This window comes from Cavia porcellus, unplaced genomic scaffold, assembly GCF_034190915.1.
Source record: "Cavia porcellus strain 051 isolate PalLab524CR breed Dunkin Hartley unplaced genomic scaffold, mCavPor4.1 scaffold_32, whole genome shotgun sequence".
Taxonomy (NCBI): Eukaryota; Metazoa; Chordata; class Mammalia; order Rodentia; family Caviidae; genus Cavia; species Cavia porcellus.
The window spans coordinates 24,695,748-24,767,114 of record NW_026947515.1 but is presented as its reverse complement, the minus strand read 5'-3'; the positions used below and the strand labels follow the sequence as shown (position 1 = coordinate 24,767,114).

The 71,367-nt window shown below is 47.5% G+C and overlaps 3 long non-coding RNA genes and 2 other non-coding genes across 5 annotated transcripts; 3 read left to right on the top strand and 2 right to left on the bottom strand.

Moving 5' to 3' along the window:
• Positions 1-12,863: 12,863 nt before the first annotated feature.
• Positions 12,864-15,920, bottom strand: LOC134474298 (uncharacterized). The gene is made up of 3 exons (XR_010045043.1): positions 15,339-15,920; positions 14,007-14,119; positions 12,864-13,227 (listed from the first exon to the last, which is right to left on the bottom strand). It is a non-coding gene; the product is annotated as an uncharacterized LOC134474298 (long non-coding RNA).
• Positions 15,921-16,751: 831 nt separating this feature from the next.
• Positions 16,752-31,480, top strand: LOC134474299 (uncharacterized). The gene is made up of 2 exons (XR_010045044.1): positions 16,752-16,852; positions 24,979-31,480. It is a non-coding gene; the product is annotated as an uncharacterized LOC134474299 (long non-coding RNA).
• Positions 31,481-32,653: 1,173 nt separating this feature from the next.
• Positions 32,654-71,010, bottom strand: LOC106026475 (uncharacterized). The gene is made up of 3 exons (XR_001200102.3): positions 70,813-71,010; positions 55,319-55,381; positions 32,654-32,965 (listed from the first exon to the last, which is right to left on the bottom strand). It is a non-coding gene; the product is annotated as an uncharacterized LOC106026475 (long non-coding RNA).
• On the top strand, positions 51,203-51,338 carry LOC111755457 (small nucleolar RNA SNORA2/SNORA34 family). Its single transcript, XR_002790016.1, has one exon. It is a non-coding gene; the product is annotated as a small nucleolar RNA SNORA2/SNORA34 family (small nucleolar RNA).
• On the top strand, positions 66,391-66,516 carry LOC111755465 (small nucleolar RNA SNORA40). Its single transcript, XR_002790024.1, has one exon. It is a non-coding gene; the product is annotated as a small nucleolar RNA SNORA40 (small nucleolar RNA).
• Positions 71,011-71,367: the final 357 nt, after the last annotated feature.

Below are 71,367 nucleotides of genomic sequence, written 5' to 3'. Positions count from 1 at the left end.
ATGAAATGTGATCAGGGCTGCAGATGCCCTGACCCCTCCCTCTGCAGCTCTCTGTGACTTGGGAGGCTTCTTGAAGGACGCTCCAAGCTGCATTAGTTTAGCATCCTGTGACCTTGAGCGCCTGCTATTGGACACACATCCCCTTGGCTGCCTTCCATCTGGGTGGGGACAAGCAGAGGTGGGGATGTGGGTCTTCACCACCTTCCTGAAGATCAGGTTCTTGGCTAAACCAGTAGCCTGAGTCCTGGTCCTTATCACAAACTGCATGTGCTTCTTGTGCACTGAGCTGCTGAGAGCTCTTCTGCATCCAAGCACGTGGCTCTAAGATGGCCCTTATATCATTCCTGAGCATCCACACAGAGTGGACAAAGCAGTGAAGAGAAGGATGGACCGTATCTGTTTGCTTGAGTCATAACCTATGACAAGCCTGTTAGTGAGCGGATGAATGAAAGAATGAATGAATGAACAAATGCACAGTCCCTTAGCAGAGTCCCCTTCACATTCATCTCCTTTATTCTCCTCTTTCTCATTCCTCCTAAGAGTTTTTCCTATTCACCTGCCCCACTGTTGACTTTTACCTGCTTGTTACCTCCTTCTGCGGAGCCATCCCTGCTGCTCAGGAGAACACACACCAGGAGTCCTTCTCCTTTTTCTCTTTCCCTCCTGTCCTTCTAACTCTTGGATCTGATCAGAAGAGTAATTGAGATGAGAATGGTATGGGACAGGTGGGTTCCCCTCTTTGCACCCCATACTATCCTTTCCAAGCTAGACAGAAGACGGCCCCAGCATCAGGGTATGCCCCAGTTCTCTGCTCAGGGTCCAGGCTGAGGAGCTCCTCACCCCCTGGGAGTTCTCTGTGCACCCCACTGTCCCAAGTGAGTCTGAACTACCTGCAGAGATACTAGAAATAGAAGACGAAAGGCCCTTTCCCCAGATGATCAGGCTCAGCCACAGGCACCATGCTGGATAATCTCAGCTAAGTCCAGGGAAGCCAGAGGATGGAGCATGGGGAAGAAGGGACCTTTTTTCACTTCCTCCCAAAAGCTTCGTGCTGACCTGGCTTCTCCAGAACAACCTCCCTGGAGGTACCACTCTTCAGATGCCTCCTCTCCCTCCCTGCACCCTCCACACAGGGAAACCAATTTTAGATTAACCCTAGAAAGGAGCAGGCAAGAAATCTACCTTTGACTGTAAGTTATGCAAGAATTTGCTATTGATGCTGGTGCTTTGGACCCCTGGAAGGCAGGAGGCTTCCATTATCCAAGTCCAAACCAGTCCTGGCTGCCTGGAGTGCTGTAGACCTCTGGGCTGGGTGAGAAGAGTGCTTTGATCCATTGGTGATGTCTGCTACAGATTTCAGAAAATTAGTGGAAAGCTAACTTTCTCAGTATTTGAGAGTCTGGATTTAATTCAAAAGGACTTAAGCAGTGGCATTTCAGAACTGTAGAGAATGGGCTTCTTTGAGCCCAGCTCTAATTAAGTCAATGGCCTAAGCCAAGCCTGGCTTAGCCAGTTTTGCCCGCCTCTCCCATGCCCACCCCCTACAATTGGCTGAGCTGAAATGTCAGAGAGAAGGATGTACAGCCATAGTCAGCCAGTTCCCATAGCCTGAGGAAGTCACCCTGGAAAGATGGATAACGCTGGACCAGGCAGAGCTGAGCTCTCACTGGACTGGAGAGCGGGTGGGAATGAGTGGCGCTGAAGGAGGAAATTCTTTGTTCCCTGCTCCTTTCAAGGTCAGGGCTGGGTGAATCATGTTTCTGATTGAGTTCCTCTGGCTGGAATAGTGGTCCTCAGGTGAGCTGGCACAGAACATCTCTTAAAAAAACTTTAAAGTACAGATGCCTGGGCCCCACTGCTGAGACACTGCCTGACTGTCTGGGGTATGGCCTGGCAGTGGAGACACTATCAGACTTTCACAGATGACTCTAATGCCCAGCCAAGGGTAAAGCCATACAGCTGAGTAAAAGGAGCCCTGATGAATGATTTGGGCCAGTGCATCTTGAACTGTCACCAACATTCAAACTACACTATGTGGGGATCTTGTGGAAATGCAAATTCTGAATAGACCTAGGGTGGGACCCAAGAATGTTCCTCTCTTAACAGGCTGCCAATGACACTGATGAGATTGATCTCAGGACCACATTTTGAGTAGAAAGGATTTAGGCCAAAGTGTAGAGTCTAGACCGACTGTATTAGCACCCCCAGGGAACACGCTAAGAAATGCAAGGCCTTGTGTTCCGCACCAGACCTTCTGAGTCAGAGCTGGGGCAGGACCCAGGGCCGTGTTTAAGTGCAGGACCAGTGATCCCTGATAGAGGCGGGTCCCTTGTCCCCAGGACACACCTGTCCCCCGCGGGCAGAATACCTTCAGAAGAGCCCTCTGGATACAACTCCCTTCCTGGTCCAGCCAGGTGATTGTTTAGGGCTTAAGAACAAATGTGGAGGAACTGATGTGTCCATATGTCAATTTCTGGCAGGGCATAAATACCCACAGTAAATGCACCAATATCTAGCTTTCAGACCCCAAGGGAGAAAGAAAAAACACCTGAAACACACCAGCAATGGAGAGATGAAATTCAACTCCGTACTAAAAATACATTTGTCATTATCTAGAAGGAGATTGGAAGGAGGCCATTACCGCGTATTTTCTGGCTGGTGTGGCTCTCAATAGCAAGAGCAGTGAGCCAGAAGGGCTGTTGTCCTACATTTCCTTTTGTTGCAGTTACGAGGCAACAACTCCAGTGCACAGAAGCCCCCACTCCGCTTCCTCCCACCGGAAATGATTTCCCATTATCCAGAGACTGCTGGGGAGGGTGGCAGGGCTCAGGAGGTGCCAGTTTCCTGAGGGGGGTTGGTCGATTCTGTTTCTCAAGAGAAGAACTTGAAACTGGCAGTGTCATCGCAGACAGATGTCCCTGGAACTGAGGGCTCGAGGCAGGGGTAGAGCACACACTTGTTACTGTCCCGGGAATGCCAGCCATCAGGGGCTTAGCTTGGCAGGGAGGCACAGGAGCTGTCGAGTGACAGTGGCTGCCCCCTCCTGTCCCTTCCTGGGAAGCAAGGAGGCTTTGCAGAAGAAAGTGGGCAAGCTGCCCTGCAGCCATGCAGCCAGGCGGAGCTGACTCTGAACCAACCCTGGAAAGCTGGAGGAAAGAGGGCCTGGCGAGGAGTCCAGGTCCATGTACAGAGCCAGAAGGCTAGGGAGCCCAACAGCCAGCAGGGGATGCTTCTATCCCCAGTGATCCAGATAGCAGTTGCCATGGGGGTCTGTCCATCTGGGGAGAAGGGACACTGTGTGTACATTTCCCTAAGGAATCTTATGAGGGATGAGACACACCCAGTGATTGACACTTTTCATCCCTCCTTCTGTCTGAGTCCTACCATGCAGAAGGTCAGAAGGAATGGCTTGTCTACAAACCAAAGATTAAAATACAGGCTTGGGGCAGGAATTGTGGTCAAACATGGGTTCAGATCCAGCTCCTCTATATAGCTGTGTGGTTTGGGGTGAGTCACATAGCCACCATCTGCCTCATTTTTTTATCTGCAAAATGAGGAGAATGACAGCAACTTCCACACACTGTTTGTAGACTGCGGAGAGGGATCCTGGCACAGAGAGGGCACTGATAAATGCACGCTGAACTGGGCATGCGCAAGCCCCTCCCAGCTCCCTAGTCGCCACCAAGCTCCCCCTAGAGGAGCCTCTACTTTCCTTTCAGAGTCCTTATGGAGGGAGAAGGAAAATGGAGAAGGGAAGGGCAAGGGAAGTGAGAAAGACCTGGGAAAGGTGGCTGGCAGAGTCCCAGAACAAGTGAGGCTCAGGATGTTAGAGGCCACCTCCCGCCTGATAAAAGCGCAAATGATTGAAAGCGGCTTGCGGGTCCTGGGCACAAACTTTTGGCAGTGGAGAAGCCCCATCCTGGCTGAGCTGGAGCAGAGCTGCTGGGCAGAGAGGTCATCTGTGTGCAAAAGCCGTAAGTCACGGAACGGGGCTCAGGCCCTACCTTTGCCAATCACTGTGCAGACCACTTCCTCCCTTCTGCATTCCTCCACCAATGCCCTTAAGCACAGTCTGTGTGCCAGGTCTGGGAACACCATGACAAAAGAGACAGAGTTCCTGCCCCTGTAACCTCCCCCCACCCCCACGGCAGTAGCCATCTCATTGAGCTGCCACATAGGTGCAAGCCCAGCCATCAGTAGGAACAGGAAGCACTCCGAGAACTGGGTGGTGAGGACTCCTGGCTCCCACAGCTGCTGTGACCCCGACACTGCATCCCAGGCTCCAGGATTCCAGCTGTATCTCTCTGCCCATGCTTTCCATGGCGCCTCGAGGTCTGGCAGGCTCTGGGTCCCCACGAGGTTTCGCCTTCATATTGCCTTTTTTGTCCATAAACTGGATTACACGAAATAGCCCAAGTGAGCCTCTGGGACAAGCAACCTAAGCACCTCAGATGGCCTGTAGGTCAATTCCTTAAAACATCCTTATGAAGACAAAATGAAAACCAGTCAACAAAAGCCAGAGAATTGAAAAGAGCAAGTAAACCCATTACAAGCACTGGCCGATGTCATTCAAAGAAAATGACCTTCAGGAAACTGAGCTCCCTCCACTCAGGCCCCCAGAGAATCAGCTATGCCTGGTGATAGTGGTGGGGCCACACGGGGCCATGAGTAGGTGAAGCTGCTGAGCTCTTCCCACCAGCACTCTGGACGGCGTGGGTGCCTGCAACGCTGCCTGCTGTCCTCGCAGCCCATGGTTCCCACCAGAGTCCTACCTGCTTATTTCCCAGCAGCGACCGCATTGCAGCTGCAGATTCCACCCAACTCACAGCCACTGAAGAAGCTCTGAGGAGATTCTGGGGCTGTGAAGCATGGACAGGGGGGAAGCTTTGTCTGGGGCAGAGGTGGTGTTGTTAAAACTCCTCCACCAACCACCTAACCTGTATGGTGGCTACTCCTCAGCCAGTGACAGCCTCGGGGAGCTCCCTCCTGGGACACCTGGCCCTGATGGAGACACCAGATGGAGAAGAAGGTGCCAGGCCTAAATGAGCCTCTGTCCACCAGCAACTGTCCCTGTCTGTGAGATGACAGCTTTGTCCTGCGAATTATGGTGTTTTTCTAAGCAATGTGTTAGTCAGCTTTGCATTTTTTTAAATAAGAAAACACCTGAGGTCATTAATGTAAAAAGAAAAAGGGATATTTGGCTCACAACTTTGGAAGTTCCAGTCCATGACCAAGTGAGCCCCTTGGCTTGGCCCTGGGTGAGGCAGCACATCATGGCAGGAGCACAGACAGCTCACATCAGGAGCCAGGGAACAAAGGGAGAAAGAGGAAGGGGCCAGCTTCCATAATCCCCTTGGGGAGCACAGCCCCATTACCTAGAAACCTCCCACTCAGCCGGACCTCTGAGAGGCTCCCGCACTTCAGTGCCACCCTGGGGACTAAGCCCTCAGTGCTTGAGCCTTCGGAGCAAATTTTAGATCTAAACTGTGGCAGACTCTGTCCTTCACCATTTTTCCTGAGAGTCCACAAGCTCCAGCCAGCAAGTGTCCTAATCAACCACTAGTGACTCATTGGATCCTGACAGTTCATGTCTGTGTGCCTGAGCGCCATCTCTGAGGACAGAAAGCTGCAAAGGGCTAGGAATGCCCGAAGAGTCACTGGAGCTCTTGACCAAAAGCACAGGGCACTGCCCTGTGGCACAGTGACAGGACTTCGCTGGCCTTGCCACCTACTCCCTGCTCTCAGGAGAAGATGTCACAACCCTTTTGACGTCCTTACCTCCTCAGGCCAGGCACTCTTGTTTTTTACCCCTCTGGCTGCTGTCCATGCTGCCTGCTCAGAAATCAGCTTTATTTGAGGTGCAATTTAACCGTCGCAAAATTCACCGCTTCCAGTGTACAATTCAATAAATTTTAGTAAATATGGCATCCAAACTGTCACAATGTTGGTAATCCCCTGGCTCTGCTTTTCTGCTAAATTCTGGTCAATCTGATGCCCTCTCTAGGCTTGAGAGGATGTGTTTGGCCAGGCTATTCAGCTGACAGCAGGGACCTCAAACTCAGAATGTCATAAATTCCACTCCTCGGGGCTGGGGATTTAGCTCAGTGGCATAAGCACCTGCCTTGCAAGCAGGCGGTCATGAGTTCAATCCCCGGTACCGATAAAAATAAAAAAGACAAAAAAATAAATAAATAAATAAATAAATTCCACTCCTCTAATAGCTGCCCCTCTGTGTTCCCTTCCCCGGTGGATGGCCTCATGCCTCGCCCCCACACACACACCCACAGCGCCCAAACCAGATACAACCAAGCTGTGACCATTACTCTAAGCTAGATCCCAGCTGCACCACCACTGACCCTTCTTCCTGCATCCTGCCACTCACCCCCCAGCTCTAGGTGACACCTAGGACTCACATCTGGTCATTCCTTCTCCTACTAAAAATGACTCCAAAGCCCCATTGATTTGGACTAACATCCAATCCCCTCCTTGATGGTTTATAAGCCTCTACTCCCAGATGCTTTGTTAAGGTCCCTTAATCACTTTAAAATGTAATGATTGTGGTTGTCACAGAGTCTCCTGCCCAGACCTTTGATCTGAAAAGAAAGCACTCCAGGAGTCAAAGGACCTACCTTTTTCTCCGGTCACTTCGAGTGTCCCAGCTGGTTGTGAAGCCTAACTCGGAGCTGACTGAACTGACTGGTAGCTTGGGAATGGGACAATCCAGTTGGGTCTCTGGGACCAGGACCTCACTGTATTCCACTGATTTCATCTGCACCTTGGAACAAAGAGGCAGCTTTCCTTCTTATTCTTGGAGAGAGAAAGAGAGGCAGAGAGAGATAGAGAGAGAGAGGCAGAGAGAGAGAGAGAGAGAGGCAGAGAGAGAAAGAGAGAGAACGCATCAACAGCAGCTGTCTGCATCTCCAATGGCTTTTTTTTTTTTTTTTTTTTATAAAAAAGGCAATTCCATCTATTTACAAAATAGGATTATAGTTTTGCGGAATACTGCTGGGGCCTGGGGCAAACTTTAAAACACATTCATTTTGTCTCTAACTTATCAGAGCCACCTACTCCCCCTCCCCCATGCTGGTTGTCTTTGTTGCTCAGACACATCCATCCTCAGCCCCTGTAAGGCCTGCCGCTGTTTCCTGTCCACGCAGGTCCCTGGTCAGAAGGCCCACAACCTTGGTCAACAGAGTACCCTCTGGAAAGGCAGAGGTGGCAGCAGTGTCCACCAGCCAGTGTGACCCCTCCCGAGACCTTCATGGAGCAGCAGATCTGCAAGTGAGGAAGAATTGATCTCTCTCCAAGAGCCTGTTTGTTAACAGAGAGAAAGAAACAAGCAAAAAAAAAAAAAAAAGCCAGGGTAAGCGAATCAAGTTACTGTGAATGGTGTTTGAACACCTAGAATAATAAACGTGGGCAAATTGCAGTCTCACTGTAGAAGACTAATCCTGATGCAAAGCCTTTCCTCCCTGCACCAGGGGACACAGTAGCAGGAGGGAGGAATCAATTCCTGATACACTTTGTTCATGGTGTGAAAGAATCTCAGCCCGCATCTCTCCTTTCCTGCTTCGGATTAACTCGTCCCTTTCCCCTCTGCTCCTCCTTTGTGAGTTGCTGGTTTTGAGATGAGGTGAGGTCCAGGTTTGGGGAAAAGAGACAGAGGAGGGAGGTAGTGCTTGAGCTGGGACCGTGGCTTTTTAATTCTATTAAATTGGGGTTGCTTGAGGAACCGACTGAAAGAAATCAGAGAATGCCAGGGGCTTTAGAAAGCATCTATTCCAAACGCCTTATTTTACAGGGTAAGAAAATAAATCTCACAGAGGTTGAGGTCTCACCCAAGGCTGTTTGGCCATGAGCAGCAGTGCAGACCGTAGAGGAGCTAAATGCATGGAAGGAGCAGTGGGCACCGCCGGGGAGGAGGGAAGCCAGCTCTGCAGGGCCTTGAATTTTGTTGCTTAAGGTCGAATGAAGAACTCTTCAGAGGATAATGGTTCAGTAACTCAGGCGCTAAAGTAATGGAAGCAAGAGAGAAAATCGCCTCCTGACTCTAAATCTCGGGGGGCAGCTGATGGTGGGAAGGAGCAGAAGTGATGGGGGGCTTCAGTGTCCCTGAACAAACCCTTGCGTGAAAAGTGCTTAGGAGCTAATCACATCTAACAGGGAGAGGTGCCCTTCAGATGGTAAATCTCTCCATTAGCAAGGACAGTACCTGCGCCGTGGACTCAGTCTCTTCTTGGCTGGAAGCAAAGTGCCAGACCACTTTCTGGCTTCTGGCAGGAGAAAATGGGGCGACCCAAAGCTGGCTTGTACTTGATTATGGAGGGGAGTCCAGGGGGCTGCAACATGTCCATCATCACCGCCTGCAAATCTACCCCTTCATGGGGGTCACAAGACTTGTATAAGGGAAGTGGGGGAAATGCTGAATACAAGACATTGTGGGTTCTGGATGGGGTCACTGTGTATCACAAGACAAAAATGAATGCAATGGTCACAAGTCCGTGTGCAGAACCACACCTTGCTTCTTCAAGGTGACCTCCATGTGTATGGATCTGGTAGACTGAGCGTATTTCCCTAGTGCCCCCAAGTCCCTCCCTCTGCAGCACAGACCACCCAGAAAAGGCAGACTCTCTAAAGCTGATAGAGCTGGTGATACAGCTCAGTGGCATAGTGTCTGCCTAGCAGGTGCAAGGTCCTGAGTTTGATTCTCAGTACTCCCAAAAAAGCTGATGACATCCTGATTTCTTACCCTTAATGCCTGGAGGGCTTCCTAGTACAAGCAGTGTGTAAGCAAGAGGAGAGGGAGGATTCACAGGAAGTTCAGAACTCCAGCGTCTTCCACATTTAAAAGACTGGGCTCTGGCCGTGTGCTGTGGTCCATGGCTGTCATCCCAGCAACATGGGAAGCCGTGGCAGAAGGATCTTAAGTCTGAGCCCAGACAATTTAGTGAAACTGGAGACCATGTCTCAAAATAAAAAATAAAAAAGGTGGGGATGTAGCTCAGTGTGAAGACCATGGGTTCAATCCCCAGCATCATTCCCCCCACCCAAAAAAAAACAGGTGTGGAGCAGGCTCACAAGAGCAAATACTGGATGGAAGTGACAAATGGTTTATTAAACAGGACATAGAGCCACGCAGTTTGGGCTCTGCAAGCTCCAGCAGTTTCTAAATTTCACTTCTCATCTGTAAAAGAAGGACTGACCCCAGGCCTGCCCACCCCACAGGCTGTTTCAGGGATCATGTGAGAAAATACGGACACTCCTAAGTATTGAGCTGCTCCTCCCTGGAAGTATAAGCTACTAATAAAATTGGACAGAATCTGCCATCAAGACCACAGCAGACATTTTATGTGCTTTATCTCAATGTCTCTCAATTAGTCTGATCATCACAGCCCACGGGCAGGTCCATTACTTGCCACTGTATAGCTGGTGAAGCTCAGAGGTCCCATAATTGCCTGGGGCTGCGGCTGGTTAACAGAGGGATGTTGATCCAAATCAGTGTCACCCATCCCCTGGTTCAGGAAGGATCCAGTGCATGCTCACTGCACTCAGGCAGAGCCACCAGGAAAGAGTCGCAGATGGGAGCCCCACTTCATGCCCTCATAGGAGAAAGTATCATTCACAAAGGATTGCCAAGGCTCCAGACGCTAAACTTACTCGCAATTTGTCACTGAGGAAAACCACAAGCCAGAGAGGTCAGGTGACAAGCTCAGACTCACACGGCTTCTCTTCCATGGAGTCCAAATTTGAACCCAGGTTGCCCGTGGTATTGATCCTGTGTGTACTATGCTACATAAACCAAAGCTTTTCATTGCTGAGCACTGTTGTTCACACCTGTATCCCAGCTACTCAAGAAGCTGAGGCAGGATCACAGGTTTTAGTCCAGCTTGGACAACATAATGCCTTAAAACACAAAATAAAAAGCGGTTGTAAATAGAGCTCAGTACTAGAGCACTGATGAATTCAATCCCCAGTACTGCAGAACAAGAAAAAGAAAAAGAAAAAAATGTGTCTTTAAAAAAAAAAAAAAAAAAGGTTTTTGTTTTTTCGATCATTATTATGAAACGCTTACTCTGAATTCTACGTCTAGGCCTTCATAACTTGCCATGTCAGGTTCTTGAAGTCACATTTGTGAAATGAAGAAAGAAAAGGAGACTCGGTCCATGCCGACTCCAGAAACTGCTTTGTAGGAAAGCGCTAACATTTTTCTGCCAGGGTGAGGACAGGACAGTAAATCTGAAGCTGCCTGCTGCTCAGAGACAAGAGGGATTCGCCACATTTGCACATCACTGTTGCCCAGATCGGCTCCCCAGGTTCCCTGGAAAATTCCTCCTCTCAGCTGGAGTGAGCTTGCAAATTCATCTGTCAGAGAAACCGGTGGTGCTGGGGCCTCGTGCTCTGAGCAAGAAAAGAGACAGGGGCCACCTCCAGACCTCCACTCCATAGACACGCACCGCCCAGGCGGCAACTTCACCGAGGAAGGAGAAATGGCCCGCAATGCCTCTACATTAGGAAGCTTATAATTATGCATAATAAAAGACGCCGGCCCTGGTGTATATAAACACAGCTTTGACTGAGTACCCTCTCCCGAACAGCCCTTCTGGCTCACAGCAGCAGCGATCAAGCATCTTAAACATATGGTTGCCATTCAGGCCTCGGGCGGATCTGGACTGAGGAGGGGGAAGGGCTGGAGAGGGACGCTTGTTTGGAGGAGGACTGAGCAGGAGCTGGAGAGGGAGGAGGAGGAATCCAGCCAGGAAATAGTCTGGGACAGGCATGCGGACCCCCACCAAAATCTGCTGTCTTTCTCTCTTTCTTCTCTGTTCGTAATGGCTTCAAAGACCACAGGAACTTGGTACATTTCCCCAAGGAGGAGACCTGCTGAGTAGCTCGAGTGTGACTATCAGGGATATTTTCTGGGTTTGATTTTGGGGGTCTGTGCTCATTTTTATCCATCTGATTTCAGTACCTGTCACCTACAAAGCACTGTATTAGGCTGAGTAGCTCACACTCAGACAGATAAACCAAAGGGGTTTACAGAGCCCCTGCCTTGCCCAAACCCTCTACTTGGGATCGCCAGCTTTGAGTTTTACCCAGCTGCTCCTGTCTAGCCTTTGGCTACAGACCCAAAGTTTGGGTACAATCTCCCTACCACCGCCTTTGTGACTCCATACTGCAGTGTGAGAGGCTCTGCTCTTCTTAGTGGTGGATTCTGCTCCTGGTCCTCCTTACCTCCCCTCCCAGCTCCCCAAACAACCCCCTTGCTTCCAGACCGACAGGGCAGCTGGAGAGCTAGAAGGAGCTGACGTCCTGCTCTGTCCCTGTGATGGCCGATTGGCTGCATCAATCTGACAAGTTTAGAAGTTTAGATCAGCTCAGCAGTGCCACACCCTAGGGTGTAGAGGACTCGCTTTCAGGAGGCTCATGGTCTGGATGGTTGGAGGAAGGGGAAATGAAGGATGGACTCACTCACTTCTGTTCTTTGGAGGAGCCCTAGTCTTCATCTTTAGATTGGACGCAGACTCAGAGCCTTCAGCCTTCTCTCATAGATCAATCGGCCTCTTGATACGGGACACTGCAGTGAACCCCAGACCTTAAGTCTCCAGTGTGCAGACACCATCTAACTCTATAACTGACCATTGCAAGCCAGTCTTGTAATTTCTTAAGCATTTTACATCTTGTGTTATCTATGTTTATCTAGTAACACGCTGACTGATAAGGTCCCCATGAGCAGGATTGTCTCTGCAGTCAGGTGGTCTGCTGAGCTGCATGCTCTGTCCACATGGGGAAAGATGGAAGTGGAATAGATGCTGGGGTGGGGGGCAGCACTTGATCTCCTCCTCTTCCTACAGCAAGCGTGGGGTCCTCTTTCTCTGTACTCCAGATGAGCTGTAGGGATTTGCTACAGTTTGAATCTTAGATGTATCTCAAAAGGCCCTGTGTTAAAGGCTTGGCCCTCAGCCCATCGCTCGACTAGAAGGTGGTAGAGCTTTAGAAGGTAGCAAAGTTAAGTCATGGGGATGCCCTTAAAAGGGATACTGGTCAACCAGGCCCTTTCTCTCACCTTCACTTCCTGGTTGATATAAGTGAGGAGTTTCCTCTGTCACAGCTCCCACCCCTGTGCTGCCGCGGGCCCAGAGTAACATGGTCAGTCAAACATGGACTGAAACGGTAATCACATTAAAACTTTCTTCAGTGTAAATTGATTGTCTCCAGTATTTTATTATAGTAATGGGAAGCTGACTAACAAGGGTACTGGCCTGCCTTTGGGTTCCCTTAAAAGAAGAGCCTGGGTTGAGGACTTGGGCACGGGCAGTTTATTTGAGAGCTGTTATGGTTTGTAACTAGATGCCCCTCCAAAAAAACCCACAGGCCCTTACAGGTGGGAGTTTTCAGAGCTTGCTGGATCTAGAGCATGTGATATGGGTACTAGGGTGTGTGGAACTAAATTAGTTCACTGATTGGAATTAGCATAATTCTGTGTGGAGCTGAATGGGTTTGCTAAAGAAAGAAGCCCCGTTCTGAGTGTAGGTGGCACCACCCGAAAAGCTTGTAGCCTCGATGGGATAAAAAGAAAAGGCAGGCTCGCTGCTCGCTGCCTTCTGTTCGTCTTGCCATGAACCCTTTCTCCTCTGTGATGCCCTCTGCCCGCCGCCCTGCCTTGGAGCCAGCAGAGTTTGGACTGAAACCTCTTCAACTCTGAGCTAAATAAACCTTTTCCCCTCTTAACTCTGGGTGTTGGATATTTTGTCCCAGCAATAAGAAAAGTAACTAAGATGTGAGGGGCAGCTAGGGAACACTGGGAAAGGAGGAAGACAACAGGCCCACCTTCTTCTTCTTCTTTTTTTTAAAATCCATTTTATTTCAAAGAGAAAAAAAAACAAATTTTCAAAACACAACAATCAGGGGACAACAATGGTACATACACTGCTCATTGCCATTCCCAAATCAGTCAATCAGAGCACAAAACATCTGCATTCAATTGTCCATACAGTACCAGCGCAAAGCTTTCTCTTCAGTGAACTCAGAGAAATCGTAGTATAACTATCTTAACTATAGTACATATAATATATACATATATTATATACATATATACACATATTGTTTCGGCTTCTCAGTCTATTGAGATAATATGATGTTTGCCATGCATGTAAGGCCGATCTTCTTGGGCTCAATCACATGAGATCCTCTTCAGAGCCAGCTTGGCTATACCTTGGAACTGTCCCTCTGAAAGACCAGAGACAAGCATTTCCCACAGACTGCCTTGGAAATGCTTGGATCCAAATCTTCTCCTCCCCCTGCCCCAGCAGGGACACTCCTGCTACTTTGGAGAAAGCCAGGACAGGAACTCAGCATTCACTGACGTTGGGACAAGGGCTCAGCATGCATGGAACTGTCCACCATGCTTTAGCTACAGATAAATCAGAAGGAGCCAAGGGACAGAGACTCAGAGTACAGAGGGATGAATGAACAAAAGAGAGAAAACTTTAAGGTTTCAGACACCATGGCAGGGGCAGGGGCAGGAAAAGCTGCCTGCCTCCCACCCCAGCTGAGCAGCCCCTCTCTGAGCACTGCTTTGTTCTACAAAGCAGGTGATGCGAGGCCTTGGCAGAGCAGCCGGGCACAGCAGTGCTGTGGGATGGTTCCCATCTCTGTGGCTCTCACTGCGAATGGGTTTAGATTTTGTGTTGGTTTTGCAGTGCTGGGAATTGAACCCAGGGCCTCGAGCATGCTAAGACAAGTGCATTGCCACAGGACCTCAAAAGGGCTGTCATAGGCCAGGAAGGACAGACAGCGAAGTCACAGGAGCAAAGATGTCAGCCAGGGTGGGGAGCAGAGCAAATGGCCTGGGCAGGAGCTGCACCACTGCCTTCATGAGAGACCATGAGGACGAGGAAGTGACCTTCAGTAACACTTGCCTGCGGACAGCACCCCCACCTCCGCAGAGCCAGGCTTACAGTCACCATGGGGCATGGGGCATGGGGAGCCCCTCCCTCCCCACTCACCTTCCCGCTGTCAGAGCAGACGCGCTCTCTCTCTCTCTCTCTCTCTCTCTCTCTCTCTCTCTCTGGCACTGATTATGAGGCTGAAAATGAACTCCAGGACTCAGCAAAGGTTCCTAAGGAGGTGGAAATTCAAGCTAAGGGAAGGAAAGGTTGGGGACACAAAACCCAGTACATGTGACACATAATGGCCTCTTTCCCACGTGTGCTGACGGGAGGACACAGGAGGATGTGGAAAGAGCAGGAAGGAAGCATCCTACAGGGCACAGGCAGCCCCCTACACACCCCAAAAAAGACCACAGCTCTCCACCAGGAAACATCAAAAGAGGCCTAGGGACAGCCTAGGGGAATGAGGCCAGGAGTTAAAGGACAGAAAGGAAGGCAAAGGAGCCAGGTGTCCTCGAACCAGGTGAGAGAACCCTGGAGCACAGCAGGAGTGATGAGAGCTGCACTTGGATCCAGTCTTCCTGTGCAGTTGTCATGGAAAATTGCAGCAGAGCTGGGCACCGTGAGTACCACGGAGCAAGGCCCAGGCTCCCTGATGCGGAGAGGAAATGAGCAAACAGAACCCTGCCCCCTGTGCGGCCCTTCTGCCACCCACTTCCCTCATCCCTACATCTGCCAGCAGCTACAGAGGCACGGAAAGAGGGGCAGGTAGGGGATGGAGAGCAAGGGGGAGGGGAGGGGGGAGGGGGAGGGGAGGGGGGGAGGGGAGGGGCTGTTTGCAATCCTGACATCCAATTTCCTTCTGCTCCCCATCACAAGGAGTTGTTTTCATGTACCCGGTAGCCAGAGGGGGATTGGAGATGCTAATTTCATTTCATTAGATCCCAGCAGCTTTGGATTACAGCAGGCAGGAGGAGGAAACGGAGCTGATGTGTTTTAAAAAGCCGCAGTTTTGCGCTGTTTTTAATTTAAAGCTGCCGGTAAAAGATGCCGCCTTGGAGTCGCTAATGAGTCTGGTGAATTATTTTGGTTGATTTACACACCCCTCCGACTTTAAATAACGAGGGAGGAAGGAGTGTGGGGTCCCCCCTGGAGCTGCAAACCTGCAGCTGGAAGCTGGCCCTGCCAGGGCTGCCAGGGGCTGTTCTGTGAACTGTCTTTGCCCTGGGCAGGCCACCTCGGGTCCCCCACTCCCACCAGCCTCAAACCTGGGGATTTACGAAGAAGCCACAGACTTAGACACCATTCCCCCTAGACGCTCCTCTGTCCAAGCCGGGTCACACCTAATGTCCCTTGTCAAATAATAATGGCAAGAATATATTTGGAATCCTTAAAGTGAGCCAAATCTGGGACAAGACATTTGATCTGCAAAAACTCTGATGCTCTCACCTTTAGGCTGAGGATCAGTGTGGCTTTTTCTGTATCCCTGAGGAAGAAAAGGATTTCTGTATCCCTGAGATCAAGGATTTTGCTCAAGGTCACCCAGCCAGGAAGGGGCACAAACACCTCCAGGCTGTCTTGAAGGGCCCTTCCAGTCTGGCACAGTACTGTACTTGAAGAGCTGGTGAATGAGCAGGGAACTTGAATTTGTTGGAATCCAGAGTTGAGGCCTTCCTGCTAACTTCCCAGCTTCCTGCGGCCTCCAAAGGGGCTGTCTTGGCCAGCAAGAACAGGACCCAAGATCCTCCTCCTACTCCTCCTTCTACTCAGTGACACCCAATCAGTGGCTGCCCCAGGGTCCGGCCCTGCAGCTTACCCCAGGTACCCAGGCAGGAACTGCACAGAAGCCTGTCTGCCTGCAAACCTCACTCAGTGGTCAGAGCACTAAAAGAGCCTCCATTTATCTTGATTCCTGGCTTGTCTCTACCAGGGGAAATGGCTCCTGTTCTCTTCCTTTCAAAATAAAATTAGATGCAGCTGGTAAAAGCATTAAACCCCCTTCCAAACTGTCTTTTCTCATCTGTCATGTCAGGGCTGAGGTCCAGGAGTGAGGGTCTCTTGGCTGGGAGCCTCAGGTGATGGGCAGAGGGCTGGGAAGGAGCTAGGTCAGGTGACAGTGGGAGACCGGGCCTCTCCATCCCTAGGTCAGAGCAGCTGCATTCCTGATTCTGCCCAGCAGGAGACTTTGAGCCCCGCCTGCCCACAACAGTCAGAAAAAGACCAAGTTATGAAGAAAGAGCTAGAGGGCTCTGTGACTCAAACATCAAAACAATCAGGGTCTGTGCAAACCACTGCAGATTTCCATCACAGGCACACCGCAGCGGCAACAGGAACCAGAGGGGATACAGGCTACAGAGCTGCAAGCCCAGGTTCAAACCCCAGCTCTGCGGCTTGCTAGCTGTGTGACCTCCGGAGAGTTCCTTTGGACTCATTTTGCTGGAGGTAAAGTGGGCCTGGCAGGGAGCAGATGGCACTTCCACCAGAGTGATGAGCAAAGGGACCTGAAGCAGCCATGGACTCTGAAGGCTCAGTGCAAGAGCGAAGCGTAGGTCCTTGTTCAAAAAACACTGCGAGCTTTGAACCAAGTGCAGTGGGAAGGGGGGGGGGGGGCAGTGCATCCAGCTTCACAGGGCATGCACCTGTGAAGCTGGCCCTGGAGAGGGGCCTCTCACCAAGCTGTGGGCAGGTCTCAGGGAAACTCTTCCTTCTGCAAATGATCTGGAGAAAGCCAGAGCTGTCGCCAGTTGCAGGAGGCCACAGAATAGGAATAACATTTTGCTGGAGGAGATACCTGAGACTTGGAGGGGTGGGGCACAGAAACTGAGGAGCACTCAGTTCTCTCTGTCTTCCTGTCTGCCCCTCCAGCTCCTGCTCCGAGCATCTCCCAACCGGCAGGCCGGACCAGAAAGAGCTGTACTTACCAGACTGGAGATTGGCCTGCCATCACAAAGCAAGCAAAGGAGGTAAAGGGGCTCCAGGACTGCGATGCAGGTGCATCGTTAGAGCAGCTTCGTGGATGTCTCGGGGGAGGGACCCTGGGAGGTGTCTTCCTGTTCTCTGTGGAATTTCCGGGTCTGACATCTACCAGGTGCTCCGGTAAGGTCTGGGCTGAATGGACCTGGTTTCAGATGGGAGCCACTGGCTCAGGTTCTTCTGCAATGATCCTGGTGCTATCTCTGAAGCTCACCTTCCCTGGTGGACAAGGACAGGGAGGGAGGCACAGGGCAGGCTGGGTCCCTCCAGCCAGGTAGAGCTATAGACCCTCAGGACTTAGCAGTCAGACATTTGGGCTGTGAAGAACATTACTACGACCAAGGCAGGGGGGTTAAAGACTAGGGCTAAAGATATCCTGAGTGGAGTGAGAGACTGGTGGAAATCATGGTGTTCTGGGAACCCAGGAACCCATTCCTGGAGTCCCATGAGATGACAGATGCTCTCAGCACTGGTGACCATGCTGTCACACCTACCAACACACAAGCAAAGTGCCAGCTGACCTGGGCAAAGCATCCTCATGTGCAGAAAGCCTTTTGTGTGTCTCTGCAGGGTCTGCTGCTGGCTGAATGCTGGAGCAGCTGGGAAGAAAGAGCCCTGCCCTGGGTCAAGACAAAGAGCCCAGGGCAAGGATTCCTGGCCAGAGCCCATACTGCCTGGCATGGCTCAGTGAAGCCCCCTAATTGGGTCCACCTTTGGGAGGGCAGCTGGTCAAGAAAAGTCACACTGGCTTGGGAATCAGTTCCCCCCAACCATGCCCCATGAGTAGCACCAAACCTGACATCAGGCTGGGCGCCCTCCGGGGCTGGGGAGCTTTTCTCTGTCTATCCAGATTCTGCCTCTCCAAGGTAATCTTCTGGTTCTCCAAGGATCAGGCCCTGAGAGAAGGATTGGGACTCAAGGTCTTTGAGAGATACAGGGAAACAAGAAAGTGATCCAGGGAAGCAAGCAAAACACACAACTTGGAAAGATCCACACACATCTGGGCCACAAGGGTTGTGTTTATACATCGTGATGACCCTTGGCTGCCATGGGTGCTAATCTCACACCCTTCTGTCTTGCTGACATGAGGCAGAGGGCCATCCAGAGCAGTAGCTGGGGCCCCACAGGCTCTGAGAGGCCAAAGCTGACAGCAGGAAGAAAGCCAACCGTGCAGAAGGAAAATAGTCTGGCCGTTTAAACAATCTGCTTCACCCTCTAGAGTCCAAAGCACACTTTGCTTTCAAATGCATTTATTGAGTGCCTACGGTTTGTGCCAGGTTTGGAAGCAAATACAGAGAACACTAACTTATCTCAAAACCCAATGTAGGGACAGGGAAAAAGCAAAGCCCGCGTGGTACAAAGCCACCATAAAAGCAAGACAATGTATTATGAAGCACAGAAGAAGGAGCTGGGAAGTGGGAAAATCTTCCACCAAAAAGGTAATATTTCCATTGGGTGGCTTTTAATATTTTCCATATGTTAGTGACTCCCAAATTTATACTCCAGCCTTAACTACTTTCCTGGATTCCAGACTTAGAGATCCAACATCCTACATGATATTTCTACTCTGATGTTTAATCTGGTTCTGTATTGGTTCTCTAATGCTGCGTAACAAATGGCTTAATCAGAAGCTTAAAGCAACTGACATTTACAATCTCACACAGTTCCTGAGTATCAGAGGCCCAGGAGAGGATAAGCTGGGTGGTTCTGGCTCAAGATCTCTCTTTCATGAAGTTCTAGTCAGGACACTGGCTGGGCTGCAGCCCTCCAAAGGCTGGCCTGGGGTGAGAAGATCTGTTTGCAAGATGGTGCGCTCACAGGGCTGCTGGCCAGAAGCTTCAGTTTCTTCCCATGTGAGCCTCTCCAGAGGGCTGTTCATGGCATGCCAGCTGGCTTTCCCCAAAGCAAGTGCTCCAAGAGAGAGAGAGACATAGAGTGAGGGAAGAGAGAGGGTCCGTCTTTTACAACCTAATCTCAACAGTGGCATGACATTGCTTCTGTCCTGTTTCACTGACCACACTGAGTGGCCCTGGCATTGTGCAGGAAGAGGCTACAGAAGGCTGTGTGACTGGGGCCATCTGGAGACTGGCAGCTCCAGGATCTCAAACTCAACAGACGCCAAGCAGAATGTTTTGAAATCTCTCTTTGCACACAAAACCCATCTTAGTGAATAGCAAATCTACCTTTCCAGCGGCTCAAGTCAAACCCTAGGAGAAACCTTGGAATCCTCTTTCCCTCACACTCATGTCCAAACATTTAGCAAATGCTATTCACTCTGCCTTGGGATTCTGATCGCTTTCCACCATCTCCATTGCTGTCACCCTGGTTAAAAACACTTGGTTCATCATCTTACCTGAGAGGCCGACTCAGCCAATCTCCCTGCTTTCGGCTTTGAACTTCTATAGTCACAGTAACCCTGCTCAAATGTGCTTCTTCTCTGTGCAGGACCCTCCCATCAGAGCAAAAAGTCAGTTGGTGAGATCCTATACTACCTGCTGAGGCCCTGCAGTGAGACCCACTGCCTCCACCCTGGTCTCACATTCTGCTACTGTCCAGCACCCACTCCATGCAGCCACACTGGATATCCCTCACACACTCCACAAACACTCCTACCTCAGGGCCTTTGGGGTGCTCTTCCCTCTGCCTAGAAAGCTCTTCCTCCAAGCATCCACATGGCTGGTTCCTCTTTTCTTTCAGGTCTTCATGCAGCACCCCCTGCTAACTGTGCCTTCCAGGGCTGTGCTTCCCGCCCTCCTCCTGCCTTTATTCTCCTTAGTATTTCCAGCCGCCAAGCCATGCACCATGTGTTACTCACGCTTCCTACTTTCCTGTCTCCCTTAGTAGAATATAAGCCCCACGAGGCCTCCCGTTTCGCTTCACTCTCTATTTCCAGCCCTGGAATTGCAGCTGACCACTGACAGGTGCTGAGAAAACATTTAACTGAGGGACTAAGTGGAAGGAATAGGACAGAGGGTGTTTCAGCCACCTGTGGCTTTATCACACCACCAAAAGCACAGAAGAGACAACACGGGCACTGGTTTCCAAGTATTTAGCTCTGGCACCTGTGCTATGCACGGGACTTGAGGAGACTGCTCACCTGTGCTTTACCTGGCATTGGCGGGGTGAGGAGCTAGCAGTGGGGGTGACAAGCTGGTGACAAGAGGCTGGAGCCATCCATAGCTCAGTAGCTATCTGACAGTTGCTACTGGCCGTTACCCATGACCCAGCTGGAGTCAGCTAGAACGCCTGTGAGAGTCAATCAAAAAAATGTAGTGAATATTTAAGTCTTTAAGAAATGTTAAGAGTGAAAGACACAAAACCATTGATCGCCCTCAAAATACTCCCATACAAATCAAATCATCTCTGATTAATACTTTCCACTGGTTTCTGGTGCTTTCCAGACAAACAGATTTGTCAGTGCCAGCAATGGGCCCTGCAAGGCCTCGGCTGTTACCCAACCACCTCCTCCATCTCACTCCTCTCCTGTCTACCACACCTGCCCGCTGTATGTTTCAGGCGTGCTGGTGTTCTTAAATTCCCAAACTGTCTATGCTCCCTCCAGCCACGTGCCTTTGCATATGCCCTTCCCTTTTGTATTGATAGAGACATTGAGAAAGGCATTCCAGGTGTGTGACACAGGACAAATAAAGAGGTACAAGGAGTGACTGCAATACTCAATGAAGGTTTAAACTTTTTCAAGTTTATTGCACTAAACTGTGGGTCGCCATTAATTCCTCTCAAAATACACCTCATTGCTTCGAACACACTTATCCCATTGTCCTTGCCACTTTCTGAAGCAATCCTGGAAGTCCTCTTTTGTGAGTGGATAATTTTTAGTGAGTATAATTTTTATTGGTGCATGTTTGCATAATGTTTACATTTCTCATATACAGTTGATACATACATGTGTATCCCCCTCCAAAAGCTAAGAACATAGGGATTCAGTAGCCTCAGTGTTATGGTTTGTGTTTAGCTGTCCCCCCAGTGCCTCAAGTGGCCATAGGCGAGGCTTCTGGGACGTGGCTGAATCTAGGGTATGGGATACAAGGATTTAAGGATGTAATGCCACGATCAAGGGCATGTGATTACTAAGTCAGTCCACTGATTGGTTTAGCACAGTTTTGGGTGTGGATAATGTGATGCCCACTCTAAGCGCTGAGGAAGGCCCATGTTGGGGATTGCAGGCTAAGCTGAAGCTGGCCCAGCGTTCCGGGGCACCACAGGGTGGGGATCAACTCCAGAGGGGAGGGTCAGATCTGGAGCTCAGTCTCCAGGAAGACTCAGCAAGTGCGAGGCACTGTGGTGAAGACACTGCCAGCCCTGGATCCCCACCTGCTCGGTGCCGGCTTCATTACCCACGCTCATGAGGCAAGTGGGGCCCACCTCACTCTCAGGTAGCTCAGGTAGGTAGGGACCCAGGGAGAGCAGAGGGGAGGACAAAGGCCTTGTGTTGCTGCTTCTGCCCAGCTGGCTTGGGGCTGGGGGGCTTACATCACTCATGGAAAAATGAGCCATGAGGGTCCTCAGGGACCAGCTGCTCCCTCTACCCTTCCCCGGTGCCTGTGCAGAGCCCGTCCTGTAGGTCCGGGTACAGCCTGTGCTCTGGACACCAGAGTGTCTGCAATGAACCCAGAACCCATGAGGGCTCCAGGAAGCCAGGGTGGCTTCCTCTGTGTCCCCCTGACAGCCCAGCACCTCTGCCCTGCGTCACCTGCTCCAACCAAGCACACAGCTGTCAAGACTGGTGCAGGCCCAGCTCACTGTACCCAGTGTGGACCGTCTCGCCCTTCCAGTGCAGCACCCCAGGCAGCTGCCACCCAGGTCCCTCCAGGCTGCCGTCCCAGGGGGCGCAGCAGCATACTCTGCTGTAATCTATTCATCAGTCAGTCATTTAACCTGCCAGATTACACATGCGCCTCACTCTCCTGACACCCACCCTCTCCGTGCCATGCAACTTTTAGGTGAGATTACCATGAATCCGAGCCTATTAGACTGTAGAATACACAGGTTTTACATCTCAATATTTTAAAAGTGGTTTTGGGAACTGATCCCATTTAGATGCCAGCTGCATTACGAGAAGCATTTCAGATGTGTCTGGCCATGTGTGGTAAACGGTGAGGCCACAATACTGGAGGCCACTTTCCAGGAGCAAATGTAGAGTGGTCAGTGATGCACTTTATTATAATCAAGAGTCAAGTGAGAAAGATCAGTGGGGCGGAAGAGAGGTCCTGCAGGCCCCACACAGGGGCGACTGACTTGATGCGTAGCAAGGGGCAAAAGCAATTCAGTGGATAAAGGATAAAGGACAAACCAGTTTGGACACGTGGAGTGAAAGTAGAGGCTGCATGATTTGAAGAGATTTCACTAAAGACATCTAAATGTCGAATAAGATAAGCACACAAAACTCTCCTGCCCTGCTAGTGGTCCCTGCTGAAAACAGTTTTTTTGATTTATTCAAAAGTTGCACTCACACCTACTGGTGACCCAGCCCTTCCAATCCTAAGTGCACGCATACGGAGATTTCTAGGAAAATCATTCACACCAACTGTTTCAAATAACTGCAAATGACAATGTAAACATCAACCAGCGGCTGAATGACAAATCCTAGTAACCCATGCAATAGACTTCTACTCAGCAGAGCCTAGGAATAGACTATGGATTGATCTCAAAATAAGTACATGTGGTGAAAGAGGCCAGCCAGGCAGGCCGTACTATATATACTCAGTTATACGCATTGCTAGAAAATGACAACACGTCTGCATGGCAGAAGGCAGATCAGGTTCTGCGTGGGCGTGCGGCCAGACAGGACAGGGAAGCTTGGAAGGGAGGACACAGGAAAAAGGACAAGGAAACTCTTGAGAGTGACAGATATGTTTGTTTTCCTCATTGTGCTGATGGTTTTATTGGAATATGCATATATCAAACCTTACTGGATTCTATACTGTAATTATATGCAGGTGATTTATGGATATTTTCTTTCAATATAACCATTAAAAAAGCAAGGCACAGCAGTGTTTTCCAACTAAAGCCCCCAGACGAGAACAGAAAGCCTGCCCCACAAGGGCTGTGCTAATTGAACTCCCCTGCAGTTTATTTCCAGACTGTCGTGCAGGTGGCTGCTTCCCAGCCTCTTCCGGGACAGAGGAAATCTGCTTAAAGTCTGGCTCAATGTGTCTCCGCCCACACATGGTAACTCCTCCCCAGGGGTGGAGTCAAAGAGCAGAGAAGACACACGATCACAGGCAGACGAGCAATACCCGGGTTTTCTGCACACAACAGGGGACTATAAGGGCCACTGAGGCAAACAGGCGTGAGAAATGAGGGCAGCAGGAAACAGGGGCGGGGGCAAGCCAGCTTCCCAGATGGGAACAGCTGGTTCATAGTCATGGAGGCCGAGTGTGTGCTGGTGTCACCAGTGCTCCGGGGGGAGGGACTAGTGGGGGTGCAAGGACAGAGAGAAAGGTTCTCTTAGGCAGAGGAGAAGCTTGGAGGGGAGAGGTGCAGTGGGAGGAGGGCTGGGAGGGGAAAACTGGGAGGCGCGGCAGATCCAGCACTGGGGTGTTACAGACCAGGCTCTTCCGGGTGTTGGGGACGGCAGAGGGTCAGACAGGGAAGGTGGACTGACCAAGTGTCCCCGAAATGGGGCAGGGTGTTTTCAGTCCCTGCAGAGATGGGCGGTGAGGAGGTGCCAGCTGAGGGGCAGTGCCATCTGCCACCGTCTCTGATTTCTCCTCCAAGGCCTCTGCCTTCCCCGCTGATGTCTTGGTGTCCTCTTGACTACATGAGCTCCTCTGCTGGCTGCCCAGGTGTCCCTTGGGAGTCACGCAGAGCACCTAGAGGTGAGGTCGGCTCACCTTCATCCCACAGTCAAGACGCTGGCAGTGGCAGGGCTGTGGGCATGCGTGCTTTCCTCTGCCAGGACTGCAAGGCCAGCCCGGGGTGGAAGGCAGCAGCATGCTGGCACCGCTGGAGGCTTTTCACCTCTGCCGCTCTGCCTGGCCCCTGGGAGCCTGGGCCAGGGACACAAGTTTGTGTGCCTCAGGCTCTCCGAGGTGGCCTGGCGATGAGAGATGTGCCTGGGCCAGAGCACGGGGGTGACCTGGCTAGGTCGGGGAGTGTCGCTGGCCAGGTGAGTGGGCAAGTGACATCCCTGTGGGGACAAGTGGAGGGGGTGCATTCCAAACAGATGTCCATTAATGGCTGTGCTGGACAGATCTGGACAGAGCAGCAGGCAGAGCTCACTGCCAAGGGCTCACTCCAGGAACCAGTGGGTTGCCTGGAGTGCACTGTCCCAAGGTTGGCCTTTGTGACATCCCCAGAGCTTATGACAGAGCAGGGTGCCCACGAGGCGCAGCAGCCAGTGAACACATCATGGCCAGGCCACCGCCTCTAGCAGGACTCCTGTCCTTGGGGCCGCTCACTGCTCCTTTCTTGGTTTAGGGACCAGAGGGGCCACTCTGTGGGATCTGCTAGGACTGCAGGCCAACCCAGAAGAGCACCTAAGGCCACCTTAGGTGCTGGGTCCCTGTGGATGCCTTCCCACTCTCTGGGAGACCAGGGCCCAGCGTGCTGAAAACCCAGAGTCAGGGCCTCCCAGCTCCCACCAGGCCCCTTCAGGGACCTCTGCAGGGCTTCCGTGCCGCTGTGAGCCGTGCCCCCCTCCGCGCCCACCCTGGAGGCAGCAGCTGGCGGGGGTGTACTAACTGCCCGTTCCTTTAGTTCTGACTGTGTTTATAGTTACACTCGTCTCTCTGTGCATTTCTTTACATTCACTTCCCATCCCCTTCCCCAACTTGAAGGCGTGGGCAATTATTTGTTCGTTGCTCTGTACGCCGCGCATAGCTGTTACATGTACAGACAACAACACACACCAGGACGCTACACATTTCTACACTGTAGATTGACAACGTGGCTTATACATCATTTCTTCTCTTTTATTTTTCTACTCTCTTTATTTCTACTTCCAGGTCAATATATTCTTTCATTTATTGTTCGTTTCTTTTTCTTTTAGTTTTTCTTACACTTTTAATCCTTCTGGTGGAAAATGCATAACAATTTAGAAAGATAACAGATTATTTCTGTTTTTAGTTTGTCTTGATGTTTCGTTTTGTTGCAGTACCAGGGACTGAGCCCAGACCCCTGTCCTGAGCTACATATCCAGCCCCCTCCCTCTTTCATTTTGAGAAAAACTATCCTGCCTCAGCCTCTCCAGAGCACTGGGATTATGGATGTGCGCCATCACACCTTGGGGCAAGTAATTTATTCCAATCTGAAGAACAACCTTAAAATACTTCATCTAATTATAACCCTAGGAAAGCAGGCACCAAATTAGTGATGCTAAGATTCTTTGACCATCCTCATTCCCGTGCCCTGGTGTGCACAGAAGCCACCTGACGGATGCGTGCGCTTAGTTTGTGCTGCATTAGTCATGGGAAGTGCATAATTTATGACCAATGCAATCAGTCCTAACAAGAAGATTGACAAATCAGGTCTGACCTCGGAGAAATGAAGTAGATGATGCTTCCCAAAATTATTTCATGTCCTTATGTATGTGCACATTGTGTCTAAAAGAGAACAAATTCATCTTGGCTGGTGTTTTCTTTCTGATTCAACATAAAGGCTTCATTTTGTTTCATTTTATTTTATTTTACTTGTAGCAATAGTTGCTATATTTGGTTTTCCAGGATTTCCTCTATGGAGCAAGGACAAGAACAACAAAATTTGTTACATCCCTGGCCACTGCAGCAGTAATAACCAGAACTATTGGCATGATTGATATATAATTTGCCATCTTTTTCCAGGAGACAGGTGAAGAGACAATGTCCCCGAGTTTGCAAATGTTATCGATTTAGGAAAGCATCATTCTTGTGTCTCTGAATGCTGTCCCGCCATTTCCTTCTCGGGGTTCTAACCAGATTGTGGTAAACGCCCTCACTTCCTCATTTGTTCACTTTTCAAACAATATTTTAATATCTTTGCATGCATTGATGGGAGTTATCAACAAACATTTTATAAATATGTGGACATTGTCTTCGAGTATTGTCTACAATTCAAATCATCAACAATAACAATGAGCACTTTGTGCACAGTGAGAGAAGGAAGCGGTGGGCTGGGGAAGTGGCTCAGAGGCAGAACATTTCCCTAGCAGCCCTGAAGCTCTGGATTCATCCCCAGAACTGGTGTTAAAAAAAAAAAAGTGAAGAAGATGTCCTATGAGAAATAACGCAATCCCAGTTTCCTGCAGTATGGTGAAAGCTTGCAGAGAGATGGATTCAGGACAGATACCACATTCTCTCTGAAGATGGCATAGTCTGTTTGGCCATGCGCTCGCTGAGAACTATGTGGGCTGCGTGCTCTTTGGGCTGGGGTCCTTTTCAAGGGTCCCCATGGTTCCTGCCCGCCACCCTCTTGACTCTGGGCATAGGCTAGGACTCTCAGGGCTGCAAGCGCAGAAGGTGGCTTCCTGGGCCACATCCTTGCTGTGCTGGGGTCCCCCTAGCTGGTAGCCCAGGTCCTCAGTGTCCTGCTGTCCAGTCTCAGACACGGGAGGAGACCATGTTCTCCAGCTCCTTTTCCACCATCTGCCCAGACCAGACGTCCTGCAGACTCAGCTCAGTGCAGGGCAGTGTGAGTGCACCCAATCTGCCTGTGTGCTCTCTTGGCTCAGGACGCAGGTGTGGGCCGCCTGCTATGGTGGGTGGGCAGACCTGAGCTGTCCTGCTGCTGTGCGGCCCCTGCAGGCCTGGGCCCCGAGAGCCATCACTTTTCCTCCTCCCACTGCTTCCCGGGCTCCCCCTCCGATTGTCTCTGGCACTGTTTCCAGAGTCTACCACCGTACAGACATACGCACTTAGCTAGTTTTACTCTTTCAAAAAACACAATATATTTGTACATTTATGCATTACAATATTTTGACACATGCACATTGTGAGATGATCAAATCACATCATATCATTTACCATAATTGTGTTTAGCAGGAAAGAAGAGTTTTCTTCACCTTGACCGAGTTGGAGCCTGCACACAGCTTTTCTTGCCTCTCATGTTAATGAGTGCCTGTTTGCAGTGCATCTTTGCTCCTTGTGTGGAGCTGGTACACACCTACCACATCACGGGTCCTTTTTCACCCCTTTCTCCCTCCTCCCTTCCCCCTTACTCTATGTCCTAATCCCCCTCCCATTAGAGGAAGATCTATCTTCCTACTTCCTATGTCTCTTCTGTGTTTCTCTTTATTTTTATTCTGGGTTTCTCATATGTAAAAAATACATGCAATATTTAAGCTTATGTGTATTATTTCAATTAGCATGGTCTTGAAGTGAATCTGCTTTTTTATAAATGACTCAAATTTATCATTCTTCATGGCAGAGTAGTCCTCCCTTATGTATAAATACATTTTATTTATTCATTCATCTCTTAATGGACTAGTAGGCTGCTTCCAAGATTTAGCCATTGGGAATTATGCTGCTTTAAACATAATTGTGCAGGTGTCGTTGTAATATGATGTCTTTAACTCTTTCAGGAAGATACCTAAAAGACAATCGCTGAATCAAATGGGGTTTCTAGTTTCAATTTTTTAGACTCTCCAAACAAGCCAGGTATGGCAGCACATGCCTATAATCTCAGCGCTTAGGAGACTGAGGCAGGAGGATCACTGTGAGTTCAAGACCAGCCTGGGCTACAAAGTGAGCTCAAGGCCAACCTAAAGTGCATAGTGAGACTCTGTCTCAAAAAGACAAAAAAAGAATCTCCAAATTTCATAGTGGTGGTGCTAGTTCACATCCCCACCAACAGTTAGAAGTTTCTACATACCCAGCCTTGCAACATTTCTTAGTATCTGATTTCTTTTCTGTTGTGTTGTATTGTGTTGTGTTTTTGAGACAGGGTCTCGCTATGTAGCCCAGACTTGCCTTAAACTCACAGCAATCCTCCTGCCTCAGCTTCCCAAATGTTGGAAATGTGAATGTGCACCACCACACCCAGTGTTTTTGATTCCTTGATGGTGGCCATGCTTTCTAGGTATAACCAAAAAGACAATGAGTGATTCTGCTGGGAGACATACAGGGGAAGGTGGGCTCACGAAAACATTCTGCTGTGTCCTCGTGCACCTGTTCCCTGGATCTGGTGCTGTGTGACTTCTGGGTCTTCCCCAAAGTCAAAATGGCTGTAAAAGGTAAATGTCTTGAACGGAATCAGAGCATTAAGGCAGCCACAACAGCAAAGCTAAAGAAGACTTTGAGAATTTCCTAAGAAAGTGGCCAGAATTGAAGCAAGGGTTAGGGTATTTTGAGTGGATTAACAGCAATGTGTCTTTCACTGTAAAAAATGGCTTTTTGGTTGTTGTTTTTGTTTTGGTAACAGAGATCGAACTCATGACCTTGCGCTTACCAGGCAGGTGCTTATGCTGCTGAGCTATATCCCCGGCCCATAATAAATGGTTTTAATGTCCACCGTATTTTTCAGTCATACCTCGTATGTATGGTATTGTGTCTACACCACGTACGTGCATGTGTGTGTGTGTGTGTGTGTGTGTGTGTGTGTGTGTGTGTGTTTAGGGATGATGGAGAGGGAGATGGGACAGGCAAGTACCTGTGCAGGCTGGAGATGGGACACCAGGTCAGGTGAGCAAAACTAAAAGAAGTCACTGTCCCCACATGACTCTGCCCTCCGCCCTTGTCCTCCCTGGCTGAGCTGATGCATGCCAGCCACTGGGCCTGGGACAAGGAACAGAGGCCAAGGTCAGCTGTCTGCACAGAGCGCGCTGGAACCCAGCAGAGCAGAGTTGCCTGGGTGACTTATTGCTTATTAATAATATAAATATGTAAATGTGACAGGGGCCATATTGATCACAACACGTGGACCATCCATCACAAGGGTGAGGAACATGCTGTTATAAATATCAGCTAATAGGTCTGCAGCCTGAGACTTGTCAATATAGGTGAGGCCTGGGATGGGTCCCAAGGCAATTTTACTAATGAGAGTCACTCCAGCTGCCACCACTGCTTGCTTGCAGTGTGTGGGTTTTGAAGAGGAAGGGGATGTTGGGAAGCCTCAGACAGGAGGGAGAGATTCCTGGGTAGAGATACTAGGGAAACAACCTCCCTTTTTCTCCTCCTCTGTGAGCTGGAAAAACAGTCAGCAAAGCTCCCCAAATTGCAGCATCTCAGCATCTCCACCAGCTTGTGGAAGCACCTTCCCAAGTAGGAGAGCCCCAGCCCATCATGGTAACATATACCACTTCAAGGCCTTTTTCAGATCGAAGGCTGTGCTCACGCCCAGAGCTAAGCCATGCTGTCACAAGTTGCCATCTCTTTGGCTCCTCTGTCTCCCAGTGGGTAGGGACTCAGGTCAGGTTTCGGGGAGCACCTCTGAGGCCCCCAGGGCTGCCATTAGTATTCAGCATCTTTTCAGTAATGGGCCCTCTTCATGCCAATTTGATTTTATTATTATGCCAACACACTTGCTTAATTCTCTGCTGTCTTTCTTCTGCACTGTTGATTTACACTGTTAGTGTTTTAATTATACAATTCAGCACTCCTTAAAACATGAAAAACTGCTCAACTTTTCAAGCAATTAAAAGGCAGTGGAGTATATCAGCAGATCTGAGACGAGATAAGTAAATCAAGCAATTAAAAACCTCGCTTGGTGAAAATGTAGCAACCTACCCCAAATGAGCCGGGTTGGTGGGCCCTCCTGACAAAACTTCAGAGCGACTCGCCTTCTGCCTCAGCAACTATGGGTTCCCCAGGTCCCCTTATCTTCCCTTCCCCCTCCTTGTACATACCGCTTGGTTGACCCAGTCTCTGGGCCTCGGGTGCAGAGAAACTTCGTGGAAACAGCCTAGGGCTGGGTTTCCTGAACGCTGGATGCTCCCCTGGCCACCAAGCAGCTCATAAACACAATTGTACCATTCCCTGGGGCTTCCCACTGGCAAATAGGATTGCATTACTAGCATTTGGACTGTGTGTGTGTGTGTGTGTGTGTGTGTGTGTGTGTGTGTGTGTGTGCATAAATATACATAACACAATCTAACATTGCAAGGAAAGAAGACTACCGTAAATTCATGGCTGAAGCCTCTTATAACCAGACAGATTAACAAGGGAAACAAGTGCACCTCTATGTAACATAAGTTTTCTGTGACACGAGAGACTTCATAATGGAATGAAGTCCCACAGAAATAGATGAGCCTGAGTATTTTTTATGCTAGGTTTGACGGAGAACTGCAGAGTCACGCTGAAGACTATTTTCAAAGTATAGTCTCACTATAATTAAGGAAATGTAGCACAGCCTGTGTAAGTATTCAGATTCTTTGCACCCCTGCATCTCCAGAGGTAAGGATAGTCCCTTCCTCCAGGCCCCCAAGGGCACCTTTCCCATGGGAGTCCCGTGGTCTCCTGCAGGGGAGGTCATAAAGTCCTCCTTAGATTTTGTAACCTGCTACAGGGGAAGGGTGAGGGCAAGCGACAGGGACCTTCCCATATATGCTACCTTCTCACATGTTAGCATGCCAGTTTCAGCAGACCTGAATCCCATCACCATCTCACACATTTTTTTCAGTATCTGAGACATAATCTCATTTTGTTGCCCAGGCTGGCCTCTAACTCAAAATCCTCCTGTCTCAGCCTCCTGAGTAGCCGGGATGACGAGCACACACCCCTGAGCCTGGCTATCTAATGCATATTTTAAGTGGAGGGTTCAGCAGGTCTGCATTTACACTGCTCATTCATATGCATGTGGTACACCCACGTTCTGGCGCACCCCTCACACCATCCATCTCCAGGGCTCTTTCCCTCCTGCAGAACTGAGACTGTACCCGGCAGACACTAATTTCCCACCGCCTTCTGGACTCACTGGCTTTTATTGGCCCCTGCAAAGTCCCACGGGTTCATCTCAGGCACTGCAGCACCAACTGGGAAGGAGCAGGGGGAGGCAGGAGGAGGAGGGGGAGGCAGGGTTCTTCTTGATCTCTTGATCTGTTTAAGCTATTGGGCTTCTGGGTTCCATTTCATTTGAGCACAAGGCTATAAAGGGTTATTTCTTAATGCCTGGAAAACACATGAACAGGATCCTCTTAAAGGTCCTCTGGATTGGAGTAACTTGCTTCAGGCTTGAATTTCTTGAAAGCAAAGCTCAGCCCGGAGCAAGGAGCAGAGAGCCCTGCTTTTCTGAGTCAGAGCAGGACAGAGCACACTCCCCTGGCATGAGCTGGTAGATCCCAGAAATCCAAGCCCTTCTTAGGCCTTAGCCATTCCCTCCCAGTACACACTGGACTCCTAATTCGGGCTCCAGGGGACCCAGACCAGTGACTTTCTGTGAAGGCAAGGTTGGGGACAAGGTGAAGCAGGGACAGGCGGTAACAAACCCCTCATTCATCACACTAGGAACCAGGAAGCCCAGAGGTGCCATTTGCTGCCAGATCACTGACCAGGCTGTCTGAAGTAGGCCCCTGACCAAGGTGGGGCCACTGTGCACGGGGGTGGCACTGAAGGAGCCAGAGGGCCAGGGAGGCAGCCAACGGCAGTGTCTGGAGTGGCAGCCATGCTAGCCCCTGAGGAAGAGGCAAGGCCAAGGTCCCGGTACTTGGCTCTGGGACTCAGTTCAGTTTACCTGCAAGAGACCAAGAATGTCCTGGAATGTGCCTGGCTCCAGATGCTACCCAAATTCTCCCTGTTAGGGTACAGGATAAAGGATATGTTTTGGCTTTCCTCACCTCAAGGAAACAGAAGGCTTTTCTGCCATTTTGTTCTCAACCCAAGCACTTGCCTTTAACAACATGCACAGGACTAGCAATCAAAATCTGTAAATGCTGTCTTTTAAATGGCTGTTTGCTGGGTCTCTCTTTTTGGGGTCTTATTTACAGAGCAGCACTCCCTCTTCTTCCTCACCCATGCCTGCCTAGAGTAAAAAGTAATTAGAGGACATAAACCCTAATCAAAGAGGGAGAGAGGAGGAAGCCACACCCAGGTCCAGCTTCTGTGATCCAATTCCGCTCCCATTTCAACTACGTTCACACACCGAGTCAGAGCTCCCTGGGGTCACCTTCTCAGCTACAGCGAACCCTGGCTCCCAGTGACATATCCCCCACGGATACTCAGGGCCTGACCCTCCCTTCCCTCAGTTCTGTCCACGAAAATTTTCCAGCCTGCTCCGTGGCCTTCTCAAGGTTACTTCCCCTGAGCAATTTCTGTTCCAAACAGTTTCTACTAGTTGCTTTTTGTAATTCCAGAAGCTCCATTAATCATTCTTAAGCTCCTTGAATGCAGTATTTTCTCTAAGAACCAAAATTTCTTCTCAACTCTGTACCCTCCTGTCACCTCTGATTACCCACTCCCATCAGTCGTTAACATAAAGCACTAGCATAGCTCGAACCTCTGTATGCCCTGATTATTCTGACTTGGAGTTTTCTCCGATTGTACCTAATTGATTAAAAAGTGACCAGGATGGGAGGGATCAAGCAACTCCTCCAGCCTGAGTTAAAATCATCTCAAGGGAAAAGAGTCCCAATGCCCTTAGATCTTTTCTCAGATGGGGAAACTGAGGCCTGAAAAGGTAATGTAGCATCTTTCTTCCTCCCGCAAGCCCACTCTTCCAACTGATGCAGCATAGACCTTAATATGCTTCCTATAAATTAGTTCCCAGAAATGTTCTGTAAAAAGTAGAGGGTGGAGGGTGGAGGGTGGAGGGTAAAAGGAAGCCCGTGCTGCAGTAAATTTTAGAAAACCTCTGTATTATGTCACCCTCTTGGATATCCACAACACAGCAGCTCATTAAAGGCTTTTGAGAAGACACAGCAAAAAGAAAATCTGACAACTTTAATTCAAACCTTGGTTAAGCAACGTCTCTTTTTGTTTTCTCTCCAGGCTACTTATAGGAGTTATATATTTTGTGTTTAAAGAGAGAGAGAGAACACTCCAAAATGAAGTAGCTGACAATAACGGCTTCTCAGTTTCTAGGATCAGCAATGTGTCAGTGGCTTAGCTGAGTGGGGCTCAGGGTGACCTGCAGAGAAGAGGTCTCTGAAGACCCGGCCTGGGGCTGGAGGGCTCAGCGCCTCACTGCACGGGCCTCTCTGTAGAGCTGTTGGAGCGTCCTCAGGACATGGCAGCTGGCTTGTTGAGGACAGAGAGATAGAGAGAGAGAGAAAGAGAGAGAGAGGAAAAGAAGCATCAGTGTCTTTTGTGACATCTTTGGAAGTCACATACCATCATCTCTTAACCCCATGGTTATTCAGATCAGCTACACTCAGTGTGGGAGGCAGGAGACCTCACAAGCGCGTGGATACTAGAAGGTAGAAACCATAAGCCACCGTTTTGGACGCTGGCTGACATAATACCTGCTAACCCTACAGGCACACCTCCAGGCGCACTATCCTGAACCCATTCTGGGGACTGCAACACAGTTGAGAGGATCACCATGCATTGGAGGCCAGCCTGGGCTACATAGTGAATTCAAGGCCAGCCAGAACTACATACTGAGACTGTATCTTAAAAAAAAAAAAAAAAAAGAGCTGAGATAAATACCCCACGTTCTCAGCCTGATGTGACTATGATCAGATGTCACAGGTGACCACATTTACCTCCACTCTCCAAGGACTAAGCCCCAGCCGTGGTTCTGTCTGGCTCCAGCTCTTCATGGGGATGGATGTTCTTCCTCACGTGGCCCAGTCAGCCATCAGCCTGCTGTCTCTAGTGAGCCAGGGCCTCTGGCCATCAAGGTGAAGCCCAGAAACCAATATCCTCTGGACCACAGACCACTCAGCCTCAGATAAAGCAAGATTAGCTCCCTTTTTGACATAGGGAGCCCTTCTAGATACTCACTGAGCTCCTGGTTCTAATATAACAGCAGCTGTGGTAAGAATAAGACTCAGATACATGTAGAGATTCACACATGGGAAGAATTTCTAAACTATTTACGGGAACAGATTATATAATACACGATATAATGAACAGATACTCTGAAGAAGAGACACTAAGAAGCCCAATGCTAATTCTGTAGCATTATGATATAAAATCTAGCAATACTATCATTCACTGTTCAGAGTGATATTAGTCTCTTATGTTCAGTTTCAGCATATGTAAAGATAAAGACAGCTACTACAAAGAGACTGAGAAACATTATGGTAGTCATTATTGACTTCCCCAAAATCAGATCTTGAAGACCTAAAAAGCCTTCATCATCCTGTAATGATTTGATTAATTCTATAATGTTCAGTATATAGTCAATGTGTGTGAAGATGGGGACAACTATTTGGAAGAAATCCAGAGACAATAAGACAGACAGTGAAGATCTCCAGCAGACTTGCTTTGAAATCTGTTTCTTTCTTTTTTTTTTTTTTTTTTTTTTTTTTTTTGTCTTTTTCCTTTTTACCGGTACCAGGGATCGAACTCATGACTGCCTGCTTGCAAGACAGGCGCTTACGCCGCTGAGCTAAATCCCCAGCCCCTTGAAATCTGTTTCTTTAAATTTTTTCCTTACAAACTGTTTTGTTCTGTTTTTTTATGTTTAATCTTACCCTCTTTAGGATAAAAAACAAGTGTGTAGGACTGATAACCATATTACTAAGTTCTTGTTGGATCATTGAGCAGAACTATTTGCGGTGTCGTTATTTGAATATCACTTTGTATACTTTAATTTTGTAACTCAAGCAACTATTTCTAAGATGATGCTATGTAACTTATTGACTGGTGATTTCTTACGGTTTATTTTTCTGAAATTCTGTATTGTTTCTACCCTTTTTTCTGTTTTTTACTTTCTATTTAAATAAAAAAGAATAAATATCGATAACACTGATCATTTATTGTATGCCAGGAACTGTGCTGACACTTGTATATACACTGTGTCTTTATATCCTCACAAAGACCACAAGAGGTGGCTCCTATATCCCCACTTGATGGATTGGAAAATTGAGTCAGCACAGCTGAATATGACATGGCCAAAAGTGATCTGGGACTGTATGATTCTAGCTCCCAAGCTGCTGGCAATCAAGCTATTACTCCAACTTCTAGGTCACCTGTAAAAGACAGGGAGCCAAAATGTGTGAGTCTGTGTCATGATGTAGTATTTTCTGACATGAGTGACCCTCTCCACCCACCTCACTCTCACCTCACCTCAATGACTACACCTCCTCCTCTACGATGATGCCCCTAATCACTGAATTGTAAGACCAAAATGCTAGAGGATAGTTATGGTCTAGCCTCCAACAACAGGAGGTTTTGAAAGGTTCTTGAAAGACAATTGTTTAAAATAAAAACTTTAGCACAGCCTGTTGCTATGCAGTGTATATCACTAGGCTTATATCTAAAACATGCCCCAAGTCTCCTTATTCAGAGGTGAGGCTTCCAAAGATGAGTGGACCAAAAGGGCTCCACTTTATCAATAGACTGATCCGTTGGTGAGATCGGAATCTGAGGGCATCATTGGGAGATGATGACAATTCAGGAGATGGGCTTAATTGAAGAGATACTGACCTTTAGAACTGTATCTTCAGACTGGCCCTTTTCCATTTCCCTCTGCTTCCTGGCTGCTTAGATGTAAATTGATTTCCTCTGCCATGTCCTTCCCCCCCAATGCTTTACCTCACCACCACCCTAAAAGCAACGGGCAAGTGGATCATAAAAGCATGAGCCAGAGTTAACCTCCATCCTTTTCAACGGTTTGTGCCAGGTGTTTTGCAACAGGAACGAAAAGCTAGCACGTACACAGAGTTGTAAAATACATGCTAACTGGGGCACTGAGGAGTAAACCGAATTTTCCTATTATAAGGTTCTTATATTTCATGGTAAATTCTGTGATATTAAATGCAAATATGCTGTGATAAGTTAAGGACACATAGAGAAACCACTTATGAAAATATACAGATGTATAGATAAAAAGCAATTGAGGTCTTAAAACTGAATTTGAAAATAAAGGGGGGGAGGGATGCAGGAAAGAGCCAGGCACATTGGTGTACAGCTGCGAACCCTTTGGGAGGCAGAAGCAAGAGGATCACAGGTTCAAGCACAGACTGGATATTTAGGGGCTCAGCAAGACCCCACCTCCAAATTTAAGGAAGGCACTGAGAATGTTGAAGCCTCATTTATGAGGTCCAATCACCAGTCCAAAAAATCATTAAGGCAGCAAAGGAGAAAGAAAAGAACAAAGAACACATTCAACAACTAGCAGATAAATTGCAGGCATCACAGATTTTAAAATAAACCCACTAATCCCAGCCTTTACTAGAGGCGCTCTCAATAACACAAGAGGCTTCCTTACGTGTAGACAGACCTGTCACTGCTTCTAACTAGTAGAACACAGCAAAGGTGACAGGATGTCCCTTCTATGACAGTGCTGCATAAGGCTGCAATCTCCATCTTGTGAAGGCTTTCTCCTTTCTTGACTTTGCCAAAATAATTTCGAGCTGTCCTGTGGAGAGCTCCATGTGGCAAGAAACTGACAGCCATGCGTGCCCAGGAGCCAGCAAGTCACAGGCGCTCATTCTAACAAACTGAATCCTGCCAGCAACCTCGGGATATTGGCAGTGACTCTTTTCCTAGTCAGTTGTTCCAATAAGATTCTAACCCTAAATAAGACGCTGACCACAGCCTCATGAGAGATCCTGGAGCACCCAAGCCACTCACATATTCTCTACGTGCAGAAACTGTGAGATAATAAGCCAGATGTGTTGGCACACACCTGTAATCTCAGCACTTGGGAGGCTGAGGAAGGAGGATTGCTGTGAGTTACAGGCCAGTTTGGGCTACAAAGTGAGTTCAAGGCTAACCTGAACTGCACAGTGAAACCTTACCTCAAAAAGATCCCAAAAAAACCTATGAGACAGTAAATGTCTGTTCTATAAGCAGATATGTTTGTGGTACTCTGTTCTACAGAATACATAACTATTATGACAGGACAGTAGATCTAAACTATTTCATTAATTACATTAAGTATGAATGGACTAAAACTTAAAAATAAGAGCATAATATTATCAAATTGGACTACTATTTAAAATTAAAAAGTTTATCTTAAATATAAACACAGCTAGGTTGAAAATTAAAGTACAAAAAGATATATCACGCAAGCTGTAGACATCAGAAAGATGATGTGCCTGTGCTTACATGAGATAAAACAAATATGAAGATAAAAAATATTACCAGAGATAAAAAAGGAACATTGCATAGGGATGAAAAAATAAATATATCACAAAGACATAGCAATCTCAAAATGTGTGCACCTAATAACAGAACTTAAAATATATGAAGGAAAACCTAATAGAACTACATAAAGAAATAGACAAATATACAATCATAGTGAGAGATAGTAACACCTCTCTTAATAATTAATAGAACAACTAGAAAAAAATCAGTAAGTATATAGAAGTTCTGAATAGCTCTGCCAATCAGTTTGATCTAATTGATGTTTACAGAATACTCCACCAACTGCTATAGAATATACATCCTTTTGAAAGGCTCACAACTATTCATCAAGATAAGATTACATTCTGTAACAGGGGTCTTGATAAAATACCACAGTATGTTCTCTAACCCTGATAGAATTAAATTTAAAAAGCAACAACAATAAGAGCTCTAGATACCTCCCAGAAATTTATAAATTAAACAGTACATGTATCAATAGAAAAGAAACTAGAAAACATGTTTAACGGAATGATAATAACAAAATCTGTGGGTAGATTTTATTTTTGCTCGTGGGAAATTAACCGCTCTAAGAATTTCCCTCTGTAAAATAATCAGAAAAACAGATGTTCATTTCTGCTCCCAGTTGCAAGCACAGAGCTCCTGGTACCCCTGCAGCTGGGAGCACTGGGAGAATCTTTCGCCCTAATGTGTAGTCTTTGATTCTGGTCTCTAACACACAGTTCCTAACATCTTTGCAATTTCCGGAGTGACAGGGACATAATATAGCTCTTGAATCCCTTACAAGTTCCAGGTGATAGAGTATCCTTTATCCTAACAGGGCTACAGCTGGTGAGTTACTGGATCACCTCAGGATAGGAACAGTTGCCAGAGGAACCAACCTTGTTATTAGGAGGTTGGAACTTTAATCCCCTGACCTCTAGTAAAGGCAAGATGGGCTAAGGCTGAGTCAGTCAACAACGGTTAGTGAAGTAATCAGTCATGCCTATGTAAAGAAGCCTCCATAAAACCCCACAAGTATCAGGTTCAGTGAGCTGCAGCATTGCCGAGTAAGTAAAGATGCCACGCTGGAGGCCCAGAGAGGGTACAAAAACCCCACCTCCCTTCCCACATATCTGGCCTCTGCATCTCTTCAGCACCAGCTGTTCATCTGTGACTTCCTAATGGATGGCTAAACCTAAGTAAAGAGTTTTCCTGTGAGCCACTCTAGCAAATGAATGGACTGAAGAGGGCTACAGAAGTCTGGAAATTTTAGCCAGGCAAAACCCCATGTCACAACCCGGGACTTACACTGTTATCTCTAGGGAAGGCAGTCTTGCAGGACTGAGCCCTCAGCCTGCGACACTGCGTATCAGAACTGAATTGACTTGTTTACCACCCGTTCGCGGCCACTGGAGAACTGCCCCGTGTTAGTAGAAACATCTCAGTGACCAAAGGTGAGTGTTCTGTGTTGTGAGAACAGAGCAAAAGGAAGAAAGGTATTTCTTTTTTCTTTCATCTTTGTATCGTAAACTAAAAAACTGCAAAAAAAAAAAAAAAAAATCAAACAAATGTTTTTGGATATTGAACAACAGGCAGGATACAACAGTGATCCCAGACATAAAGGAACAAACAGGGTGAGACCGGCTTACTGCTAAGAGGATTCCTGAACCTCAGCAAAGGAAAGAGGGATCAAGCCAAGCAAAGGGTCTCAGAGAGGAAAAAGAAATCAGAGTGTGGGGAAGCTGAGAGAATAAAGCGTGGGGGCATAAGTATCGGACAAATAGGAGACGCACTAAGAGAAGAAGATGGTGCAGGAGATCTACAAAAGCCTGACGTCATCTTTGGCTAAATATTTATTTGCGCATGCGTGGGGTAGGACTCCGTCATCACTGGGCGAGCTGCTCAAAGGCAGGAGGTCAGATGGCTCCTGAAACTCACGCAGGCCGAGCATCCTCGGTGAGCTTACTGTCCCAGCCACAAAAGTGACCCGCCTATAACACGTAAGGTGTCAAATAGTGGCACCAAAAGACACTGATTTACTAGTTGGACTGAACTAGCACTAGCCTGAATGATTCTCTGGAAAAGTCTTCCAAAGATTAAAAGCCTCAAAAGAGTCAAACCTACCAAGATAAGTTAGTTGGATGTCACAACCAAATCCAAAGCTCTTTAAAAACAAAATTCACTGATTAATAATGTTCAGCATCTAATCAAAAATAACAAGTCAGGGAAAAAAAGCAGTAAAATATGACCCATAATAAGGATAAAAACAGACAAAGAAATTTTGTAATGAGCACGCAAGAGTGCTTGAGTGATTACAAATTCTTTATTGACTGATGAGTCTAAAAGAAAACATAAACATGTTTGAAGATGAAGAGAGAAGTGATATTCTGGGCCCGCTAAATAGTGCAAAATCCAAAGCAAAAAGTAGAAACATACAGGAGGGGCCCTAACATATCAGATACTGCACAGCTGGGCTTTGGAGGCTCGGCAGTATCTCAGCTTAATTAAGCACATACAGGGAAAACCAGAAAATCAGTCACCAGTGGGAGAGGTTCAGTGATCAAACGTATGTGTAATTTTGAAACTCCAGAAAAACAGTAACAGAAACATAAATGAAGAAAGAATGATTACACACATACAACCTAAGACACATCGTCAAATTGCTTTAAAATCTGCACTAAGAGGATGGGGGAGAGACATTTTTTGTACAGGGTTAACATAAGAATTCTAGCAGATTCTTCTCTGACAGCTATGCAAACCAGGAAACAGTAGAATAACATTTTTAGAGTCCTAGGGAAAATAATCTGTGTGTGTGTGCACTTGTGCGTGTGTGGTACTGAAGGTCAAACCCATATCCATTCTTTTTCATTTATTTATTTTTTAACACTGAGTCCTGCTAAATTGCTGTATCTCGTTTTGACTTGCTATGCTCCTGCCTCAGCCTCCCAAGTAACTGAAATGGCAGACATGCACCACCATGCCCAGCCAAAATAAAACTCTTTTTCCTTCCCTCCCACACCCAAAATATAACGCTTGACCTAGTAATTTATAACTAGTAAAAATATTTCAGAAATAAAGTTTAAGCTGGATATGATTGTCCATGCCTGTAATCTCAGCACTAGGGAGGCTGAGGCAGGAGGATCACTGTGAGTTCAAGGCCAGCATAGGCTACAAAGTGAGTTCAAGGCCACTCTGAACTGCGTAGTGAGACCCTGTCTCAAAAGACAAAAATAAATACAGGTGAACTCAGACATGGAGGATCATGCCTGTAATCCTAGCACTCTAGGAAGCTGAGACAAGAGGCTCACAAGTTTAAACACAGGCCAGGCAATTTAGCAAGACTGTCACAAAGTAAAAAAAAAAAAACCTTTAAAAATGCTGAAAAAAGCCCTGGGTTTAATCCCTAGTATTTGAGGGAGAAAAGGCGAAACATTTTTTCTTACGTACAATAGCTGAGAGAATTCCTCACCAGCAGTTCTAAATTTAAAGAAATGCAATTAAAAGATAGGTAGAAAGGGGACAAGGAAACCCTAACCAAAAATTTTGCTTTCAAGAGGACTGAAACTTCTGGGACCCATCCATGCCATTCAAGGGATCCCTACCTATGCCCTCGGTTGAATTCAGTCTCCTTTCCCTCCAGACGATTCACAACTCAGCTTTCTCAGGAATACAATGAGTCCATAAGTTGGCTTAACTGAGAAAAGAAAGAGCAGGAATCTGACCCCAAGACAAAGAAACAGTTGAACTAATTCAGAGAATGCTTACATTACCTATCTTTTAAAAAAATAAACTGGACTCACACCTGTAAATGGACCAGTACCCTCTGGGGAGTTTCCACCCATTACAGAAAAGCATAAATGTCCCAATTTTCAGGAAATAATGCATCTCCCTGTCCAAGCCCCACACTTCATCATTTTAAGAATGCACTCTTAAATTTCAGCCTGATATATCCCTTTATGCCCATAAAAAAAAAAGTCCAGGCAGGAGAGAAGTGATATCAGCTGGCAATCTAAATACTCAAAGGGAGGAAGAATGTCAGAAATATATAAAATACATGTTCGTAATTTTTAAATCTCTTTAAATAAAAATCTAATGCTTAAAGCCAAATAATAGTTCTATCCTGGCCAAGATGAGGTAACAGGAAAATAGGTTTACTCTGAGGATATAAAACAATACAGCCACTTTGAAAAGTTTCTTGTAGAGTTAAACGTACATGTGCCATAGGACCTAGAGATTCCAGTGCACTAATCCAAGAGAAATAGAAACATATGTCCAGGGAGCTGGGGATTTAGCTCAGCGGCATAAGCGCCTGCCTTGCAAGCAGGCAGTCGTGAATTCAATCCACCAATAAAAAACGAAAAAGACCAAAAAAAAAAGAAAAGAAACATATGTCCATACAAAGATTTGTACATAAATGTCCATAGTAGTTTTATTTATAATAACCTCAAACTCAAAACAATCCATCAAGAGTGAAACAAACCCCAGTACCACGGAATTCTACACAGCACCGTGAAGAACTTCTAATTCCTACGGGACTGTGGATAAATCTCAAAAGCATTGTACTAAGTGAAAGAGCCCAGACTCAGAAGACTACATGCCCTAAATGGCACTTACATGAAATCCTAGAAATACAGTCAAGACTTTAGTAATAAAAAACAAGTCAGCCCTTGCCACAGCAATAAGGACAGATCTGACTAAAACAAGCACAAGGAAATCTTGGGGGGTGGGAAAATGTTCTGTGATGCCTACATGGGTAATTACGTTAGTCAAAACTGTGCATTTTGTATTTTAATTTGATGAATTTGATTGTTCACAGTTTATACGTCAATGGATTCATTTCAAAAAAATCTATGAGCTATCATCAAAGCAGTGACTATAAGGGGAGTTATACCCTCAAGTATCTTTCTTAGGAAAGAAAAGATGAGACCAGGGATTTAGCTTAGTGGCACAAGCACCTGCCTGGCAAGTGCAAAGTTGTGAGTTTGATCTCCGGTGCCAAAAAGAAAAAAAGAAAAGAAGAAAAGTTTAAAATCAGTATCATATCTTAGTTTCTGCTCTAGGGTAAGAGAAAAGCAAAAGAAGGGTTTTATTTGGCTCCTGGTCTGAGAAGCTTCGGTCCACCGTCCACTTGCCCCGTTGTTTTCAGGGTGGTGGCAAGACAGAACCGCCGTGGTGGAAGGAGAGGGCACAGCAGAACTACTCACCTCATGACATCCAGGAAACAGGAAAAGAGAGCCGGGGAGAGCACAGGCCAGGGGCTGGTGTATGCTCCCAAGGCCTGACCCTGGCAGCCCACTTCCTCCAAAGGGCGCCCACTTCCTGGTGGCCCATTCAGCTTGATCTCATCAGTGGATTCTTCCATGCACCAGGTTAACCCCTTCATTCTCTCATTCCCTCTAAATGGTACCTAATTAGGATCAAGTCCCTGACACATGAATCTTTGGAGGATGCCTCACACTTAAGCCACAACAGCAAGACGGCTCCAAAGAAAAAGAGAAATAGCAAACCCACCCTCCCAATAATAATCTTCCTTTCACAAAGCAACATGGATCCAACCATGAGGGCAGCCCTCGTGACCTGACCACCTCGTGAGGTCCCGCTGGAGACGAGTTTCCAACAGTGAACGCTGGCAGTCACGCTCAAGCCAAACCTGGCTTCCCTCCCACGCTGCCATTCTGCATCAAAAAATGTCATCAAAAAACTGACCGTTAGCTGCATAAATTGTAGCCGTTTACTTGGTTGCCTTCTGGCCACCAAACCCCACGCCTTTATCTGCAGGCTTCAAGAACTCAGGGATCATGCTGATTTATCAGCGTCTCTCTAGTACCAAGAAAGGTGCCTGCTGTTGGAAACAGATGCTGGCCCTTCCCATTCATAACCTTGGGAAATTGAGGATGGGTTTTCCACAGCTTCCCCAGGACCCAGAGTCTCCCACAAACTCACACATATCCCCATCTATTTTTAAAATTATTAATAGGCCTTTTTAAAGAGCTCTTTTAGATTTACAGGGGAGGGAAAAAAGATCAAAAAGAACAGAGAGTTCCCCAAAGCCTTTTCTAAGCCTTGAATTAGTGTAGCACGTTTGTTAAAACTGATGGCCCACCACAGATATACTGTGGGAAGCTGACAGCCACAGTTCACGTGGAGGTTCGCTCTGTGCTGTAAGGGAGCTGACTGGTGTGCAGTGGCATATGTCTTCGCTCAGGGTGGTGTCACTGCCTTAGAAATCCCCAGTGCCCTGCCTCGTCATCCCTCCATGAGCCCCTAACAGCCAGTTAGGCCTTTCCCAAAATGTCTTATAGTTGGAGTTAAGCAGGCGCCCCGGCTTCCTGACCCAGACATTCTGGGTCCTGTCCTGACCAGACATTCTGAAGGTGTTTTCCAAACACACAGATGCGTGGATGAGAGGCCTCCCCCTGCCTTCCTTAGGAGGAGTGAGCTGGGTCCCTGCCCCCGTGTGGGGCCTGCAGCCTTCACTGGTTCCCTTTTTTGCCCTGTCGTTCACTTCACCTACAGTCCTCTTCCACTGCAAATTATACAGAGATTTTCTTGTACAAAAGCTAATTTAGGTGCTATAACGGAAACTATATTTAATGTAAATAGAAGTAGGAACAGAAGGATTTATGGTCATAATAACCTGCTTGTAACAACACGGAGTGGGTCACCTGCTTAAGAAGCAATGGATTAAAGAGAAGGAAATTTACCTCCCAAAAGAGCGAATGCCACCAGAACACTGCAGCAATGCCAAGTCTTGGATGATCTTATTAAATTCCATAGATCTTACTGTGCTTTCCTACCCAAAGACAACTGCATCTTTTCTGGTTCATAAGAACAGCCTAAAGCAGAAAAGCGGCTCCCCAGAAGGCCTGGAGCCGGGGCCGAAAAGGCCCAGGACCCATCTGCAGGGTGCCAGCAGGGCCACATCCCTAGGAGGGATCGAGGCTCATGATGTAAGAAGCAAAGAGAGATTTTTAGGGACTGTGGGGGAGAACAAGGAGCCAACAGGAAGCCAAGCCCTCCCCTGCAAATTGGCACCAGACACCAGCCCCTTCCGGCACACAGGCTGGGGGACAAGAAAAGCCAACGTGTCCTCCCGCCCCTCCATAAGCAACTGGCTGATCTGGAGAAACACAGCTGCAGTGATATCTCTTGAGGTAAAATACAGCTTGTAGTGTTTAGCGATTCACTGACTTTGCAGGCCTGAAGCCAGTGGTCTGATTATCTATTCAGAGGATAACACACAATCTAGCATCTATGGAGGATCTCCTGCTGAAGGTGGTGGCCACTGTTAACTCCCAATTACCTTGTTTTGAAGTTCTGTATCATTTTCATTGTTTTGTTTGGTTGAGTTTTATTCTGTTTTGTCTTGTTTGATTTTATTATATCCGGTGGCATGGGCAGCTGTTTCAAAGACAACAAGATATATTATGGCCGCTATTTTGGATTTACTATTACCTTGTTCCGAAGTCCTTTATTGCATTCATGGTTTCATTTTGTATTAGTTCTGTGCTGTTCTGTTTGTTGTCTGAAGGTGTGGGCAACTATTTTGAAGACAAGAAGCATTATGGTAACCATTGTTGATTTCCTATTATCTTATTTTGAAGTCCTGTATCACACTATTTTGTTTTACCTGGCTTTATTTTCTGTAAAATAAAAATTACCAAAAAAAAAAAAAAGATGAAGATGAAGAAGAAGAAGAAGAAGAAGAAGAAGAAGGAGAAGAGATGAAGTAGAAGAAGAGATAAAAGGCTCTGGAAGCAAGAATCTGTGTCTTCCTGAGAGTTAGCTGTGATGTCATTGATTCCATCCAGTGCAGGAAAAGAGGGCAGCGGGATGTCTCTGGCAGTAAGTCAGACAGCAGGGTGCAACCAACACCATGCCCCACATGAAAGCTCTGGTAATGTATGGCTTCCCTGTTTGGAGAAACATGGGTTCAAATCCAGCCCCATTATTCCCTGGTAGGCAGACTGCACACCTGACTTCATCCATTCCCTGCACTCTGTGTGTCTGCTCCCCCAGGCAGGAGGAGCGAAGCCTCCCAGCTAGCAGCCAGATGTCTGCAGCAGTGTCAGGACACTCTCAAGTTCCTGCAGTTCTGGGATGATGTGAGCAAAGGCATGAGCATGCTGGGGTACAGGCAAGCCAGCCCCATCGGCCCCCTCACTCTACTGACAAGTCCCAGCCTCCTCTCCTTATAGGTTCTTCACTATCCAGAAGTAGCAGGGCACAGTTCACCTTAGCCTGGGAAGATCTCCACTTCATTAGCGCCTCCTAATGAGCCCACTGTTCTCACACTCACCCCACCCCAGGAGCCCCTGGCTTCTAAGCCGTGCTGTAGAAACTGCTTCTGATTTGGGTTCTCAGGCTGTGAAAGAGTCAGAGCAACCTAGAAGCCACGGCATCCTCTCTGGGTCCAGGTGGGCATCTTCTCACCCCAAGGGGCTCTGTCCTGTAATAGTGATCCCACCATTCTGGCGTGCTTCAGAGACTGTGGGTCTGAGGACAGAAAGAAAATGGGGAATTGAAAAGCCGTGCCCAACCTCCCTGCTTCCCCCCGTTCCAGGCCAGGCCAGGCCAGGCTAGGGCAGGGGACCACCTGTGGAGCAGGTGGAACTTGGGGGGCAGCATGGAGGTGGTGGGTGGAGTGCCAGCAGCTGAGCAACAGGTGCTGCAAAAAATGCCATCTTCCACTCTAATGTTGATGACACCAGCAGCCTGTCCACTGGGAAAGAGGAAGAACGGTTGCCATAAGAGTCCTAGCCTTGAGGCCAGCTGCAGACTCTGGCCACCTCCTGTCCTATATTCTCAGGTGGCATCTCCCTCTTCCAAGCCACTGGGAAAGCCATGCTGCTCACCACACACTCCTCAGTGCCTAGGATGTCTTTTTATGGACAAGATGCTTTGCTGGTCACTGCCCAGCAGAGGCCCCAGGTCCTCCAAGAGGAATGACCCAAAAGACAGTAAGTCCGGAGCTAAGGGGGAGCACTTTTAGTGTGTCTTCCAGGAGAGTCCCAGACATCAGCATAGTTGGTCACCTCATATCTAAGAAAGCTCAAAGGGGCTCATGGGCTGCTCTGCACAGAAGAGCTAAAGGCCTTCAGCCCGGATCAGAACACCAGGGCGTCCACCTGACACTTGTCATTGATCCCCTACCTACCTCGTGGAGTGTCTTCCCCACCTCAGTGGCTGGTGCCTCTCTCAAGCAATTGCTTCCACACAAATCCCAGAGCAAGTTTCTTCAGTCCTCCTCGTCCTCCTTCTCCTCTTCCTCCTCCTCCCTCCTATGCCCCATCTCTGCCCTGCCCGTTCTGTGATCTCCCTCTCCCTCTCATTTGGCCCCCTTTTGTTCATCTCTTTCTACCCTGCACTTTCAGCATCATAAGAACCAGGCCCATAGGGGAGAGATGAACAGCCAGGGGCAGCCCACCCCAAGACGAAAGGACCAGAATGAGCGTTCAGGTTGAATTATGCCTCACTCAAAAGACATGTTGAAATCTTACCCCTGAGACTGTTACCTTATGGGGAAATACAGTGGTTGAGGAGCTCATGAAATTAAGAGGTGGTCCCCAGGGTGTGCCTTAATCTGACATGACTGGTGTCTTGATACAAAGAGGGAAAGTTGGACACATACAGGGAGATTCCATGTGGCAACGGAAGCAAGGATTCGAGTAATGCATGTTTAAGCCAAGGAACATGTAGGATGACTAGAAAAGATCAGAAGATGTAAGAGGTAGGAAGGGGTTTTCCCTTAGGTTTCAGGGACAGTGTGGCCCTCCTGACACAATGATTTTAGACTTTGGCCCCCAGAATGATGGCATAATACATTTCTACATTTTAAGCTCACCCAGTCTGGGGTTCTTTGTGATAGCAAATTAATGCATGGAGCGAAGTAGCAGATCACACTGAGAGGCTCCTCAGCAAGTGGGGACCAAAAGAAATGGAAGCAAGAGCTGCCAGCCAGGAATTTAGCTCAGCAGCACAAGTGTCTGCCTTACAAGTGCGAGGTCATAAGTTCAATCTTCGGTACCAAAAAGGAAAAAAAATAAAATCTATCACCAAGAGCAGTCATCCTGGGACAGAGCAGTGTCCCTACTGGGCTGGGGAAATGGTACAGTTTTCCAGTGATCAAGCCACATGGAAGGACTCCAGCATGCACCATGCTTGTTCCATAGCCTGCTTTGTCCAGCTTCGAAGTGCCCAGGTCACAGGCCACCATCCGCCCTCACTAAGCCAAAGTCCAGGTCTGAGGTCACCACCACGTCCTCTCTGCTTCTACCAGCAAAAGTAAGGTTGTGCCATGGACTTCTCATCTTCATCTCACCACACTGACCCTTGAGAGTATCCAAACCAGAACAAAACTGGCCTGGGACCTCCAAACCTTGGCTGTCATTCATTTTCATGTTTCTGTGGGGTCCCTCTGAAATGTAGGTGTCTTAGCTTTGAACCGCCCCAACGCAGAACCTAAGATGAGAGCATGTGTTGAGGTGGGCTGTTTTGTTTTGTTTCTTTTTTTTTTTTTCTGGGAGGCAACCACAGGGATGAAAGAAAGCACAGGGAAATAAAGACAGAAGAAAGCCAGCACAAGGTGTACTGTCAGGGCCGCCACTGTGACTCAGTGGAGACTTATTTCCTCTAGAACCTCCTAAGAATAGCAAAAGCACATCCCAGGATTGTCCCCCAGCAGGACCAGATGAGAGCGCTTGCCTAATACCCCAGCAATGGAACATCCCTGTACTTCACAGCCGCATGGGCTGAGACCAAAGAAGCATCTGCTGAGCTCCAGGTAGTGCACTCCATCACTAGGTACAAATATGGGGATGTGCGCCCTTTCTAGAGGCCAAAGGCATCAGTGTAATAGTGGATGCAGAGAAGTGGCCTGGGTGGCCTGGGTGTCAGGCAGGCACCAGACCACCTGCTCAAGTCTTCTGCACATCTCTGAGAAATGGATCATCGCTCACGTCCAGGTGGGCAGTTTATCTTCCTCTTGCAGGACAAGGTTAAAGGCAGTGCATGATGTGAGATCATTTTATGCCCTGTTTATCCAAGATGTAAGCTCAAGAATCCCTCTAGTGGGTCTGCTTAGGCCCAGGGCTGGAAAATGCTTGAGGTAGCAGAGAGCCCACAGCAGGGGTGGGAAGGAGGTTCCCGCCAGGCATGCCACCCACCTCTGCCTGCAGGTCTTTCTGAGCCCAGATCTGGCATAGGCCATTCCCTGGACTGAGAATAGGGCGGGCTCCAAAAATGCCTTGAAAAATCTTCTGTTTGTTACTGAAAAGCTTGGAACACATCTTCCCACTAGAACAACATGCTGCATGGCTCCTCCAGCCCCAACCCAGTACCCGGAAATTCACAAGCATGAGCTGCCTAAATCATTACCAAGGAAGAGGTCAGCTCCTTACAGGAGGAAAGCACAGTCAGGATCTAACTCAGGACCTAAGGGCATGAAGTCTCTGCTGTGGTTTGAACATGACCCCTAATGTGTTCAGTGGAAAACCAGGGCCCAGTGGAATAGAGCTGAGAGATGGAACTTCGAGGAGTGGACTAACTCATGAGGGGGTCTGTGTGTCTAAATGGGTTAATGCTACCTCGAGGGTAGAAATAGGTCCCCTAGGAAAGGATGAGTTCACTTGGACTGGGGATTGTCTCAGCTGGGAGAGTGCTTGGCTAGCGTGCATGAGGCCAGGGGTTCAAGCCCCGGTACTGCCAGTTGAAATGATGAATTCATCCTCTTTTGCCCTATGTCTCTCTCAACCTCTTGCTTTCCACTGTATAGCAAGAAGACCCTCAACAGATTCCTCTCTTGCATTCCCAGCCTCCAGACTCACAAGCCAGCACATGTCTGTTTGTTACCTGCCCACCCTGTGCATTTGTGCAGTCAAAGCATGTGGCAACGGAAGCAAGGATTCGAGTAATGCATGTTTAAGCCAAGGAACATGTCGGATGACTAGAAAAGATCAGAAGATGTCAGAGGTAGGAAGGGTTTTTCCCTTAGGTTTCAGGGACAGTGTGGCCCTCCTGACACCATGATTTTAGATTTTGGCCCCCAGAATGATGGCATAATACATTTCTACATTTTAAGCTCACCCAGTCTGGGGTTCTTTGTGATACCAAATTAATACATGGAGCAAAGTAGCAGATCACACTGAGAGGCTCCTCAGCAAGTGGGGACCAAAAGAAATGGAAACAAGAGCTGCCAGCCAGGAATTTAGCTCAGCAGCACAAGTGCTTGCCTTACAAGTGCGAGGTCATAAGTTCAATCTTCGGTGCCAAAAAGGAAAAAAAAAAAATAAAATCTATCACCAAGAGCAATCATCCTGGGACAGAGCAGTGTCCCTACTGGGCTGGGGAAATGGTACAGTTTTCCAGTGATCAAGCCACATGGAAGGACTCCAGCATGCACCATGCTTGTTCCATAGCCTGCTTTGTCCAGCTTCGAAGTGCCCAGGTCACAGGCCACCATCCGCCCTCACTAAGCCAAAGTCCAGGTCTGAGGTCACCACCACGTCCTCTCTGCTTCTACCAGCAAAAGTAAGGTTGTGCCATGGACTTCTCATCTTCATCTCACCACACTGACCCTTGAGAGTATCCAAACCAGAACAAAACTGGCCTGGGACCTCCAAACCTTGGCTGTCATTCATTTTCATGTTTCTGTGGGGTCCCTCTGAAATGTAGGTGTCTTAGCTTTGAACCGCCCCAACGCAGAACCTAAGATGAGAGCATGTGTTGAGGTGGGCTGTTTTGTTTTGTTTCTTTTTTTTTTTTTCTGGGAGGCAACCACAGGGATGAAAGAAAGCACAGGGAAATAAAGACAGAAGAAAGCCAGCACAAGGTGTACTGTCAGGGCCGCCACTGTGACTCAGTGGAGACTTATTTCCTCTAGAACCTCCTAAGAATAGCAAAAGCACATCCCAGGATTGTCCCCCAGCAGGACCAGATGAGAGCGCTTGCCTAATACCCCAGCAATGGAACATCCCTGTACTTCACAGCCGCATGGGCTGAGACCAAAGAAGCATCTGCTGAGCTCCAGGTAGTGCACTCCATCACTAGGTACAAATATGGGGATGTGCGCCCTTTCTAGAGGCCAAAGGCATCAGTGTAATAGTGGATGCAGAGAAGTGGCCTGGGTGGCCTGGGTGTCGGGCAGGCACCAGACCACCTGCTCAAGTCTTCTGCACATCTCTGAGAAATGGATCATCGCTCATGCCCAGGTGGGCAGTGTACCTTCCTCTTGCAGGACAAGGTTAAAGGCAGTGCATGATGTGAGATCATTTTATGCCCTGTTTATCCAAGATATAAGCTCAAGAATCCCTCCAGTGGGTCTGCTTAGGCCCAGGGCTGGAAAATGCTTGAGGTAGCAGAGAGCCCACACAGGGTGGGAAGGAGGTTCCAGCCAGGCATGCCACCCACCTCTGCCTGCAGGTCTTTCTGAGCCCAGATCTGGCAGAGGCCATTCCCTGGACTGAGAATAGAGCGGGCTCCAAAAATGCCTTGAAAAATCTTCTGTTTGTTACTGAAAAGCTTGGAACACATCTTCCCACTAGAACAACATGCTGCATGGCTCCTCCAGCCCCAACCCAGTACCCGGAAATTCACAAGCATGAGCTGCCTAAATCATTACCAAGGAAGAGGTCAGCTCCTTACAGGAGGAAAGCACAGTCAGGATCTAACCTAAGGGCATGAAGTCTCTGCTGTGGTTTGAACATGACCCCTAATGTGTTCAGTGGAAAACCAGGGCCCAGTGGAATAGAGCTGAGAGGTGCTGGACTTCGAGGAGTGGACTAACTCATGAAGGGGTCTGTGTGTCTAAATGGGTTAATGCTACCTCGAGGGTAGAAATAGGTCCCCTAGGAAAGGATGAGTTCACTTGGACTGGGGATTGTCTCAGTTGGGAGAGTGCTTGGCTAGCGTGCATGAGGCCAGGGGGTCAAGCCCTGGTACTGCCAGTTGAAATGATGAATTCATCCTCTTTTGCCCCATGTCTCTCTCAACCTCTTGCTTTCCACTGTATAGCAAGAAGACCCTCAACAGATTCCTCTCTTGCATTCCCAGCCTCCAGACTCACAAGCCAGCACACGTCTGTTTGTTACCTGCCCACCCTGTGCATTTGTGCAGTCAAAGCATGAAGTGAGCCACATCTGCAGCAAGATCAGAGGATCCTCTTCTTCCTCCTGCCCTCTCAGCCACTGGACAGTGTCACCAGGCTTGGTGACCCAATCTTCCAAACTCCAGACAGCAATGGCCCCGATCAAGGCCGGCAGTTTTCTACAGCTGTTGGTTTCAAGCAGGAGCCTAAAGTGGCAACTTTCTATGGTCTGTTGGCCATTTCAGAACTTTAGAAATGGAATGATCAATTCATTAGAAAGAAACAACTCACGCACAGTGAGCCAGCCACCATGGGCCCAGAGGAGAAGAAACCACATGCCCCTGTGAGCCCAGCTGCAGGCCTAGAGAAAAGGAGGCCCTACCCCACTCCATGAGTCAGCTGCCTTGGCTAGAGAGAAGGAAACCAGGTCCCCAGGATTCCATAGCAGCCTGTACCTCTCCACCCCCTGGAACCTCGGACCAGAGAAACCAGGTGTCTAGCCCAATCCTCTGCACTGCTGGACTGACAGCCAATGCAGGAAGCACTTGGGATTCGGCAACCGGCTGACTCTGAGGAATACAAGAAAATGTCATTTAGAAAGATAAGGGCACAGTCTCAGACCTCCAGCCCACCCTGAGCAAGTCCAGAAGACATGGACACAAAATCTACTAGAAATCACACACCTAAAAATTCTGAAATGATAGCAACTGTAAAGAGATAACTTAGGGCTTATTTTGTTTAATTTTTGCATGGCTGTATCTCACCCAGAACAGGTCCAGCAGACATGGACATAGAGGAAATTAGAAGTCACACACCTGAAATTTCTGCGGTAATGGCAACTGAAGTAAAGAACAACTTGGAGCTTGTGCTGTTTGATTGACTTTGTGTGCCTGTGTCTGGTGGCATCCTTGTGTGTGTGTGTGTGTGTGCCAGGGATCGAATTCACGACCTTGAGTTTGCCAAGCAGGCACTTACACCGCTGAGCTAAATCCCCAGCCCTGGTGGCATCTATTTAGAGGATAACAATGTGCACTACAGCAACTATGGCTGATCGCCTACTGTCTTGTTTTTGAAATCCAGCATCATTGCCCTTGTTTTGTTTGTTTCATTTTATTGTTTTGTTTTATTCTCTTTAAAATTAAAAAAATATATAAACACAAACTACAGACAGCAATCCCTGAAGCCCAAGCAAGAACTCTAGTGAGTGGAGGTGAGGATGAAGTAGGGAGAGGTTAAAGGGCTTCTGTGGTTAGGATTGACCTCCAGGAGCTGAGCAACTCAGACGGAAGATAACACTGTGCAATGTCTTCAGCTGAAAGGAATCGCCTGTCTCCAAGGACCAGTGAGAAGTCCTCACCAGAGTCCCTGCTTGCAAGGACCCCATCTCCTGAGAGCTCCTCTAGGGCCAAGGATAGAGTTCAGTGGCACAACACTTGCCTGGCAAGCACAAGGTAGTGAGTTTGAATCCTGGTACAACAAAAGCCCGGAGATCTCCCCCTTGGAGGTATGTGTGCTCTCAGTCCTCCCGCCTGGCTTCCCCAGCACCTGTCACAGCCTCCATTTTCTAGATAAGCAAACTTCTAGATTATCCAGCCAGTTGGTGGCAGAATTTAGACCAAGAACCACTAATTCCCAGACAGCCCACCTAGCTGCCAAGAAAGTAGAAGAAACACAAGTGTTTACTGGGCGACAGAAGTGCTTAGCCTCTGTCTCTGGATGGTAGCCTGGAGCGCATCTTTTGGGAAATTACAGGTATCACTTTATCTTCCGGGGGAAAAAATAACCAGGGAAAACGTCTGCAATTACAGCTCATCACCACTGACTGTGTAACTGCAGGCTAAGCAGCTGGTAATCAGAAGCCCGGAGACAATGAGATTTGGTCTTTATTTAGCACCTTTCCGCTCCCCCACCTCAGATCTTGTGAGATGTGACAGAGGGAGCCAGGTTTCACAAACACTCATAGCAGCTTTTCTGTCTTCCCATACAGAGGCAGGTCACTGACTCACGGCCACCCATGGAGATTCCAATATGACTTTCCCTAGGGCTGAGTGTCCCAACCCCTCCTAGGCCCCCTCTCTTGTCCACTTAATATTTTGGTATCTGTAGATGCCACTTGTGTATTTTGTAGAGAAGAGTAAGTAACACAACAGTGACAAACCAGACACTCAGAGAGATGATATTTCAACCTTGCAGAGAGACCACCAATAGGACAATGTATAAATAAAAAGAAGCATAGCATGTCACAAGAGCTGTGAGGGGCTGGGACAGAGGTAGTACTGGGAATACACCCGGGATGGTCAGTAAAGGCATCTCGGAAAAGATAGATGTTACATCACCTGAGACCTCCAAGATGACAAACAGCTGCACAGGGGTGGTCAGAAGTTCCAGAGCCATGGCTGCAAAATCCAAGGCAAGAAAGATGCACGGGTGTCAGGCTCTGCAGAAAACCCGAGTGTCCAGAAGCCAGCAGGAGGGAAAGCAGATGGAGAAGGTGAGCTTGAAAAGACAGTAGACAGACACAGGGGTCCACACCTGTGGTCTCAGTTAGTGGGGAGGTTGAGGTACAAAGATCATTTGTACCCAGGAGTTCAAGATCAGCCTGGGCAACATAGAGACCCTGTCTCAAACAAAACAAGACAGCAGAAGAAACACCATGTTGGGCAAGGGAGTTCGGATTTGGGGCCATTGACAGATCTCAGCCAAAGGACTGGAATGACCTGATTTACATCTGGGGAAAATATCACTGACTGCTGGATGGAGAATGCTGGGGGAAGATGGCCGAGTTTAGTAAAGACAAACCACATGGTGAGAAATGTATTTATTCAGATGAGTTTTGGGAGTGGTGTTCACACTGCGGATTCCTGTGGGGAAAGATGGAAGTCAACGCCTCCCGGGAGCCAGAGCAAGATCCTTAGGTCACTGGGGGTGTGGGAGCCAGCCAGCCCCCCTTCTTCACACACGTACCCCATCTTGGTGTGATACAGCCAAAAACACCCTCCCCAGACCTGACCTAACACTAATGCCATGTGCTTCAACCTCTCAAACTATGAGCTAAGTAACCTCTTTTTTTATAAAATTACCCTGCTTTGAGTATTTTGCTACAGTAATGAAGGACAAACCAATACACTGGCTCTTCCCTATATTTCAGGGGGGCTTACCCTGCCCTGTGACAGCTCTTGTATCACCTGGGCTCAGCCATGAGATCTGTTTGAGGTTAGAGGGAAAGAGAAAGAGGAGAAACAGGGCCTTTCCTCCTCTCTGCCCCAAGCAGGCCCCGGAAACAGCTGCTTCCCCTCTCCCAGCAGGAAGGCCGTGTGCAGCTGTAGCTTCTGCTGGGCAACCCATCATCCTCCACGTCACAGAGAGACACAGCTTCCTGCTTTTATAAACTCCTGGGTTACTTCTTCATTTCTCATCTCAGTTCTTCCATCACCTGTGAACCCAGTTCCTACAAAACTCCCCTCCTTGTACAGCACTTAGAGTGGTTTCTGGATTCCGGATTGGACCCTGACTGAGACATGACGTGTGTGGAGAGGTGAGATCGGTATGAAGTTTACAGTTTTATTCTTTGCCAGGCATGGTGGCACATACCTGTAAACCCAGCACTCTGGGAGGCTGAAGCAAGAGGATTGCAAATGTTGGTGCAGCCTGGGAAACTGTCTCACATTTTTAAAAGAAATGCTATTTTTATGTTGATCCTATCTACTACCTCCAGAGTCAACCATAACCTCCTTAAGAATTGAAAATCACAAGACCTAGAGGCTAAAAGAGATCTTAAGGATGTTCTTACTGTAACACCTGCCTAATGCTGTAATCCTATTACAACCCTGTCCTACTCAACAATCTTAAAGCAAGGCTGATCACTTTTAGGGATGGTGTATTAGTCAGCTATTTTGGCAATGATGCTTTGTAATAAGCTATTCCAAAACCTAGTGACTTAGAATAGCAACCACTATTTCTTCCTGTGTATAACTCTGCTTTAGCATGAGAGGAGGTGGAGTTTGACTCCAGCTGGGTTCCAGTCTGTTCTGTGTCCTCTTTTTGGGCCAGAATGTATCTAAGGATCCATCTCACAGGAAATTCCAGGAGCTCAGAAGAGAGAGTTAAACTACACAAGCATGTTAGCCAGCTTTGCTTATACCACATCTGCTGGAATCCCACTGCAAGTTCAGTGGCCAAGGGAAATCTCAGCAGGGTAGAAAAATACGCACACACGCAAGGGCAAAATCAACAGGACTTCTAACGCTTGAGCAAAGCTGAGAGCTTACCTGCTGCCCCCTCGAGCGGGGCCTGGGAAACCTCAGATCCAGAAAGGGAAGAGGTAGCTGTACCTGGGGACAAAAAACACAAAGAATTTTTAAATCTTTAAAAATTGGTAACAGAAAAAGACACATTACCATTAATTCCCCTCAAAATTCTCCCCTTTTAAGCATGCCCATCCCATTGTTTCTGCTGCTTCCTGAAGCAGTTCTAGAATCCTCTTTCCTGAGTGTCTTTCTTTAGTTACACCATCATGGCTGCCTCAATGTCCTGAAATGATTCAGTGTTTACCTTTCAGTGACATTGGAGAAGAACCATAAGTCACATGGTGCCAGAGCTAGTGAATACACTGAATGAGGACATGCCATGATGTTTTTGTATGCCTGCCTTTCCATGGGATGGCATTTTACGGCTGCATTCACTGCATTTTTTGATCACATCTCATAAAGACACGCGCAAAAGAGGACTTCTGAAACTCCTTCAGGAAGCAGCAACAGCAGTGGGGTGTGTCTGAAGCTTGGAGGATGATTTTGAGGGAGGTTAACTGCAATGTATCTTTACTGTGATGCATTTAAATGTAGTTTTAGGTCACTCCTGTATTAACTGGGGTGAAGCAGATAGGCATCTATTCACCTGCATGGGCACACAAGCTGACATAGCTTTGTCTCAACATGAATGGTGGTAAAGGTCACACATGCACACACACACGCACACACACGCATGCACACAAACATGAACAGGTCTTCAAGTTGCCACCCAGATATGAAACCTGCCTGCCCTGCAGGGGTGTAGCTCCACGGTGGAGCACTTGCCTCGCATATTCAGGACTCTGCGTTGCGCACTGAACTCCACACGCCTCACAGTGACACCTCCTCAGACTGGACCCCAGCTCCTAACACCCCATTCCAGTCACCTCACGAGGCCCCACCTTTGAGCACTGCTACTTTTGCAGCTGCAAACAGAAACACCACAATGACACCCAGATTTGGAGGCAGGTTTGTTTCTTGTTGATGAGCACTGGTTGTGATCATTCCCAAGATATCAGGTCCTTATCTCTGGAGATCTAGAGCTTATGTGGGATAAGCAAGCAGGAAGCCCTGAGGCAGAATGACTTGTCAATTGGCGATTGGTCGATGCAGTGTGCATTACAGTGCATGCAGCTATGCATCACGGTGACCAGCCTTTTCTAAGAGACAGGAGCAATGGGAACTGAACAGGAACTATTGCCCGAGCAACTAAGAAACTGAAATATACTGCCTGGGGGAACCAGTTTCTGTTACACTTTGAGGATCAAGTACTCAACACTTGAGTCAGTAGGGGACGCTTTGTAACTTAAACTGTAACTCTCCTGATCACTCCCTCTCCCCCTGACTCCATTCGTTTAATAAATATAGATTGAGACCCAACTATATGCCAAGATTTGGGGCTATCCTGTGGACACGGCAGATCCAGCCTGGCTGGAAGCAGTTGATCAGGGTACCAGCAATCAAGCAAACCCCACATACACGCAGTTTCTCCAACCAAAGCCAACCTGTCTTCCTGGAGCCCTGTTTTCTTCCCTCACTGCATCTAATCCATCAATTCATCTAATCTCATCAACATGACCCCAAAATCATCCTAACTCTGACTTCTCCCTCAGCCATGATGACCCTTAGCAGCCCCTGCCCCTGGGCTCTTACAGAGTTCCCTAGCTTGTCTCCCCACACCACTCTTCTTCCTGAAGTCTGTTCCCCAAACAACCTTCTTAAGGAGTAATGGGAGTGGCGAAGACATAGTTTAAGATAACTAAGTAAATGCAAAATAAACACAACCATGGTAGGTGTTGTTAGGTGGGAAATAGATGAGGTGCTGGGAGAGTGAAGACCCACAGGAACCACTTGGAGATGGGTGGCCAGGGAAGATGACCACCTGCCATCTGCCGTGTACCACTTTGGACCCAACCCCTACTCCATCACTTATCACATCAACCAATTCTGCTCACATTGGTCTCTGCAGCCACATATCGGCCTGTACACTAACAGCTGATGCTCCTTTGTCACTTGGGAACAGAATCCCTACAGGCCTCACTCTCATATAATTCCAGAGAGCAGGTGACTTGGTATCCTTGGAGGCAACCTTGGACAACAGACCAATGGGGACAGGGGCCAATGGATGAACGCTTTTCCCTGTCATTTCCTGGGTACATAGGTCTGAGATGCAACCCTACCATCCCCCAGGATCTGTCCCCTGTGGCTACAGCCAGCCTCTAGCTGCTGCCCCTGTTTCCCGGCTGATTCCCTCTCTTGTTCCACCTAAAGAATCATATTCCTGAATAAGTAAGTGTTCCTCTGGAGACCACCATTGGGAGACCCCTTGCAAAGGCCTCCCCAGCAAGTGACAGCTGAACTTATCTTGGGGATGCGTAAAAGAGGACGATCCCGCTGGACAGCAGGAGCAATGGCTGAGAAGCCCAGGACAATAAAAGGCTGGAGTCTTGTGGGCAAGATGCAGAGCTCAAGAGTTGGGCGTGGCAAGGACCAGCCACACAGGACCTTCTGGGCAAGGCCAGGGACCTGGGACTTGTCCTGAGTTAAGGGAAGCTGTGAAAGAGCTGAGCCAACAGAATTCTCATGAGCAGATCTGCCTTTGAGGAAAGCGTCTGTGTCTCCACGGCATTTCTCCACGTGTGCCTCGCGTCGTTCCTTCCTTGTCTTCTTCCTTTCTTGCTCCCTGACCCCGTTTTCCTCCATCTTTCATGGCTGCACTGTGCCTTCCTGTTCCTTTCTCTCTCCTTGTACCTTCTCCCTCACCCTTCTCCAGGCTTTGCTTTACCTTGAAAAGACAGTGGAGGGACTTAATAATGCAAAGCAGCGCAGTAATGGGGGCCATATTTTGAACCATTCAGGACAAAGGTCTGAGAAATTCCAGCAGCTCACAGGTATGATGGGTGGTGTTTGAAACTGGAGCTTTTGGGGAAGTTCTAAGACGTAAGTCAGGGCTCAGAGGAAGAAATCACTGTTCCTAGAGGTGAGAAGAAAGTGCAGAGATGAGCAGTGTGGGAGAAAATGACACTGCTTCTTTCTGAAACTCATCACTGTAGCTGCACGACCAAAGGCAGGTTATGTCACCTCCGGAACTCCGCTCCAACGTTTGGAAAGATGTAATAATAATATAGAATTCATTAGGACTCTTGATCACGAGTAATGAAAATTCACACAAGGTAACTTAAAGGAAAAGAGGAATTTACCCTCACAGAACACAGAAAAACATGCCCACATAGATGTACAAAAAGGGCAGGGAAAGGCTCATTTCTCTTTTGCATGGTTACTCCAAACCTACATCTTCTACTTCCCAGTCAGGCTGGGCAAGCTGGAGCACTTTGATTTCCTAGAGCATGCAGCATAGCTCAGTAGTAGAGCACTTGCCTACTTTGTATGAGGCACTAGGTTCCTTACCCAGTACCAAAGAAGAAAAAGAAAAATATAAGAACAATTTGACTTCCTGGAAAGTGATATCTAAAACCCCACCCCTTCACACACATATACCAATTCCAAAATCCCAGGAGGCATCTGGACCAGAGAAAGTCATGAGATGCTTCTGGACCAATCAGCTGTGAGAAGGAAGTCTAAGTGATTCAGCTCAATTTAGATTAGCCTACACCAAACAACTCACATTCTGGGTAAGGTTATGGATTATAGTATACTAACTTGACTATAAGAGTCCCAACCTGGAACCAGTCTTTTGAGTGTGTGTGTGTGTGTGTGTGTGTGTGTGTCTATGTGTATGTGTTAGATATGAGAACTGAAGAGACATCTTACCCAAAAAAAGGAAGGAGGGCATGACCAGGCAGTTAACATTCCCAAAACCCACTCCCTGAAGTGGAATTGGCCGTGAAGTGCCCACAGCTCAATACACCATAATGGGACCCATTGTTGTCTTCTAAAATTTGTGCCACAATTTATCCCTTCAGTAATACTTCTTTAGCACCGTCCTGGTTACTGTCACCTCCTCAAGCCCTCTGCTCTCTGCTCCCTGCTCCACATGGAACAAGACCAGTCCTTGAGGTTGTGCCTGTCCACAGTGCCACGGGCTCAGGGAGCTTCCTGTCCTTAGCCTTCATTATTTCTCAGCATCACTCTACATAATTTTCCCCGCTTGGCCCTTGAAATGCTCCTTTTTGTCTTTGTTTCTGGCTTCTCCTGGTTTTCCTCCAAATTTCTTGACTTCCACTGGCCCATCTTCTTCACTGGTTCTCTTTGGCCCATCAGTGTTGGAGTGCCCCGCTGCTCAGGCCTGGCCCTGCCCTCTCCCTTTGGCTCCAGCTGTTGTTCTAAAAATCTCGTTCACTCCTGTTCCCACAACGTCACCTTTTACCAATGGTCCTCAACTTTCAACTCCAACTCTCGCCTCTCGCCAGATCTCCAGATCCTGGATCCAACTGCCTGCCTAGCTTTTGGCACCTGTTCATGGACATCATAAACTCAACAGACCAAATTCAGTTCCCTCTTCCCTGGCTTTTCCAGCATGTGCTGAATGACTCCCACTGTTGTAACTGGACGCCTGGAATACTGGCTCTCTTGTTCCATGAAAATAGCCTCTGTTGCAAGGCTTGTGTTCTAGCCAAAACATCCAGGTCCTTATGCTCTGATCACCTGCATCCGCCCCATCCATGAGTGAGTCCTGCCAGCCCTGCCCCTCAGTCACAGGCTGTGCTTGTCCCCTTCCCGCCGTCCATCTCCACACGCCGGGCTGCCCGAACTGCCTCGGCTGAGCCTGTTTTCTCCATCGCCCCAAACAGTCCCTTCTCCATCCAGCAGCCAGACGGATGATTTTAAATTTGTAAACCAGATCATGTTGCTTCCCTGATTAGATGGCTTTCTTTAACACTTGGAATGATATACCGACTCCTCACCCTGACCTATGAGTTTCCCCTGATTGGCTCCCACCTCTATCCCCAGGGATACTCCCCATGCTTCCTCCTCTCTGCTCCACACCCCATCTCGTGTGCTCCTCATGTACCAAGCTGCTTCTGGCCCTGGTACCAAATGTTTCCTCTTCCTGGTCTGCTCTCCTTTACTGTAACTTCTGTGTTAGGTTTGCATCTTTATGAAAGACAGCTTAGGGCTGGGGATTTAGCTCAGCAGCATAAGTGCCTGCCTTGCAAGCACGCAGTCGTGAGTTTGATCCCTGGTACCGGTTAAAAAAAATAAACAAATAAAAATAAAATAAAATAACGACAACTTACAGGAGGCAAAACTTATTCGGGTCATGGTTTCAAAGATTTCAGTCCATAGTTGCTGAGTCCATTGTTTTTAGGACTGTGGCAAGTGAGAAAAACACAGAGGAAAGGTGAGGTAGGGCAGAGGTGCTCGTCTCAGAGCAGCCAAGGAAAGAGAGAGAATATAGTCCCCAAAGGCACATTGCCATGACCTACTCTCTTCAACTACACCTCAGTTTCTAAATTGCCGTCACCTTCCATTAATGCCATCAAATTATGAATCCATCAATGAACTGATCCAGTGATGCAGTTAAAAATCTCATGATCCAATCTCCCCACCTCTGAGCACGCTGCCCTGGAGACCGAGCCTTCAACACACAAGGCTTTGTCTTCAGGAGACATTTCACATCCCAACCAGGGCACATTTCCACCTCTTCTGAATGCTCAGCTTCTCTTCTCTTCCAGCCCTTCACTTAAAACTCTTTCCTCGGGGCTGGGGATTTAGCTCAGCGGCATAAGCACCTGCCTTGCAAGCAGGCGGTCGTGAGTTTGATCCCCAGTACCAATTAAAAAAAAAAAAGGTTAAAAACTCTTTTCTCCAGGAAGCTGTTCTTCCTAAAGAAGAGCTTCCAGTGCTTGATACCCATCAATTTCTGATTTCTTTACACAGAACTTATCACCATTTATAGTTTTCAAATTTATTCATTTGTATTCTCAGCAAAATAAAATCCCCATGAGAGGAAAGACTTCATCTCTGATATTTCTTTTATTCTCCATATCTATAACAGTGCCTGTCACATAATTTCTTTTTCAGATAGGGTCTCACTATGTTGTCCAGACTGGCCTCGAACTCACGATGTAGCCCAGGTTGGCTTGAACATGTGACAATCCTCCTGTCTCAGCCTTCTGAGTGCTGGGATTACAGGCATGTGCCACCATGCCCAGCACATCATTTGAATAAACACTAAAAACTAATAAATATTAAAGAAAAAAGGTAATAAACCAATAATTGTAAAAAGAAGGAAGGGTCATCAAGGGTACACAAGTTACAATAAGCACTTAGAAGGCCGAAAGTTATGGGGGTATCTGGTGAGAGAGCGGCAGGCAGAAAGCCCAGCAGGGCTGAGCTGAGGCAGCATCGGGGTCTCTAGAAGAACCCTGAAAAGATAAGCATTCACAGTTGTCAGACACAAGCTGCAGTGGGAGGAAACTCAGGACATGGCACAGAAAACCCAGAGGTTAACTGAACTTCTATGGGACGATTTGTCGTTCATCACCTTCTAGCTCCGCTCCTGCCTATCAGACCAACAGGGGACGCAGTAAAAACCAGAGGACTTCTGGCTGCTTGTAGAGCCTGGGGTCTGCCCGTGTGCTGGAGGGAAGCTCATGTCACTCTGCTGTGTGTGCCGCCTCATCCTAGCTGCACAGCCACCTCCCTGGCCAGTCCCCATAAAGCAAAGCCAGTCAGTAAGCTCTGCTTGCGGACCACAGTGCCTAGGAAGCACTTTTCCCACACGAGGAAGACACAGGAAACCCACACATGCCTCCCTGCAAAACTGCCCCACTGTGGCTTGGCGATGGCTTGAGTGTCTCCCCAAATTCATGTGCCATAAGTTTGGTCCTCAGTGTGGCAATATTGAGAAGCAATAGAACCTTTAAGAGGTGAGGCTCAAAGGTTGTTGGGGGCACCACCCTCAGAAGATATTAATGTAGTTCTTGGAGGATCCAGTTAACACCAGGAGAGTTGTACAAAAAGAACAAGACCACGCCCTGTCCTCTCTGGCCTCTCCTCTGTTCAGTGATCTCTTCTCCTCCTACCATCCACTAGAAGCCCCTAACCAAAGACCAGACAGAGAGGGCTGTGCAATCTTGAACTTTCAGCTTCCGAAACTGTGAGCTCCACAAACCTCTTTTCTTTACAAAGCATCCAGTCTTGGGTATTTTGTTATACAAACAGAAAGCAGACTTTAAAACTTCTTTCCTTCATTCATCCCTAGAAATAGAAACATGAGTCACTAGATATATGACAAATGGAAGAAAAATCTTAATATTAATAAATAAAATGAGCAGCGGTCCAACTGTGTCATCAGAGAAACATAGAAAGACATTGCAGCCATGAGAACAGACTACAATGAAAAATGAATCATCAGAGAGTAAGAAAACAAGTTATTACAATCTAAATCATATGGCTGCTGAAATACAAATAAAAAATTGGAAGATAAAGTTGAGGAATTCTCCGAAATGTAGAGTAAAACATAGTGAGAAAATGCGAGAGAAAAGAGTCTTAGCAGACCAATCAAGGAGGTCTAACGTTTGAAAAAAAATAGGCACTCTAGAAAGAAAGGAGAAGAAAGGAAAGAAGAAATCAACTACTGAATAAAATGAGGAGTTTTCCACAATTCGAGGCAAAATGGATGCTTTTGACTAAAAGGGACTGATTAGTAAAGTGAATTTTAAGATGCTCCCAACAGAACTCACTGTGGGGAAACATTGGTCCCCTGAGGACACAGGTAAGGTCCCGCAGGTCTCAGGGGAGGGAGGGAAGTTTCCCACAAAAGAATGAAGGATGCTCGGTGGTTTCTTCTCAACAACACTGGATCAGAAGACAGCAGAGCCCTGCTCGCCACTTTCCAGGACAAAATGATTTTGAAAATGTGTTCAAACTATCAAAGAAATAAAAAGCTCAGACACCCAAAAGCTCAAAAGAAAAATTACTCCTTGTGCACCTTTCTAAAGAAATTACAGAGGCGATGTTCCAACATCACAAACAAGATGCTTGAGAAAGAAAGAAACCTGCGCAAGGGAAATTCCAGATGACAGTTGGTTAGGATAAAAAGTCAGTGGACTACAAAGATGAGCTCTTAAAAGAACACATGTGGTCCAAGAATTAGACAACCTTAGCAAGAAACTGAAATATATTTGTAACATGATAAGGAAGATTGTTTGCTTCTATCAAAAAGCCAGGAATTTAAAAAAAAACTTTAAAACTCCAGAAAAAAACATATAGAAAACAATTATGATCTAAAAATGGGGCAGACTAAATTGAAGCATACTTTTCAACAATTGGTGGAAAATACAAAAAGAAAATCTCAACAACTGTTATAAAATATAAAAACGAGTAGCCGGGCACAGTGGCACACACCTATAATCCCAGCACTCAGGAGGCTGAGGCAGGGGGATCCTTGCAAGTGCAAGACCATCCTGGGCTACAAAGTGGGCTCAAGATCAGCCTGAACTACACAGTGAGACCCTGTCTCAAAGAGACACACACAAAAAAAGTATGAAAAGGAGGCTGGGGATTTAGCTCAGCGGCATAAGCACCTGCCTTTCAAGCAGGCAGTCGTGAGTTCAATCCCCGGTACCAATAAAAAGGAAAAAGACAAAAAAAAAAAAAGTACGAAAAGATCATCTATTTGGTTTTGATGTGGGGAACATTTTCCCTTAAGTCTTTGTATCAGGCTTGTGATGTAAGAGTGATAATGGAGGAAAGATAATTCTTCTAAGCCACCTGGTAAAAAATTATTTACACAATCATCAAACTGTAAAGACATTTCCCTGGATTTCAACTTTTAAAATCAATCTGTGGATAAAACGCAGATGACATAAATGTGGTTCAAGAGTAGAATGTAAATGTCATCAACTTTAACAACATAAATAGCTGGAAGAAGCTGAAAAGTTAAAAGGAATGGGTAGGAGAGGTGAGCAGGAAGAAAAGAGGTTTAATAATGTTCTCATCATGCTGAATGAGCATGGAAAATTACCGTTTCACACTGAAGGAATAAGAATTGCATATGTTAAGAAAATTAATGAAAACTGCTAAAGTAAGCTGGGGATAGTGGTACATGTCTATAAACCCAGTACTCAAGGGGCTGAGGTAGGAGCATCACCGTGAGCTCTAGGTCAGCCTGGGATACCTAGTGAGTTCAAGGCCAGCCTAAAATACATAGAGACACCCTATCTGAAACAAAATAAATTTTTTGCAAAGAAAACCAGTACAATAAATAAAGATCACTACCAAAAATAGGAGGCCATAGACAGGGGCAATAAGTTAAGTCTTTAAGTCTTCATTTTTCACAGTAGTAAGTCAATATAGGTCTTAAGTTAACAAATCAAGAAATAAAGGTAGAGTAATATTAAATTTTCTAGTTCAATACAGAAAATAAACCACAGCAGTTGCCACTGAAGGACTACACTTCAGGGTGAGATCTTCAAGCAGCTCACTGGAAATAAAACAAGTCCAGGCTAGCTTAGAGATGACTTCACATGATATGTGAGCACTGGCCAGAGGCATTCTGCTGTAGTACCACTCCAATTGAAAGTGTTGTAAAAGTCAGAGGTATCTTCCAATGGGTAGACGTTCAAGCAGCATCTTTGGTTGTGTACTTAGCTGAACTGATCAATGACCCGAAGTAGGAATCTACACCAGCTCATAGGCTACAGTTAATGGTTGAACTGCACAGTAACGGACATGGAAAAGAACAAAATTGGAAGATGAAGACAATGGAAATCTAGAGAAGATGTATTTCGATAGACCCTTGAAGCAGGCACAGGGTACAGATATGTAAGTGTGCCACCCGACTTCTCACGCGTGAGTCACTTTAGAGGAGGTTTTCCATAATCATATGGACAAGCTGATTCATTTGGTGGGTGTCCATTTGCATTCTCCCCCAGCCACCCCAGTATTTGCTCAGTAGGACTATATGCAAAACGGCCATGGGGACAAAGAGGAAGTCTATTTGTGTGTCTTGGTTACTTTTTTCTTGTCACTGAAACAAAATACCTAACACCCAAAGTTAGGGAAGGAAAGGTTGATTTATTACCATTTTGGAGGTTTCAGTCCATACTCAGCTGGCTCCAAGCAGCAGGGTGGCATAGCAGAGCCCCTATTCATGGCTGGCTTCAAACAGCAAGGTGCAAACCAGCAAGAGAGAGGGAGAGGGCTGGGGGGGGGGGCTTCCTCCTGCTGGTACATCCTATGCTGATTCCACCCGTAGGCAGGTGTAGCACTCACACCACCAAGCCGAGTGCTAGACAATGAACCAATCACAAATGCTAGATTTGGTTGAGTCCATAATTGCATGAGGCTTGTGGGCCACTGACATACACCATAACAGTGTGGGCTCACCAATGCGGATACAAAATTCATCTGACTCTTTTCCCTCCTGAGTGCCTAAATTGACAATCACAGAAACCAGTGCTGACTCCTCCATATAGCCTCTGCCCAGAAGATCAACCAAATGCCTGAGGGCAAGTTGACTCTTTTGAAGATAACAGTAATTTTTTCCTGCTTAGTATAATGTATCTTCAGGACACAGAATTGCTTTCTCTGCCTGCAAAGCTCTTGCCAGCACCGCCATCCATCCAGCAACCCACAGTCTCTTATCCTCCACTGTGATATTCCACACAACAACGTTTCTGATCAAGGAATTCACTTGGCAGAAGTAAACCAAAGGGGTCAGACACATGAAAACCAGTGTTTTTCCCCAAACCCATCACACAGGAGCAGCTGGTCTGACAGAACAGGAAAAGAGCCTGCTGAAAATTCCACTTTGATGCACAAAACATTCCAAAAAACTGCTTTCTGTTTCACAAGGTGCAGATACCATGTGAATCAAGGACCCACCTGAGGTGGTGTTTTCCCAGATGCAGAATACAAAGCCAAAGAAACGATGATGGGAGGGTGTGGGGGTGACCCCTCTCACCAGCACATCTAACAGCTCACGGGATTTGTTTCCTATGACTGGAGTTTTAGGGAGCAAAGGAAGAATCACTGATATAGGAACCAATGTTTCTCTCAGGGACCCAACAGTGGTTGCACTAAGCTGGAATTCAGGACTGAGCCTGGGAAGTTTAGGCTCTTCCTCTACTGAATAAACAAGCAAAGAGAATTACTCTCTTGTTTTGTCTAACGGTAGACTGACTTACAGAAAGTTCACCAAAATAAATCCTCTTTTGCAATGTAAAACTCATTGTTCAGTACAAGTTTTGATACACATAAGAAAGAATATTATAGCCAGAGATGCAGCCTGTTGTCCTGTCGTTGCTAGGGCTGAGGCAAAAACGAAAATCTGAGGTCAGCCTGGACTACACAGTGAGACTCATCACAGGAAACACAACGAAAGCAAAAAAAATTATGATAACTAATACAGCTTAAGGTTGAGGCAGAAGGATCACTGCAAATTCAAGGCCAGCCTGAACTGCATAGTGAGACTCTGTCTCAAAAAGTTTAAAAATACATACATACATACATACAGATTAAAGTGATGGGATGGCTGGCAAACATTGAGGTTGGTTCCAAGAATAAAGACTTAATAATTATAAAGCATAGAACATTAGCAAAACCTCAGTTCTACTCATTCAGTGTTACAATTTTCATGTTGCAATACATGAAGATAATATTTTTTTCCTCTTCTTTAAAGATTTCTGTCTTGGGGCTGGAGGTTTAGCTCAGCAGCATAAGCACCTGCCTTGCAAACAGGCGAAGTTGAGTTCGATCCCCGGTACTGATAAAAATGAAAAAGACAAAAAAAAAAATTTCTGTCTTGAGAGCATCAAGTTTAGAAATGCAAATTGGTCTTACTAGGGGTGTTCAGAACACGTGTGCTTAAATGTTTTGAGTAGTAACAGTATCACATTAAATTTTCCACTGGTTTTGATTTTTAAAACAGGGAGACTGGAAAATGTGGTGGGAAATTCCTGTAATTCCAGCACTTGGGAGGCCGAGGTAGGATTGCCATTGAGTTCAAGGCCAGCCTGGACTATACAACAAGACCCTGTCTCAGAAAATAAAATCAAAACAGAGAGATTTATCTCTTACCTACTGTTGTACTCAAGGATTTCAAGGAGAACAAGACAATACAGGACACATAATTCATAGTATTATTTACGATAGTCACCCAGAGTCAAATACAAAGAAATTGCAGGAAATCTATCCACACACTAAAGATCCAAGGGAATCTAGCCGAGGGCCTGGATCCTACAGCAGTGTCCTCCATGAGGCCAGCTGAAGACCGAGAGCCCATGACAGTGCCCCCTACAAGTCCATATGGAGGCCGAGAGCTCACAACAATGACTCATGCAAGTCTGTTTCATGAATCTGTACTGGGAAGGCCCAAAGATCAGTGGTAGGAGCTACAAAGTCTGTGCCGGTGGGGTGAAGGATCTATGCCAGTAGGCTGAAAGTTCTGCACTGGAACCAAGAAATAATGCTCAAAATAAGGACCACAGCTCACCCAAAGTGAGCCACAGCCATTCTCAGTGACAAGGTCCCAAGCTCCTTCAATGATAACAGCTGAGTTCCTACCAGGGAAGCCAGCACAAGTTCCTCCAGGAAAATGAACAGCTCCAAACAACAACACTTAGAAGAACCCACAACACTGTTCTCTTCCTCTCCACTTCTTTTATGCTGGCAACAGCCCTCAGGCATACCCTCTACACCCAGCACCATGTTGATTCAGTTCAGCTGGTGTTGAAATTGACCTTAAGTTTTCAATCCACCACAGCTACAAAGAAAAACTAAGTTGCTACTACCTGAGTGGATTAAGGACCCGAGAAATTCTCTGTTGAGCTACTTAGTAGTATTCTTGTGTCCAAAAGAAGCTCTGTAACATGAAATGTGCAATAAGAGATGTGTTAAAAATATCAGCTTCAGCCTCATAAAAACAAAAACAGAAACATTTTTCTTAGATATGTGTATGTTTGTATTTGCATATAACTAATTTCTTTTTTCCTCTTCCCTCACCTTTATTGGAAGTAATTAATTTTATAATTTGGCCATTAGGTTACAGAATATTCAGGCAGAACTGCAAGAAAACTTGATGGGTATCAACATGTAGAAATGGGTGCCATGATTCACTCAAAGGTGGACATGATGGTTGTTGGGATTTTATATCTCTTCTTTTTTTAGAACAAGTGGAATATCTTACACAAAAGATTACTGCACCTCCTGAAGTTTATATATATATATATATGCATTTGTCATAAGTTGAAGTTTGAATATGTGTAAATGGATGCCAGGTAGCCGACAGGGTCGATTGTAGTGGATACTAAACTATTATCTCCCAACTTCAAGTGCACCCTTCTAAGCTCTGTGTGTGATGCTGGCATCAGGACTTCACAAATTGCATCTCTTCTTTGCAAACTGGCTCCTGATAGATTCTGCCAGTAAGAGGACTAGAAAAAACTGGAAGGCAGGAGGAAAGAAGGAATATGCTCCTTCCTCCTCTCCATGTGATTCTACAGATCCCCAATCCTGCCACAGTCGTTTATTCCAATGGTCAGTTCATTATGGCCCAATCTAATCAAGGTTCTTCAGTAATATCAGCACCAGTCAGCTGATGCCACCGTATCAAGGATCCGTGAGACCTCATCTTCAAGTTTCTAGTTCCCATATAATCTCACCTGCCCACTTACGCTGCCAGCCTTCAGGGTGAGAGCTTCTTTCATGGCTTCTATTCCGCTGCTTCTTCCATGTTCCTGTTCTGCCTCTTCAGCCCTCCAATACATGTTTAGCCGATTCTCCATTATTAAATTCTTTCTGTTAAAATGACTTGTGTAGTTTCTGGCTTCCTGAACTCTGGCTATACAGACAGACAACTCTACATTCTATTAAAAGTTTCCTATACAATTGGAATTTTTTTTAAAACTCTGAGACAGAGAGAGAGAGACTGGATGGGACCCAGGGCCTTGTGCATACTAGATAAACACTGTGGCACTGAGCCATGCCTCAGTCTAGTATTTCTCTTAATGTTCTCTAATTCTACTATGTAACTGCTGGAAGAGCAGCTAGAAAGGCTGTAAGGTGTCTGGCAGGAGAGCCTCTTCCACTTGGATCCGTTATAGAGAACTTCCCAGAGGAAATGGCACCCAGACCAACACTGAAACATCATTGTAATTAAGCAGGAAGATGATAAGGTAATAAGCCAGGCCTTGGGGACAAATAAAAAATGCAAAAGGTAGGAGAAAATGAGGCTTCCTTTTATGTTCTTGCATGAGAACAAGCTGAAGCCTCAGTGCACGGAGCTAGAAGGCTTGAGGCCAGATCAGAAAGGACCTTTGTACTCAACTTCAGGGAGGAGTTGGGTTATATTCCCAGGGGGCATGAAGATCATTAAAGAGGTTCCAACAGCTGAAGGGAAGAACCCTATTCACTGGACCCCAGAGTCCTTGGGATGACCTTGAGGGCCAAGCCCCTCACTCTCAGCCTGGTCTGGTCTTCACCGAAGGCTTACACACTCCACATTGCCCCCGCCCCTCCCTGCCTCCTCTAAACACATCTGCACTGTGCTTCTGCCCCTCAGAAACCTTGTTAGGACACTAGTTAGTGTGATAAACTAATTTGCAGTGAAGTGTTAGCAAATGAAAATGGTTTATCCATCCTCAGGGTATTTTCATTTTAATGGAGACTTGGTTGACAAATATTTACTGAATAGTCTATTACATGCAAGAAACTATGTAAAACTCCTCGGGGGAGGCACGGCCTGACCTAAATTGCTCGTCTCTAATGACGGAATTTGAGGCTCTCTGGGAAAGTGTTGTAGGCGGCAGATAACCTTTCTCCTCTCTGAATAAACCACACAAGCACGTGTGTTGATTTGGACCCGCACCCCTGCAGTGGAGGTCAGTGTTTAAATGTCACCAACCCCAGTGGCGCTGACTCTTGCCGGAACTGTCTTGGGTGGCTCAGGAGGGAACCAATTCCTGCCTCCGTTTTGAGGACCCAAGGTCTGCTCCATGGATGCCAGGAGTACTGAGGCGCTCCATCTCCTGCTCGCTGTCACCACCAGCCCCCGCTTGCCTCTGCATCGGTGACCTTTACGCAGTCACACACACTGAGGGCCCTGGGACCTGGTTCTAGGCCAGGAGTGGAAGAGTATCCAAGGAGGTATGGAAGAGTGAGCTCCACGGAGGATCTGACGTAGCTCAAGTTTCAGTGTGGAGTGGAATGGACCCTTTGGAGAGTGGAGCGTCTTCAGGCTGGCCTGCGCTCCTCTCCCCTCCGCTCCTCTCCCCTCCCCTCCCCTCCTCTCCTCTCCTCTCATCTCCTCTCCCCTCCCCTCCCCTCCTCTCCCCTCCCCTTCCCTCCCCTCCTCTCCTCTCCCCAACCCTCCACCCCTTGCCTTCTCTTCCCTACCCTCACCCTTCTCTTTCTTCTGAGTAATCAACCCAAAATGGAGGCTGACTAACGGCAGGAAAGGATGAACAAAGATTTCCCTCTCACCTCTCTCATTGCCAGGCCTCTGTCACACCCCTGCCAACCTTGGCTGGAGAGCACCACCCTCTCCTCCACTGGCACCGCCCACTCACCAGCTTGCCACACCTCTCCGGGCACCATAGGAGGGAAGGATCCTGAAGACAGTGGTGGCTTGAGAACTGGAGGGCAGAACCCCCGAGAATTCTTACGCAGACCTTAACTGGGCTCGCGTTTGTAAAATAGGCGTGACCCAGGCACTGTTATTCCCCGAGACTAGCCCTAGACCTCCCGCTCCAGTGGCCCTTCCTGGCTCCCGTGATTCCCATCCACTAAGAAACACTGACACCTTGTGGTTGTCTGAGGGGCCCACAGCACGGACTCCAGTTTCCTAGAATAGGGACTGAAGGCACAGAACCCTTAGATGAGTCTTTCAGAGGGGTTTGAGGGGGAGGGCTGGAAAGAAAGACAGACAGGCTGCGATCTAGTGCTCAAGCTGGTCTTGAACTCCTGAACTCAAGTGACCCTACTGCCTCGGCCTCCCAAGTACTGGGGTTACACGAGGGACAGGAGTACCCAGAGTGGGAGTTCCCCACCCCCAGCCCACGCATTCGCCCGCAATTTTCATCCCTCTCCCCCTAAAGTGCACCTCAAGACTCCCAAGAGCTTGA